Source organism: Nicotiana tabacum, chromosome 7 (genome assembly GCF_000715075.1).
Source record: "Nicotiana tabacum cultivar K326 chromosome 7, ASM71507v2, whole genome shotgun sequence".
NCBI classification, from domain to species: domain Eukaryota; kingdom Viridiplantae; phylum Streptophyta; class Magnoliopsida; order Solanales; family Solanaceae; genus Nicotiana; species Nicotiana tabacum.
Genome location: NC_134086.1, coordinates 53394869 through 53466957, shown reverse-complemented (window position 1 = coordinate 53466957; position 72089 = coordinate 53394869). Strand labels below are relative to the sequence as shown.

At 39.3% G+C, this 72089-nt stretch overlaps 2 protein-coding genes, 1 non-coding gene and 1 pseudogene across 3 annotated transcripts; 2 read left to right on the top strand and 2 right to left on the bottom strand.

Annotated features, from left to right (window-relative positions):
* Positions 1 to 29886: 29886 nt before the first annotated feature.
* Positions 29887 to 36605, top strand: LOC107798391 (uncharacterized protein At5g19025). The gene is made up of 2 exons (XR_012711645.1): positions 29887 to 30604; positions 36332 to 36605. It is a non-coding gene; the product is annotated as an uncharacterized protein At5g19025 (transcript).
* Positions 36606 to 37684: 1079 nt separating this feature from the next.
* Positions 37685 to 40221, top strand: LOC107798390 (pentatricopeptide repeat-containing protein At5g19020, mitochondrial-like). Its single transcript, XM_016621367.2, has one exon. It carries the CDS (start codon positions 37834 to 37836, stop codon positions 39940 to 39942), a length of 2109 nt encoding a protein of 702 aa, XP_016476853.1. The 5' UTR covers positions 37685 to 37833; the 3' UTR covers positions 39943 to 40221.
* Positions 40222 to 40331: 110 nt separating this feature from the next.
* On the bottom strand, positions 40332 to 57203 carry LOC107798182 (mediator of RNA polymerase II transcription subunit 33A-like). The gene is made up of 13 exons (XM_075257232.1): positions 56803 to 57203; positions 55881 to 55991; positions 54969 to 55313; positions 54202 to 54509; positions 54013 to 54104; positions 53057 to 53414; positions 45799 to 46009; positions 45291 to 45405; positions 44926 to 45087; positions 43365 to 44025; positions 42839 to 43045; positions 41290 to 42283; positions 40332 to 40689 (listed from the first exon to the last, which is right to left on the bottom strand). Exons 1-13 carry the CDS (start codon positions 57075 to 57077, stop codon positions 40587 to 40589), a joined length of 3942 nt encoding a protein of 1313 aa, XP_075113333.1. The 5' UTR covers positions 57078 to 57203; the 3' UTR covers positions 40332 to 40586.
* Positions 57204 to 62499: 5296 nt separating this feature from the next.
* LOC107798181 (ribonucleoside-diphosphate reductase small chain A-like) lies at positions 62500 to 65203 on the bottom strand (annotated as a pseudogene).
* Positions 65204 to 72089: the final 6886 nt, after the last annotated feature.

Below are 72089 nucleotides of genomic sequence, written 5' to 3'. Positions count from 1 at the left end.
CCAAAGCATATACACTCGTCACCTTGTATATATGCCACTCCCAAATCATAGATCACATAGCAGATAGACTCGCTTATACCTTATTTCTCTCAAATCAAGGTAAACCAAGACACTTACCTATTTTCGGAACAAGATCAACAACTCAACATGGCTTTCCTTTAAGAACAAGCCTCCAAACCACCTAAATCTAGTCAATTATAGTTCAAACAAGCGAAAATAAGTTTTAGAAACTACCCTTGAATGAAAAAGGTTCAATCTTTATCATAATTGAAAAGGTCAACAAAAAGTCAACTCGAGCATACGTAGTCGAAATCCAAAATTAAGACCAATTCTCGATTAACCATTCACCCCCGAGCCCGGATATGTGATTTGTTTCGAAATTCGACCTCAATTTGAGGTCTAAATCTTAATTATATAAAATCCTAATTTCTACCAAAAACCCCCAATTTCTACTCTAAGAATCTTAGATTTGATAGTGAAATTGATGAAAAAGTAATGGAAAGTGAATGAAAACAAGTTAAAGATACTAACATATGAAATTGGGAAGAAATTGCTCTCCAAAAATTACCTTTATGGAGTCTAGGTTTCGCAAATGGTGTAAAATGAACCAAGTCCAAAAATCCCCATTTTTTATCGCAAATGCGACAGAACCATCACAATGCAAAGAGCACCACCATCGCAAAAGCGAAGCCGTCCCAAACCCTTCTAGTATCCCAAATGCGAGCTTCACATCGCAAATGCGAGGCTCGCATTTGCGAACAGGTCTTGGCAAATGCGAGACCTCTAGTTTAGCAACACCGATTGTTGCTTCAATTGTCCAAAACCATCTACAACGCATCTGAAACTTACCCAAGATCCTCCGGCATCAATTCGATATCCATATAGTGTAATAACATCATACAAACTCGCCTGCAAGCTCAAATCATCAAAATAACATCAAAACTCAAGAATCGGTCATTAAAACTCAAGATTTTTCAAAGTTAAACTCAATTTTTTAACTTTTCACATCACGCGTTGAAATGGCCTTGCATCACCAGTGACCCAATCAAACATGTACAAGTCCAAAACTATCATACGAACCTACCAGAATCACCAAAATACCGATCTGAGGTCGTTTACCAAAAAAGTTGACCGTGGTCAACTCTAGTCATTTTAAAGTTAAAAATTACATTTTTAAAAAAAATTACATATGAAGGAGAGCCTTGGCGTAACTGGTAAAGTTGTTGCCATGTGACAAGGAGGTCACGGGTTCGAGCCGTGGAAATGCCTCTTGCAGAAATGCAAGGTAAGGCTGCGTACAATAGACCTTTGTAGTCCAACCCTTCCCCGGACCCCGCACATAGCGGGATCTTAGTGCACCGGGCTGCCCTTTTTTTTTAAATTTCACATATAAATTTTCGAAAATTGACGCGGATCATGCAAGAAAGTCATAAATTATCAAATTAAGCTATAAAAAGTCTTGTAACACAGAAAAGGGAGTTAGTACTCAAAATGACCTATCGAGTCGTTACATATGTATATACTGCAAATATAAAATCCAAAAACAACTACTACATTTTAGTGTTAAGCAAATTGGAGTTGGTTATATGATTCCTCATTGACCATGACATGTCGTCCGGTGTATATAAACGTCATATGTGCCTAATTATGTATCAACACCTATATGATGTTGGTTTTCTTGTAATATACCATGTGACCGGTATATATATCTTTTATTATGTGGAAATTAATTATTCCTTTAGAGAAGTATTCACTTGTAAATTTCCATTAAAAGAATGCAACAACCCGGTCGGTCATTTTGAGAGTTGTAGCCTCGTTCCCCCATTTACTGCTACTTTTGTACTTTATAGCTATTATTTGACTTATCGGGTCAGTGAGCTCGGGTCCGGAATGATTTCAAAATAGATGGAGACACTTCGTCTCATAATAGAAAGCTTAAGTTAAAATAGTTGACCGGATATTGAATTATGTATAAACAACTTTAGAATGGAATTTTGATGGTTCTATTAGCTCCGTTGGCTGATTCTGGACTTAGGATCCTGTTCGGATCGTGATTTGGAGGTATGTAGTATAATTAGGCTTGAAATGGAAAAATTTAAATTTTTGGGAAGTTTGACTGGGAGTGAACTTTTTAATATAGGGGTCGGATTCCAATTCCGGAAAGTGGAGTAGGTCCGTGGTTTTATTTGTGACTTATGTGCAAAATCTGGGGTCAATCGAACGTGATTTGATAGGTTTCGACATTGGTTGTAGAAATTTAGAAATTCAAAGTTCATTAGGCTTGAATCCATGTGTGATTCGTGTTTTTGTTGTTGTTTGAGGTGATTTGAGCGTTCGACTAAGTTCGTATGATATTTTGGGTCTTGATGGTATGTTTGGTTGAGGTCCCGGGGACTTCGGGTGAGTTTCGGGTGGTTAATGGATCAAGAGTTGAGGTTGGGAGACTGCTGAAGTTGAGTTTTGCTGGTTCTAGTTTCCTCTTATGCGTTTGCGAGAATGGTCTCGCGTTCGCGAACTGTATCTAGAGGTTGAGGAAGATTTGTTCTTTGTGTTCGCAAAGAAGAGGACGCGTTTGCAAAGGTTTGGGCGGAGAGTGCATTGTGAACGCGAGATGGGTGACACGTTCGCGAAGAAGAGAAGAGGCAACTAGGGACCCCATGCAATTTGTCTATGCGTTCGCGTAGGTGAGGTCGCATTCGCGATGAGAGGGGTTAGTGAAGGTTCGCATTCGTGAGTGGTTTAACGCATTAACGTAGAAGAATTTTGGTCAGAAGCATTATTGTGCTTCGCGAACGTGAGGGTATTTCTGCATTCTCGAAAAAGGCGTACATGGACAGAATATAAGTTTCAAAAATGAGGGTTTAGAGTTCATAATACAAAATTGATTTGGGAGCTCAATAGAAGGCGATTATTTGAAGGATTTTCATGTCGGTGTTTGGGGTAAGTGATTCTTATCTAATTTTGGTTAATTTCCATGATTATGCCTTTGATTCTACCATCAAATTTGTGATTTGGGGTGGAAAATTGGGGGAAAATGAAGAAGAGTTCTTAGGCTAGATTTTTGAGGTTTTGAATGGAATTTTGATATCGGATTTGAGTAAATTTAGTATGGTTAGACTCATGATTGAATGGATTTCGGGTTTTGTGACTTTTGTCGGATTTCAAGACGTGGGACCGAGGGTCGGCTTTGAGTCGATTTATTTTTGAGTTATAACTTCGTAATTTCTTGTGGAATTCATTCCTTTAGCCCGTATTGATTGTATTGTACTTCTTGTGGCTAGATTCGGAACATTTGGAGGTCGATTTACGAGGCAAAGGTGTGTTGGAGTAGAATTTTTCTCGGATTGAGTTAAGTAACATTTCTAAACTTGGTTATGATGGTTCGAAACCCCAAATTATGTGTTATGTGATTGGTGTTGAGGTGACAGACATGCCAATTGATGAGCGTGCGGGCGTGCACCATGAGAATTGTGACCTAGTCGATTCCATGGCACTGTATAGTGGTTCTATCTTGTTGATATCTGTATTTTCATCATGTGATAAAGTAATTGAGCTGTCAATAATGCTAGAGATCATGTTTAGGCTATATGCCAATACTGTTGGGACCCATAGTGGTCGTTTCTTACTGTTGACTTACTGATTTCAATGATATTTCATACTCAGTCATATTTATTCATTTCATATCATATCTCAGTCTCTGTTGTTATTTATTGATACATCATATCATCATGTTCAGGCTAGTTTCATGACATTGTGATCCCGTGAGAGAGACTGGAGAGATTGATGACTGAGTGAGGCCGAGGGCCTGATTATGAGTGAAATTTATGGGATCGGACTGCACGCCACAGTAGTTATACTGATTTATAATAGCGCTTGGGCTGAAAGAGCCCTTCCGAAGTCTGCACACGCCCCTAGTGAGCACGGTTGACTATATTGAGGGATGGATCTTCCTTGGACATGGATCTTGTTTGAAGCATTTATATACCTGGAATGGATCTTCCACACGAGCTGGATTGGCCCTACCCAATACTGAGTGACTGATGGTCAGTTGATGTATATATTCCGAGATGGATCTTCCCTAGGCTGTATTGGCCATATATAGTACTGAGTGATTGAGCACTTGAGAGTGTAAGCATATGAGGCTGCCAGCATGGTGCATCACATACATCATGTGTATTGGCGAGTATAAGTAGCGGAGTATATTCTTCATATCATTCAGATTTGATTTATCTTACTATTTTTAGTTTATTTGTTGAACTTGAAAGCATGCCTACGTTTCAGCACTGTTATTTCAATATAGAATTTTAACGGTTGAGTCCATCACTATCACGACCTTAAACCGGACCCGGTCGCAATGGCATCTATAATGAAACAAGGTCAGTCGACACAAACCCCCAAACCAACTAAGCAGTTATAATAATTCATTTTAAGTCATTAATAAGCTCTAAATCCCAATATATAGAGTGGAATAGAATAGTGCAGAAACAAACACAGCCCGACATCGGGGTGTCACCAGTCATGAGCATCTAAAAATCCGTCTAAGAGTATGAAAAGACTACATAGTCTAATACAAAGCTAGTACAAAGGAAAATAAAGATAGGAAGGAGAAGCACTGGGCTGCGAACGCCGAGCAGCAACCTAGTCAACTCCGAACAAGCCTGCTGGAAAGCAAATTAGTACTCGCTAGCGTGACCCAAAACTACTGGATCTGCACATAGGGTGCAGGGAGTAATGTGAGTATGTCAACTCAGTAAGTAATAAAAGTAAAGGCAACTGAGCATAAGAAAACACGTGAAACACAGCATAATGTTACAACAAAACAATATAAAACCAGAACAATGCAGTAAAATAGTAAAAGCTCGTAAAAACACCTTAGTTCAGTAAAAACCTTTTTAAAACAACTTTTAGTAGTTCAAACGAGTAATGAAAACAAAGAGGAAAAAGGATAGAAACATAAATCAGCCCCTTGAGCAAAACATGTACCATAACCGCCCCTTGGGCAAAAATACCAACAGAACCAGACCCTCGGGCTACCACACAATCACTCGTATCAGCCCCTCAGGCAATAACATGGAACAACATCAGCCCCTCGGGCTATATCACATCTCATACTGGGTACCCGCACTCAAGAGGGGTGTATAGACTCTGGAGGGGCTTCTACAGCCCAAGCACTATATCAAGCCATCTCGTGGCATAATCAAACTTGCCCTCGGCCTCATAATAAGCCACCTTGTGGCGTAACAAATCAGGCCCTCGGCCTCATAATCATGAATCAATACAATACTACTGTGGTGCGCAACCCGATCCCATAATATCCTCACAACACAGGCCCTTGGCCTCACTCAGTCAGAAAATCTCTCAAACCACTCGGGCATAGTAAAACATGATACTCAGCCCAAAATAGCATTTAAAATGTCAAAACGGAGTAAATATGGCTGAGTTATGAAAATAGTAGAATACAGCATGACTGAGTACAAATATGAAGTCAAAACGGTGAGGAATAGTAGTAAAAATCCCCTAAGGGTCCAAAACAGTTGGCACGAGGCCCAAATATGGCATTCAGCCCAAAACATGATAATGCTTTCCAAAACACAATGATATCAAACATGTTTGCAATCAGTTACACGACTTAACAGTCATACGGGACAGACTAAGTCACAATCCTCAACAGTGTACGACCTCACGCTCGTCATCTAGCGTGTGTGTCACCTCAAAGTAGCACAACGATGTAAAATTTGGGGTTTCATACCCTCAGGACAGCATTTACAATCATTACTTACCTCTACCCGATCCAAAATCTAGCCCGCGATGCCTTTGTCTCTCGAATCGGCCTCCGGATGCTCTAAATCTATCCAAAAACAAATTTATACCATCAAAATATGCTAAGGGAACAAAGCCCACTCGAAAATAACCAATTTACATCAAAAATCCCGTAATTGGCCAAACCCGACCCCCGGGCCCACGTCTTGGATTCCGAAAAAAATATCAAATCGGAATCCTTACACTCTCACGAGTTCATACATATCAAATACATCAAAATCCGACCACAAATGGCCCCTCAAATCCCTAGAATTAGGTCTCCAATTTCCAAGCCCTAACTTCCAATTTTAGGCTTTAGATTCCACAAATTCCAAGTTTAATTAGGTAGAAATCACATTAGGATCGAGTATTAAGTCCATAAATCTTACTTCTTAGTGTTTTCCCTTGATTCCCTCTTCAATCTCCCTCAAAAAGCTCCAAAATCACTCAACAATGGTGAAACATAGACCCAAAATCGCGAAAATGGTCTTTTAAACATTCTGCCCAGCTATTCACGATCCTTCTTCACGAAGCGGTCAACGCCCGTTCGCGAAGCACAAACTTACGTTGACCACTTTTTCCTTCATCAAGAACGCGACACCATGCATGCGAACGCGAAGAACATTTTGACCTGGACCCAGCTGCTCGCCTTAACTCTACGCGAACGCGGCAAAACCCACGCGAACGCGATGACCACTGACCTCAGCCCTTTGCAAACGCGGGACCACCTTTGCAAACGCGAAGGCCAACTCCACTACCTCACACCCTAACCTTTCATGAACGTGGGACATCCCTCGCGAACGCGAAGGCCAAAAGCCTGCAACACCAACAGCAGTTTTCGACAACTATTTCCAACATGAAATGATCCGTTTAACCACCCGAAACTCACCCGAGGCCCTCAAGACCTCAACCAAACATGCCAACATATCCCATAATCTCATTCAAACTTGTTCCAACCTTCGAAATGCTCAAACAACATCAAAACACCAAATTGACGTCGGATTCAAACCTAAGAATTCCAAAACTTCCAAATTCCGCTTTTGATCAAAAAGTCTATCAAACCTCGTCCGAATGACCGAAAATTTTGCACACACGTCACAAATGACACAAAGGACCTAGTCCAACTTCCAGAATTCCATTTCAACCCCTATATAAAAATCTCACCTATCAATCGGAAAATGCCAAAATTCCATTTTCGCCAATTCAAGCCTAAATCTACTCCGAACCTTCAAAACACATTCCGATCATGCTCCTAAGTCCCAAATCACCTCCTGAAGCTATCCGAACCATCGCAATTAACATCCAAGCCCCTTTTCACATAAGTCAACATCACATTGACTTTTCCAACTTAAGCTTACTCAAAAAAGATTAATTGTCTCAAACCTTACCAAAACCTCTCCGAACCCGAGCCAACCAACCCGATAACACATAATACAGCTGAACAATACAATAAATAGCAGAAATGGGGGAAATGGAGCGGTAACTCATGAAACGACCGGCCGGGTTATTACATCCTCCCCCTCTTAACAAATGTTCGTCCTCGAACGAGTCAAGAAATATACCTAAAGCCTCAAATAGGTAGGGATATCTGCTCTGTATCTCCCTCTTGGTCTCCCAGGTAGCCTACTCCACGGGACGAGCTCTCCATTGCACTTTCACTAAAGCTATATCCTTTGACCTAAACTTTCGAACGTGCCGCTCCAAAATAGCTACTGGCTCCACATCATAAGTCAAATCATCATCTAACTGAACCGTGCTGAAATCCAAAACATGAGATGGATCGCCAATATACTTTCGGAGCATAGAAACATGAAATATCGGATGCACACTCGATAGGCTGGGTGGCAAAGCAAGCTCATAAGCCACCTCCCCAATCCTCCAAAGCAACTCAAAAGGCCCAATGAATCGAGGAATCAATTTCCCCTTCTTCCCAAATCTCATAACACCCTTCATGGGCAAAACCTTCAATAGAACCTTCTCACCAACCATGTAGGACACATCCTGAACCTTCCTGCCAGCATAACTCTTTTGTCTCGACTGCGCTGTACGAAGCCTCTCCTGAATCACCTTCACCTTGTCTAAAGCATCCTGCACCAAGTCTGTACCCAATAGCCTAGCCTCACCCGGGTCAAACCAACCAATCGGAGATCTACACCGCCTCCCATACAAAGCCTCATATGGAGCCATCTGAATACTCGACTGGTTACTGTTGTTATAAGCAAACTCTGCGAGCGGTAGAAACTAATCCCATGACCTTCCAAAATCAATGACACAAGCGGGCAACATGTCCTCCAATATATGAATAGTGCGCTCGGACTACCCATCCGTCTGAGGGTGAAAAGCTATGCTCAACTCAACCTGAGTACCCAACTCTCACTGCATAGACCTCCAAAACTGTGAAGTAAACTGAGTGCCCCTATCTGAAATGATGGAAACTAGGACACCATGAAAACGAACAATCTCCCGGATATAGATCTCTGCCAACCGCTCTAAAGAATAGGTAGTACACATAGGAATGAAGTGCGCGGACTTGGTCAGCCGATCCACAATCACCCAAATAGCATCGAACTTCTTCAAAGTCCATGGAAGACCAACTACAAAGTCCATGATGATCCGCTCCCACTTCCACTCTGGAATATCAATCTACTGAAGCAAGCCACCCGGTCTCTGATGCTCATATTTCACCTACTGACAATTGAGACACCGTGTTACAAATCCCACAATGTCCTTCTCCATTCTCCTCTACCAATAATGTTGTCTCAGATCCTAATACATTTTCGCGGCACCCGGATGAATAGAATACCGCAAGCTATGGGCCTCCTCTAGAATCAACTCCCAAAGTCCATCTACATTGGGCACGCATATCTGGCCCTGCATCATCAATACCACATCATCACCAATGTTCACATCTCTGGCATCGTCGTGTTGAACTCTGTCCTTTAGGACAAGCAAGTGAGGATCATCATACCGGCGCTCTCTAATGCGATCAAATAAGGAAGACCGAGAAATCACACAAGCCAATACCCGACTGGGCTCCGAAATATCCAACATGACAAACCGATTGGCCAAGGCCAGAACATCAACTGCAAGAGGTCTCTCCCCAACTGGAATATACGCCAAACTCCCCATACTTACCGCCTTCCTACTCAAAGCATTGGCCATCACATTGGCCTTCCCCTGATGGTACAACATAGTGATATCATAGTCCTTTAGCAGCTCCAACCATCTCCGCTACCTCAAATTGAGATCCTTCTAGTTGAACAAGTGCTGGAGGCTACGATGATCAGTAAACACCTCATAAGACACTCCATACAAATAATGCCTCCAAATCTTCAACGTGTGAATAATGGCAGCCAACTCCAAATCATGAACATGGTAGTTCTTTTCGTGGGGCTTCAACTGACGAGAAGCATAAGCAATAACTCTACCCTCCTGCATCAACACACACCCAATACCAACTCTCAAAACATCATAATACACGGTATATCAACCTGAAGCTGATGGCAAAACTAACACTGGAGTTGTGGTCAAGGCAGTCTTGAGCTTCTGAAAGCTCTCCTCACACTCATTTAACCACCTGAATGGAGCACCCTTTTGAGTCAACTTGGTCAAGGGTGATGCGATAGATGAAAATCCCTAAACGAACCGGCGGTAATAACCCGCCAAACCATGAAAGCTTCAAATCTCTGTGGCTGAGGATGGTTTGGGCCAACTCTGAACCGCCTCTGTCTTCTTCGGATCAACCTGAATACCCTCGCTGGATACCACGTGCCCCAAGAAGGACACTGAACTAAGCCAAAACTTACACTTGGAGAACTTTGCATAAAGCTTCTCCTCCCTCAATCTCTGCAACACAACTCTCAAATGCTCTGTGTGCTCCTCTTGACTACGCGAGTACACAAGAATATCATCAATAAAAACTATGGCAAATGAGTCGAGATAAGGCTGAAATGCATTGTTCATAAAATGCATGAATACTGTTGGGGCATTGGTCAGCCCAAAAGACATCACTAGGAACTCATAATGACCATATCGGGTCCTGAAAGCTGTCTTAAGAATATCTGAGTCCTTGATCTTCAACTGGTGATAACCTGAACGAAGATCAATCTTGGAGAACACTCTCGCTCCCTGAAGATGGTCAAACAAATCATTGATACGAGGCAAAGGATACTTTTTCTTGATTGTTACTTTGTTCAACTGCCTATAATTAATGCACACCCTCATCGTGCCATCCTTCTTCTTCACAAATAGAATAGGGGCACCCCAAGGCAACACACTAGGTCGAATAAATCCCTTATCAAGGAGTTCCTGAAGCTGCTCCTTTAACTCCGCTGGTGCCATATGATATGGTGGAATAGAAATGGGCTGAGTGTCTGGCACCAGATCAATACCAAAATCAATATCCCTGTCCGGAGGCATGCCCAGTAGGTCTGCAGTAAACACATCGGGAAAATACCTTACTACGGGAACAGAATCAATACTACGAGTCTCTGCACCGACATCCCTCACAAAGGCTAAGTATGAAAGACAACCCTTTCCAACCATCCGTTGGGCCTTCAAGAACGAAATCACCCTACTGGGGACAAAATAAATCGAACCTCGCCACTCAATCTGTGGCACACCCAGCATAGCCAACATCACTGTCTTAGCATGACAGTCCAAAATAGCATGACACAGAGATAGCCAATCCATGCCCAATATCACATCAAATTCTACCAGACAAAGCAATAACAGGTCCACTCGGTTCTCCAGACCCCCAATAGTCACCATACATGATCGGTACACACGGTCCACAACAATAGTATCACCCACTAGAGTAGATACACGAAACGATGAAACAAGAGACTCACGAGGCGTATCCATATAATGAGCAAAATATGATGACACATATGAAAAAGTGGAACCGGGATCAAAAAACACAAAAGCATCTCTATGGCAAACTGAGACAATACCTGTAATCACAACATCTGAAGCAATAGCATCGGGTCTAGCTAGGAGTGCATAGAAACGGGCTTGACCACCACTTGATTGACCTCCCCCTCTAGGGAGACCCCTAGCTGACTGACCTCTACCCCTAGCTGGCTGAGTGGGTGGTGGTGAAGTAACTGGCGTTGAAGCCGATGACTGACTCCTCTATTGAGATGGACCTCCAAGACAATAAGCATACTGCCTCCACATGTGGCCCAACTCTCCACACTCATAGCAACTCCCGGGTGCTAGAGACGGGGACTAAAGGGAATCCCTAGCACCGGAATGACTAGCAGATGCACCTGGCATAGAAAAGCCCTAAACTAATGGAGCACAAGACGAACTCTTGGCTGGAAGGGCATTGAGTGATGAATGGCCCTGATGAGAACTATGAGAACCATGACCCGATGGCGCCCCACGATAACCTGGGCGAGCTGACTGAGCATGCTTGAATGGACATCCTCTGCTGTGCTGAAACTGACCTCTCGAAGGAGCACCGCCATAACTACCAGATCTCGAGGCCTCTTGGCCTCTCTCTCATCTCACTCTTGGCGATGAACTGACTTAATCTCGCGAGTAATGTCAACAACCTCCTCAAAAGTAGCACCAGACACCCTCTCGTTGGTCATGAGAATCTGAAGCTGATATGTGAGGCCATCAACGAACCTCTTGATCCTCTCTCTGTCTATAGGAACCAACCAAATAGCATGACGAGCTAACTCCGAGAACCTCATCGCATACTGCATCACAGTCATATCTCCTTGATGCAACTGATCGAATTGTCTGTGTAGCTCCTCTCTGCAAGACTGTGGCACATACTTCTCCAAAGAGAGAACGGAGAACTGCTGCCAGGTAAGGGGTGTTGCACCAATAGGCCTACGCCTCTCATAAGTAGTAAATGGAACCCCGCTGGTCTCCATATTACCTGCTGTACGAAGAATCCTCTGACACTTGTCCAAGAAACCCTAGGCATCCTTACTCTCTATACCACTGAAAGTCGGAGGCTGAAGTCTACCAAACCTCTCCAATCTGCGTTGCTCATCCTCTGGCATAACAGGAGCTATATAGTCCTGAACAGCTGCAACCGGCTGGACTGGAGGTGCCCCCGGTGTCTGAAGTCCCTACACGACCTGCTCAGGTGTGCGAGCGGCGGGAGTCTGAGTGCCTCCCCCGGCCTGAGAAGTAGCTACGACTGTAGTAACTGAGACCGCCTGAGCTAGGCCAGTGTATACTAATAGAATCTGGGCCAGGGCCTCCTGAAGACTTGGAATCACAATGGGCACAGCTGGTGCCTGAGCTGGTGCTGCTGGAGCCTCCACAACTGGGACCTAATCATGAACTAGGGTGGCTGGTGGATCTACAGGTGCTGCCCTAGCTGCTGTGCTGGCTACAGCCCTACCCCTACCACGGCCTCGACCGTGTCCTCAGCCTCTAGTTTCCCTAGTTGGTGGTACTGGTGGTCGTCCAACCTGACCGGTAGCATGCGTCCTCACCATCTATGAGAGAATAGAATAACAAAAATTTAGTACTTAGATCGACAGATTCGCACGACAAGAATGTCAAGAATATGAAGTTTTCCTAAAGGTTATGTAGCCTCCCAAGGATAAATATAGACATCTCTATACCGATCCGCGAGACTACTAAACCTGCTCATGACTCGTGAGACCCATGTAACCTAGGCTCTGATACTAACTTGTCACGATCCTAAACCGGACCCGATCACGATGGTGCCTATCGTGAAACAAGGCCAACCAACACAAACCCCCAAACTAACTAAGCAATTATAATAATTCATTTTAAGTCATTAATAAGCTATAAATCCCAATATATAGAGCGGAATAGAAGAGTGCGGAAACAAACACAGCCTGATATCGGGGTGTCACCAGTCATGAGCATCTAAAAATCTGTCTAAGAGTAAGAAAAGACTACATAGTCTAATACAAAGGTAGTAAATAGGAAAATAAATATAGGAAGGAGAAGCACTGGGCTATGAACGCCGAGCAGCTACCTAGTCAACTCCGAACAAGCCTACTGGAAAGCAAATCTGCAATCGCTAGCGTGACACGAGACTCTTGTATCTGCACAAAGGGTGCAGGGAGTAATGTGAGTATGCCAACTCAATAAGTAATAAAATTAAAGGTAGTTGAGTGATAAGAAAACACGTAAAACACAACATAATGCTACAACAAAACAGTATTAACCAGAACAATGCAGTAAAACAGTAAAAGCTCGTAAAAACACCTTAGTTCAGTAAAAACCTCTTTAAAACATCTTTTAGTAGTTTAAACGAGTGATGAAAATAGAGAGGAAAAGGGATAGAAACATAAACTCAGCCCCTCGGGCAAAACAAGTACCATAACCGCCCCTCGGGCAAAAATACCAACAAAACCAGCCCATCGGGCTACCTCACAGTCACTCGTATCAGCCCCTCAGGCAATAACATGGAACAACATCAGCCCCTCGGGCTATATCACATCTCACACTGGGTACCCGCGCTTACTAGGGATGTGCATACTCCGGAGGGGCTCCTACAGCCCAAGCGCTATATCAAACCATCTCGTGGCATAATCAAACTTTCTCTCGGCCTCATAATAAGCCAACTCGTGGCATAACAAATCAAGCCCTCGGCCTCATAATCATGAATTAGTACAATACTGTTGTGGTGCACAGCCCGATCCCATAATATCCTCACAACACAGGCCCCCGGCCTCACTCAATCAGAAAATCTCTCAAGCCACTCGAGCATAGTAAAACATGATGCTTAGTCCTAAATATCATTTAAAATGTCAAAATGGAGTAAATATGGCTGAGTTATGAAAACAGTAGAATACAACATGACTGAGCACAAATATGAAGTCAAAACGGTGAGGAATAGTAGTAAAACTCCCTTAAGGGTCCAAGACAGTTGGCACGAGGCCCAAATATGGCATTCAGCCCAAAACATGATAATACTTTCCAAAACACAATGATATCAAACATGTTTGCAATCAATTACGCAACTTAACAGTCATACGGGATGGACTAAATCACAATCCCCAATGGTGCACGACCACATCCTCGTCATCTAGCGTGTGTGTCACCTCAAAGTAGCACAATGATGTGAAATCCGGGGTTTTATACCCTCACGACAACATTTACAATCATTACTTACCTCTATCCAGTCCAAACTCTAGCCCGCGATGTCTTTGCCTCTTGAATCGGTCTCTGGATGCTCCAAATCTATCCAAAAAAAAGATTTATACTATCAAAATATGCTAAGGGAACAAAGCCCACTCGAAATAACCAATTTACATCAAAAACCCTGAAATTGGCAAACCCGACCCCCCGGCCCACATCTTGGATTCCGACAAAAATCACAAGACTGGAATCCTTACACTCTCACGAGTTCATACATATCAAATACATCAAAATCCGACCACAAATGGCCCCTCAAATCCCTAGATTTAGGTCTTCAATTTCCAAGCCCTAACTTCCAATTTTAGGCTTTAGATTCCACAAATTCCAAGTTTAATTAGGTAGAAATCACATTAGGATCGAATATTAAATCCATAAATCTTACCGCCAAGTGTTTCCCCTTGATTCCTTCTTCAATATCCCTCAAAAAGCTCCAAAATTGCTCAACAATGGTGAAACATAGACCCAAAATCGCGGAAATAGTCTTTTAAACATTCTGCCCAGCTATTCACGATCCTTCTTCGCGAACGCGGTCAACGCCTCGCGTTCGCGAAGCATAAACTTACATTGACCACTTTTTCCTTCATCGCAAATGCGACACCATGTACGCGAACGCGAAGCCTTAGCTTCTCAACCTATCGCGAATATGACTACCAGCTCGCGAATGCGAAGAACACTTTGACCTGGACCCAGCTGCTCGCCTTAACTCTACGCGAACGCGGAAAAACCCTTGCGAACATGATGACCACTGACCTCAGTCCTTTGTGAATGTGGGACCACCTTCACGAACACGAAGGCCAACTCCACTACCTCACACCCTAACCCTTCGCGAACGCGAGGGCCAAAAGCCTGTAACACCAACAGCAGTTTTCTACAACTATTTCCAACATGAAATGATCCGTTCAACCACCCGAGGCCTTCGAGACCTCAATCAAACATGCCAACATATCCCATAACCTCATTCAAACTTGTTCCAACCTTCAGAATGCTCAAAACAACATCAAAACACCAAATTGACATCGGATTCAAGCCTAAGAATTCCAAAAACTTCCAAATTTCGCTTTTGATCAAAAAGTCTATCAAACCTCGTCCGAATGACCTAAAATTTTGCACACATGTCACAAATGACACAAAGGACTTACTCCAATTTTCAGAATTCCATTCCGACACCTATATCAAAATCTCACCTATCAACCGGAAAACGTCAAAATTCCATTTTTGCCAATTCAAGCCTAAATCTACTATGAACCTCCAAAACACATTTCGATCACGCTCCTAAGTCCCAAATCACCTCCTGAAGCTATCCAAACCATTGGAATTCACATTTGATACCTTTTTCACATAAGTCTATATCTAGTTGACTTTTCCAACTTAAGCTTACTCAAAAGAAACCAAATGTCTCAAACCTTACCAAAACCTCTCCGAACTCGAGCCAACCAACCCGATAATATATAATACAGCTGAAAAAGACAATAAGAAGCAAAAATGGGAGAAACGAAGTGGTAACTCATGAAATGACCGGCTGGGTCATTATAGTCACTACTTTTAGTCCAAAGGTTAGATTTGTTACTTATTGAGTTGGTTGTACTCATGCTACACCCTGCACCTCGTGTGCAGATCCAAGTGCTTTCGGTCACGGCGGCTGCTGAGTGTGGAGTCATGATCTTGGGAGACTATCGAGGTAGTTGCATGGCTTAAGCAGAACTTGACTCTCATTCATTATCTTTACTTGTATTTCAGTTTTTACTCCTTAGACATTGTATTAAACTATGTTCTATTTTAGATGCTCGTGTACTCAGTGACACCTTGATTTTGGGAGAGATTATATTAGGTTGCATATTTATTTCTGTTTTCAAAAGGTTTTCCTTAAATATTAACTTCTTCCATATTTTTTAAAGTTTTTGGTTATGTTGAAATGGTTGAGCAGTTGGATTGCCTAGTTCCACGATAGGCACCATCACGACGGTTGATTTTGGGTCGTGACAAGTTGGTATCAGATCCTAGGTTACATAGATCTTACGAGTCATGAGTAGGTTTAATAAAGTCTTGAGGGTCGGTACGGAGACGTCTGAGCTTATCTTCGAGAGGTTGTCGAACCCTTAGGAAACTTCACATTTTTGAATTCTTGTCATGCGAATCTGTGGATTTCGATAACTAAACTTCTATTATTTTATTCTCTCACAGATGGTGAGGACACGTAGTATTGGGCAGGATGGACATCCACCAAGCAGCTAGGGCAGCGAGAGGCTGAGGTCGTGGTAGGGGCAGAGGTGCAGCTGTACAATAATTAGGGTAGCACCTGCAGATCCACCTAGATGCCCCAGTTCAGGAGCAGGTTCTAGTCGTGGATGAGCCAGTGGGGCTAGCTCAAGCACCAACTATGTCCATAGTGATTCCAGGCCTTCAGGAGGTCTTAGCTCAAATTCTGACTGTGTACACCAGTCTTGATCAGGCGGTCTCAGTTCCGGCTGCAGCAGCCACTTCACAGGTCAGGGGAGGCACTCAGACCCCTGCCGCCCACACACCAGAGCAAGTGATGAAGGGACTCTAGACACTAGGGGCACTACCAGCCTAGCCAGTTGCAGCTGCTCAAGTCCATGTGGACCTTGTTATGAGTGATGATGAGTAGTGGAGACTAGAGAGGTTTGGGAGGCTCCAGCCTCTATCTTTTACTGGGAGAGTCGGAGGATGCCTAGGGTTTCTTGGACAAGTGTCAGAGGATTCTTTGTACAACAGGTATTCTAGATACCAACAGGGTCACGTTCACTACTTTTCAGTTTTCTAGGGTTGCCTTCAGATGGTGGGAGGCTTATGAGAGGCACAGGCCGGTTGGTGCAGCATCACTTACTTGGAAGGAGTTCTCTGTTATCTTCCTAGAGAAGTTCATGTCACAACCTCGCAGAGAAGAGCTACGCAGACAGTTTGAGCAGTTACATCAAATGACATGTCTGTGATGTAGTACGAGATAAGGTTTTCTGAGTTGGCCTATCATGCAGTTTGGATGGTTCCCACTGATAGGGAGAGGAAAAGGAGTTTCATTGATGGCCTCACATATCAGCTGTGGTTGCTTATGACTAGGGATAAGGTATCTGGTGCTACTTTCAATGAGGTTGTCGATATTCCTCGGCAGATAGAGATGGTCTGCAGCCAGGAGCGGGGTGAGAGGGAGGCCAAGAGGCCTTATGGAACAAGAGTTTTTAGTGGTGTTCCTTCTGGAGGTCAGTTCTACCACAGCAGGGGTCGTCCTTAAAGGCATGCTCAGACAGCTCGTCCAGTTCACCGTGGTGCATCATCTGGCCAGGGTTCATACAGTACACAATAGGGTCACTCATCTCTCAATGCCCTTCCAACTTAGAGTTTATCTCATGCACCATCGGGTTAGGGTTCATCTATGTCGGGTCCTCCTAGCAGTTATCCCGGTGGTCGGGGCTCCCTTCAGTCCCCACCGCCATTCACAGGGAGAGGTTGTTTTAAGTGTGGAGATTTGGGTTATATCAAGAGGCATTGTCCCCGCCTTTTGGGAGGTCCAGCTTAGTAAAGGAGTCAGCCTATGACTTTAGCACCCATTACTTTACCACTCGCCCAGCCAGCTCGGGGTAGAGCTTAGTTAGCTAGGGGTCGCCCTAGAGGAGAAGACCGATCAGGTGGCAGTCAAGCCCGATTCTATGCTCTTCCAGCCAAACCAGATGATATTGCTTCAGACACAGTGATCACATGTATTGTCTCAGTATGCCACAGGGATGCCTTTATATTATTTGACCCTGGTTCCACCTATTCATATGTATCATCGTACTTTTCTTAATATCTTGATATGCCTTGTGAGTCCTTAGTTTCATCTATTCATGTATTTACGCTGGTGGATGATACTATTGTTGTGGATCGTATGTACCGGTCGTATTTAGTGACTATTGGGGGATTAGAGACTAGAGTTTATCTCTTGCTACTTAGTATGGTCGATTTTGACGTGATCTTGGGTATGGATTGGTTGTCTCTACGTCATGCTATTTTGGATTATCACGCTAAGACTGTGACGCTGGCGATGTCGGTATTGACAAGAATTGAGTGGAAAGGTTCTCTAGACTATGTTCCCAGCAGGGTGATTTCGTATTAGAAGGCCTAGCGGATGGTTGGGAAGGGTTGTTTATCTTACTTGGCCTTTGTTAGGGATGTTGGTGCTGATACCCTTACTATTGATTCTGTTTCGGTGGTGTAAGATTCTCCGGATGTGTTTCCTGCAGATCTGTTGGGCATGCTACCAAATAGGAAAATTGATATTGGTATTGACTTGTTGCCGGGCACTCAACCCATTTCTATTCCTCCATACCGTACGATGCCGACTGAGTTAAAGGAGTTAAAAGAGTATATTCAAGAACTTCTTGATAAGGAGTGTGTCGCCTTGGGGTGCAGCAATTCTGTTTGTGAAGAAGAAGGATGGTACTATGAGGATGTACATTGATTATAGGCAATTGAACAAAGTCACAATCAAGAACAAGTATCCTTTTCTGCGTATTGATGATCTATTTGACTAGCTTTAGGGAGCGAGGGTGTTCTCCAAGATTGATTTGAGGTCTGGGTGTCACCAGTTGAAGATTCGGGACTCAAATATTCTAAAGACAACTTTCAGGAACCATTATGGTCATTATGAGTTCCTTGTGATGTCTTTTGGGCTGACCAATGCCCCAGCAGCTTTCAGGCATCTGATGAATAGTGTGTTTCAGCCTTATCTCGATTCGTTTGTTATAGTGTTCATTGATGATATCCTCGTGTACTCTCGTAGCTAGGAGGAGCATTGTCAGCATTTGAGGATTATGTTACAGCTGTTGAGGGATGAGAAGTTTTATGCCAAGTTCCCCAAGTGTGAGTTTTGGCTTAGTTCAGTGACGTTCTTGGGGAACGTGATATCCAGTGAGGGTATTCAGGTGGATCCGAAGAAGATTGAGGCAGTTCAGAGTTGGCCCAGACCATCCTCGGCTATGGAGATTCGGAGCTTTCTAGGTTTGGCCGATTATTATTGTCGCTTCATGTAGGGTTCCTCGTCTATTGCATTGCCCTTGACCAAATTGACCCAAAATGGTGCTCCTTTCACGTGGTCAGATGAGTGTGAGAAGTGCTTTCAGAAGCTTAAGACTACATTTACCATAACTCTAGTTAAAGTTCTACCTTCAGCTTATGGTTCTTATACAGTATATTATAACGCTTCTCGGATTGGTATCGGGTGTGTTTTGATGCAGGAGGGGAGAGTGATTGCTTATGCTTCGCGCCAGTTAAAGCCTCATGAAAAGAACTATCCTGTTCATAATTTGGAGTTAGCTACCATTATTCATGCATTGAGGATTTGGAGGCACTATCTCTACAGTGTGTCTTGTAAGGTGTTTACGGATCATCGGAGCTTAGAGCACTTGTTCAAATAGAAGGATCTGAATTTGAGGAAGCGGAGATGGTTGGAGCTACTGAAGGACTATGGTATTACTATTCTGTATCAACCGGGGAAGGCCAATGTGGTAGCTGATGCCTTGAGTAGAAAGGCACTAAGTATGGGTAGCCTCGCATTCATTCCTGTTGGCTAGAGACCTATTGTAGTTGATGTTCAAGCCCTGGCCAACCAGTTCGTGAGATTAGATGTTTCGGAGCCCAGTCGGGTTCTAGTCTGTGTGGTTTCTTGGTCTTCCTTATTTGATCGCATCAGAGAGCGCCAGTATGATGATCCTCATTTGATTGTCCTCAAGGACAGGGTTTAGCACGGTGATGCCACATATGTTACTATTGGAGATGATGGGGTGTTGAGGATGTCGGGCCGGATATGTGTGCCCATTGTAGATGGGTTACGTGAGTTGATTCTTAAGGAGGCCCGCATCTCATGTTATTCCATTCATCCGGGTGCCGCAAAAATATACCAAGACTTGAGGCAGCACTATTTGTGGATAAGAATGAAGAAGGATATAGTGGGGTTTGTAGCTTGGTGTCTTAACTCTCAGCAGGTAAAGTATGAGCATCAGATATCGGGTGGATTGCTTCAGAAGATAGAGATTCCAGAGTGGAAATGGGAGCGGATCACCATAGATTTCATAGTTAGGCTCTCGCGAACTTCGAGGAAGTTCGATGTTATTTGGGTGATTGTGGATTGGTTGACCAAGTCTGTGTACTTCATTCCAGTTGTACTACTTATTCTTTAGAGAGGTTGGCTAAGATTCACATCTGAGATATTGTTTACCTTCATGGTGTGCCATTGTCCATCATTTCAGATCGAGGCACGCAATGTACATTACAGTTTTGGAGAGCTGTGCCGCGAGAGTTGGGCACCCAGATTGAGTTGAGTACAGAATTTCACCTTCAGATGGATGGACAGTTCGAGCACACTATTCAGATATTAGAGGATATGCTACACACTTGTGTCATTGATTTCGGGGGTTCATGGGATCAGTTTTTGCCGCTCGCGGAGTTTTCCTACAACAATAGTTACTAGTCGAGCATTCAGATGGCTCCGTATGAGGCTTTGTAAAGGAGGCAGTGTAGATCTCCGGTGGGTTGGTTCGAGCTGGGTGAGGCTAGGCTATTGGGTATTGACTTGGTTCAGGATGCTTTGGACAAGGTTAAATTGATTCAGGATAGGCTTCGCACGATGCAGTCTAAACAGAAGAGTTATACCAACAGGAAGGTCTGTGATGTTGCTTATATGGTTGGAGAGAAGGTTCTGCTGAAGGTTTCACCCATGAAGGGTGTTATAAGGTTCGTGAAGAAGGGCAAGTTGAGCTTTTGGTTTATTGGGTTGCTTGAGGTACTTTAGAGGATTGGGGAGGTGGCTTACAAGCTTGCCTTTCCACCTAGCTTATCGAGTGTGCATCCAGTATTTCATTTTCTATGCTCTGAAAGCATGTCGCCGATCCATCTCATGTTTTGGATTTCAACACGGTTCAGTTAGATGGTGATATGACTTGTGATGTGGAGTCGGTGGCCATTTTGGATCGGCGGGTTCGAAAGTTAAAGTCAAAGGATATAGCTTCTGTGAAGGTGCAACGAAGAGGATAGCTAGTTGAGGAGGCTACTTGAGAGACCGAGCAGGAGATACAGAGCAGATATCCACACCTATTTGAGACTCCAGCTTAAAGTTCGTCTCATGCACCATCGGCTCAAGGTTCATCTATGGCGGGTCCTTCTAGCAGTTATCTCAGTGGTCGGGGCTCCCTTCAATCCCCACCGCCATTCAAGGGAGACGTTGTTTTGAGTGTAGAGATTTGGTCACATCAAGAGGCATTGTCCCCGCTTTTTGGGAGGTCCAGCTCAGTAGAGGAGTCAGCCTATGACATCAGCACCCATTACTTCACCACCCGCCCAGCCAGCTCGGGGTGAAGCTCAGTTAGCTATGGGGTTTCCCTAGAGGGGGAGACTGATCCGGTGGCAGTCAGGCCCAATTCTATGCTCTTCCTGCCAAACCAGATGGTATTGCTTCAGACACAGTGATCACATGTATTGTCTCAACATGCCACAGGGATGCCTCTGTGTTATTTGACACTAGTTCCACCTATTCGTATGTATCATCGTACTTTGCTCATTATCTTGATATGACTTGTGAGTCCTTAGTTTCATATGTTCATGTATATACGCTGGTGGGTGATACTATTATTGCGGATCGTGTGTATCAATCGTGTGTAGTGACTATTGGGAGATTAGAGACTAGAGTTGATCTCTTGCTGCTTAGTATGGTCAATTTTGATGTGATCTTGGGTACAAATTAGTTGTCTCTATGTCATGCTATTTTGGATTGCCACGCTAAGACTGTGATGCTGGCGATGCCGGTGTTGACAAGGATTGAGTGTAAAGGTTCTCTAAACTATGTTCCCAGCAGGGTGATTTCGTATTTGAAGGCCTAGTGGATAGTTGGGAAGGGTTTTTTTATCTCACTTGTCCTTTGTTAGGGATTTTGGTGTTGATACCCCTACCATTGATTCTGTTTCGATAGTGTGAGATTTTCCGGATGTGTTTCTTGCAGACTTGCCGGGCATGCCGCCCATTAGGAAAATTGATTTTGGTATTGACTTGTTGTCGGGCACTCAGCCCATTTCTATCCTCTGTACCATATGGCACTGACTGAGTTGAAGAAGTTGAAGGAGCAGGTGCAATAACTTCTTGATAAGGAGTGTGTCGCCTTGGGGTGCACCGATTCTATTTGTGAAGAAGAAGGATGGTACTATGAGGATGTGCATTGATTATAGGTAGTTAAACAAAGTCACAATCAAGAACAAGTATCCTTTGTCGCATATTGATGATCTGTTTGACCAGCTTTAGGGAGCGAGGGTGTTCTCCAAGGCTGATTTGAGGTCTGGGTTTCACCAGTTAAAGATTCGGGACTCGAATATTCTAAAGACAGCTTTCAGGACCCGTTATGGTCATTATGAGTTCCTTGTGATGTCTGTTGGGCTGACCAATGCCCCAGTAGCGTTCATGCATCTGATGAATAGTGTGTTTCAGCCTTATCTCGATTCGTTTGTTATAGTTTTCATTCATGATATCCTCGTGTACTCTCGTAGCCAGGAGGAGCATGCCCAGAATTTGAGGATTGTGTTACAGCGGTTGAGGGAGGAGAAGCTTTATGCCAAGTTCCCCAAGTGTGAGTTTTGGCTTAGTTCAGTGGCATTTTTGGGGCACGTGGTGTTCAGTGAGGGTATTCAGGTGGATCCAAAGAAGATTGAGGCGGTTTAGAGTTGGCCCAGACCGTCCTCAACTACGGAGATGCAGAGCTTTTTAGGTTTGGTCAGTTATTATTGTCGCTTCATGCAGGGTTTCTTGTCTATTACATCGCCCTTGATCAAATTGACCCAAAAGGGTGCTCTTTTCAGGTGGTCGGATGAGTGTAAGGAGAGCTTTCATAAGCTTAAGACTGTCTTGACCACAACTTTAGTTCTAGTTCTACCTTCAGCCTATGGTTCTTATACAGTGTATTGTGACGCTTCTCGAATCGGTATCGGGTGTGTTTTGATGCTGGAAGGGAGAGTGATTGCTTATGCTTCGCGCCAGTTGAAGCCTCATGAGAAGAACTACCATGTTCATAATTTGGAGTTGACTACCAATGTTCATGCATTGAAGATTTGGAGGCACTATCTCTACGGTGTGTCTTGTGAGGTGTTTACGGATCATCGGAGCTTCTAGCACTTGTTCAAATAGAAGGATCTGAATATGTGGCAGCAGAGATGGTTGGAGCTGCTGAAGGACTATGATATTACTATTTTATATCACCTGGGGAAGGCCAATGTGGTGGTCGATGCCTTGAGTAGAAAAACAGTGAGTATGGGTAGCCTCGCATTCATTCCTGTTGGTGAGAAACCTCTTCCAATTGATTTTTAGGCCCTGGCCAACCAGTTCGTGAGATTAGATGTTTCAAAGCCCAGTCGGGTTCTAGCTTGTGTGGTTTCTCGATCTTCCTTATTTGATCGCATTAGAGAGCACCAGTATGATGATCCTCATTTGTTTGTCCTCAAGGAAAGGGTTCAACATGATGATGCCACAGATGTTACTATTAGAGTTGATGGGGTGTTAAGGATGCAGGGCCGGATATATGTACCCACTGTAGATGGGTTACGTGATTTGATTCTTGAGGAGGCCCACAACTAGTGCTATTCCATTCATCTGGGTGCCTCAAAGATGTACCAGGACTTGAGGTAGCACTATTGGTGGAGGAGAATGAAGAAGGATATAGTGGGGTTTGTAGCTTAGTGTCTTAACTCTCAACAGGTAAAGTATGAGCATCAGAGACTGGGTGGATTGCTTTAGAGGATAGAGTTTCCAGAGTAGAAATGGGAGCGGATCACCATGGATCGGGTGACCAAGTCTGCGCACTTCATTCCAGTTGTACTACTTATTCTTTAGAGCGGTTGGCTGAGATTTACATCTGAGATATTATTTGCCTTCATGGTGTGCCAGTGTCCGTCATTTCAAATTGAGGCACGTAGTTTATATTGTAGTTTTGGAGAGCCGTGTAGCAAGAGTTAGGCACCCAGGTTGAGTTGAGTATAGCATTTCACCCTCAGACGGATAGTTCGAGCGCACTATTCAGATATTGGAGGACATGCTATGTGCTTATGTCATTGATTTTGGGGGTTCATGGGATCAGTTTTTGCCGCTCACGGAGTTTGCCTATAACAATAGTTACTAGTAAAGCATTCAGATGGCTCCGTATGAGGCTTTATAAAGGAGGCGGTGTAGATCTCCGGTGGGTTGGTTTGAGCCGAGTGAGGCTAGGCTATTGGGTACTGACTTGGTTCAGGATGATTTGGACAAGGTTAAATTGATTCAGGATCGGCTTCGCATGATGCAGTCTAGACAGAAGAGTCACGCCGATCGGAAGGTTTGTGATGTTGCTTACATGGTTGGGGAGAAGGTTGTGCTGAAGGTTTTACCCATGAAGGGTGTTATAAGGTTCGTGAAGAAGGGCAAGTTGAGCTTTCGGTTTATTGGGCTGTTTGAGGTACTTCAGAGGATTGGGGGTGGCTTACAAGTTTGCCTTGCCACCTAGCTTGTTGGGTGTGCATCCAGTATTTCATGTTTCTATGCTCCGGAAGCATGTCGGCGATCCGTCTCATGTTTTGGATTTTAGCACGGTTCAGTTAGATGGCGATATGACTTATGATGTGGAGCCGGTGGCCATTTTGGATCGGCGGGTTCGAAAGTTAAAGTCAAAGTATATAGCTTCACTGAAGGTATAGTGGAGAGGTCAGCCAGTTGAAGAGGCTACTTAGGAGACCAAGCAGGAGATGCGGAGCAGATATCCTCGCCTATTTGAGACTCCAGCTCAGAGTTTATCTCATGCAACATCGGCTTAAGGTTCATCTATGTCGGGTCCTTCCAGAAGTTATCCCGGTGGTCGGGGCTCCCTTCAGTCCCTACCGCTAGTCACATGGAGAGGTTGTTTTGAGTGTGGAGATTTGGGTCACATCAAGAGGCATTGTCCCCGTCTTTCGAGAGGTCCAGCTCAGTAGAGGAGTCAGCCTATGACTTCAGCACCCATTACTTCACCACCCTCCCAGCCAGCTCGGGGTGAAGCTCAATTAGCTAGGGGTCGCCCTAGAGGGAGAGACTGATTAGGTGGCGGTCAGGTACGATTTTATGCTCTTCCTGCCAGACCAGATGATATTGCTTCAGACACAGTGATCACATGTATTGTCTCAGTATGCCACAGGGATGCCTTTGTATTATTTGACCCTAGTTCCACCTATTGATATGTATTATCGTACTTTGCTCATTATATTGATGCCCTGTGAGTCCTTAGTTTCATATGTTCATGTATCTACGCTGGTGGGTGATACTATTGTTGTGGATCGTGTGTACCGATCGTGTGTAGTGACTATTGGTGGATTAGAGACTAGAGTTGATCTCTTGCTGCTTAGTGTGGTCGATTTTGACGTGATCTTGGGTATGGATTGGTTGTCTCGATGTCATGATATTTTGAATTATCACGCTAAGACTGTGACACTGGTGATGCCGGTGTTGACAAGGATTGAGTGGGGAGGTTCTCTAGACTATGTTCCTAGTAGGGTGATTTCATATTTGAAGGCCCAGCGGATGGTTGGGAAGGGTTGTTTATCTTACTTGGCCTTTGTTAGGGATGTTAGTGCTGATACCCCTACTATTGATTTTGTTTCGGTGGTGCAGGATTTTCCGGATATGTTTCCTGCAGACCTGCCGGGCATGCCGCCCAACAGGAAAATTGATTTTGGTATTGACTTGTCGCTGGGCACTCAACCCATTTCTATTCCTCTATACCGTATGGCACCGATTGAGTTGAAGGAGTTGAAGGAGCAGCTTCAAGAACTTCTTGATAAGGGGTTTATTAGGCCTTTTTTGGAGAGATTTTTACGTGGGTGTTTGGGATAAGTGATTCCTATCTAGTTTTGGTTAATTTCCATGATTATGCCTTTAATTCTGCCATTAAATTTGTGATTTGGGGTGGAAAACTGGAGGAAAATGAAGAAGAGTTCTTAGGCTAGATTTTTGAGGTTTGATTGGAATTTTGATATCGGATTTGAGTAAATTTGGTATGCTTAGACCCATGGTTGAATGGGCTTTCAGGTTTTGTGACTTTTGTCAGATTTCAAGACGTGGGCCCGAGGGCCGGCTTTGAACCGATTTTGGATTTTTGAGTTATAACTTCGTAATTTCTTGTGGAATTCATTCTGTTAGCCCATATTGATTATATTATACTGTTTGTGGCTAGATTCGGGACATTTGGAAGCCGATTTGCGAGGCAAAGGTGTGTTGGAGTAGAGTTTCGCTCGGATTGAGGTAAGTAACACTTCTAAACTTGGTTCTGAGGGTTGAAATCCCAAATTATGTGTTATGTGATTGGTGTTGAGGTGATGCACATGCCAAGTGACGGGCGTACAGGCGTGCACCGTGAGAATTGTGACCTGGTCGATTCCATGGCACTGTATAGCGATCTATCTTATTGATATCTGTGTTTTCATCATGTGATAAAGCAATTGAGCTGTCAATCATGCTAGAGATCATGTTTAAGCTATATGTTGGTACTGTTAGGACCCATAGTGGTCGTTTCTTGTTGTTGACTTATTGATTTCATGAATATTTCGTATTCAGTCACATTCATGCATTTCACATCATATCTCAGTCTCTGTTGTTATTTATTGATACATCATATCATCATGTTCGGGCTAGTTTCATGACATTGTGAGCCCGTGAGAGAGACTGGAGAGACTGATGACTGAGTGAGGCCGAGGGCCTTATTATGAGTGACATTTATGGGATCCGACTGCACATCACAGCGGTTATACTGATTTATGATAGCGGTTGGGCTGAAGGAGCCCCTCCGGAGTCTGCAGACACTCCCACTAAGCATGGTTGATTATATTGATGGAGGGATCTTCTTTGGACATGGATCTTGTCCGAAGCATGTATATACCTGGGATGGATCTTCCCCACGGTCTGGATTAGCCCTACCTCAGTACTGAGTGACTGATGGTCTGTTGATGTATATATTCCGGGATGGATCTTCTCTGGGCCGGATTAGCCATATACAGTACTGGGTGATTGAGCACTTGAGAGTGTGAGCACATGAAGCTGTCAGCATGGTGCATCACATACAACATGTGCATTGGCACATAGAAGTAGAGGAATATATTCTTCATATCATTCAGATTTGATTTATCTTACTGTTTTGAGTTTATCTGTTGAACTTGAAAGCATGCCTATATATCTGCACTGTTATTTCAATATAGAAATGTACCGGTTGAGTTGTCACTACTTTTAGTCCAAAGGTTGGATTTGTTACTTATTGAGTTGGCTGTACTCACGATACACCCTGCACCTCGTGTGCAGATCCAGGTGCTTCTAGTCATGGCGGCTGCTGAATGTGGAGTCAGGATCTTGGAAGACTATCGAGGTAGCTGCATGGCGTTTGCAGACCTTGACGTTCCTTCATTATCTTTACTTGTTTTTCAATTTTTATTCTTTAGACATTGTATTAGAGTATCTTCCATTGTAGATGCTCGTGCAATCGGTGACACCCCGGTTTTGGGAAAGATTGTATTGGGTTGCGTATTTATTTCTGTTTTCAAAAGTTTTTCCTTAAATATTAATTGTTTCCGTATTTTTCAAAGCTTTTGGTTATGTTGAAATGGTTGAGTAGTTGACTTGCCTAGTTCCACGATAGGCGCCATCACGATAGTTTGTTTTGGATCGTGACAAAAAAAGCACATTGTACCTCCAGACGAAGGCTCCAAACTAGACCAAAATATGATCCAAATGAAAACATGAATTTTTCTTTTTCTTTTTTTGTATTGCCGAATATGTTATGCAATAATTGTTCTTTGTTTGAGTCTGAAACACAAATAAGCCATCTTTTTAGGAAGAACGATAAGAAAGTATGTCATGTGTAATTTGAATATACTTTTTCGGTTTAAGCTATACACACTAATAATGTAAAAAATAATTAATATTATTAGGGATCATTTAGTTGGTGATATAAGGGATTAAAATTTTAGAATAAATTATGCTATTATTTTATCTCATATTTTGTCATTTTTTATTCGTGGATTAGTAATTTTGGAACTGTTTTACCGCAATTGCAATATTATTTTTAATTTAATGTATCTACCAATGAAAGTATATGCACTAAATAATTGTGTTATTAATCTCCGCATTATAATCTCAAAATATTTTGTTCTAAACCAAACGACCTCAGAGTTTAATTTAATATGTTATAAAAAATTACTTATCATTTATTGTAGGCAGCTAGAGTAAGTATTTTTATTAGGGGTATGTGAGTTCCAATTTAACCAATAGACCGAAATAAAAAAAATTATTATTAGTTTATTGGTATGAGGTTATCGATTTAACGGTTAGTAAAGGATTTTGTATAATTTATCCTTTTTTGAACGTTGTTTTTTCATTTTTACTAAAATAAATAAATGTATAAAACATAAAGAACTTGATCCTTATCTCAACACTCCCCCCCCCCCCTAAACCAAAAAGAAAAAGAATATATAGAGCGTGAATATAGGTAGCTGTGTGAAAGCAGTAAATGCTAAAGTCAATGGAGGAAGTGAATCTACATGAGGTCCATAAATTCGGTCCTTTACCCAAATTACACCTCCCATAATATGGAATCTAACTAAAGTCTATTTCTCGTACAATTTAATTCGTTATTCTAATAAAATCTTGATTTCCAGGACCAACAACAATAACAACACAGTATAATCCCACTTAGTGAGGTCTGGGGAGGGTAGTGTGTACGCAGACCTTACCCCTACCCTGAGGTAGAGAGACTGTTTCCAAATAGACCCCCGTCATTCTTCCCTCCTCCAAGAACTTATCACCTTGCTCTTGGGGAGACTCGAACTCACAACCTCTTGGTTGGAAGTGGAGGTTGATTTCGAGGACCAAACTTATTAATTATTCCCTTAATCCACCCTTCCAAGTGGCCCAACGTATTCCTTACTTGTGACTTGCGAGTGAACTTTAGAATCTTGCAATTCCTCTTTTTACCAACTTCTTTTCCTATTGGCCAAATGTACAAGGAATTCGGCAAAGCAATATTATGGAAAGAGAAAGGCGCTTAATGATTAGGGTTGGAAAATTAATTTTCTTTTATCTTATAATAACAATAATAATAATAAAAAGTAATGATTTGGGGTTCATGTCTCCAACTTTAAATGCCGGAAGGAATGGACTCAAATCCATCAATAATAATAACATCAAACGATAGCAATGGAAAAGACAATTCGATCTGATATAATTAATTACATTTAACATATAAATCTTATTTAAATGACACATGTGATTTACTTAATACTTTGTTTCTTATACATTTTAATGAAAATAAATAAACAAATTAACTTATTCAATTCCAGTTCAAAAGATTTAGTTGAAAGGTGAATGTTATTTATTCATTTCAATGAACATAGATTAAAAAAAATTAGCGTAATTGTTTTTTGTAGAAAAGAATAACATCTTTCTCATCAGACTGTTTTAGATTATATGAATATTATTTTAATTTTAAGAAATGAAAGCTTTACTTATTAAAAAAAGTGGATCTCAATATATTACGTATTTAAACACCAAGCACATTCATGAATTCTTTTATTACATAGATTGGAATTTTAAGCCATAAATTCCGAGAATCCTTTTTACAAGAATTAAGGAGTACATGGAGAGGATTATAAATGTTACGTATATTTTAGAGTTGCAAATAAAAACTCCTTGAAAATAAAGGCATAACTCTTATATGGAAAAGTAATCACGCTTAATTATTGGACAATTATATTTCCTTTTTGTAATTATTGAACAATTATTAAAGTGGCAAAATTTTGTAATTGATCGAATGATAACATAGGCCACTAACGTGTACCGCAATATTATCATACGCACTTTCCTCTTCCTCTTTTCCACCTGAAAAACAAAACCCCTCCCCCTAATCACCACCCCACCCCCTACTCTCCCCCACCCCACCACCCACCCTTTTTCTCTAACATGCACCATCACCTCCTCTCTTCCTCCATTACCATGGCCCCCCCTTCTTCTTCTTCTTCCCTCTCCAAACCCCCAAAGAAACCCTCAAATCCAAATTTCCCAAATTGCTCCTCCTCCTCCCTCTGTAATCACTCCCCTTCCGCTACCCTTGATCTTCTCATCTTCGTTCTTGTTCTCTTCTCTGGCACTTTCCTCATAATCTCCTACTTCTCTTACATCTTCAATTCCCTTTCCCTTCTTTTCCCCTACCCACTTACCCTAAACGTCGACGTTTTAACAACCCAGTACATCTTTTACGCGTTCTTCTTCGTTGTTTTCTTCGTGATGGTGATTTCATTCGAGATCTGTTGTGGGTTTTTCGGGTTTTTTAGATCGAGGAAATGTGGGAAACCTGGGTGTAAAGGGTTGAGAAGGGCTATGGAATTTGACTTGCAATTGCAGGGTGAAGAGTGTTTTTTAAGATCTGCCGTAGTAGTAGTAGTAGTAGTAGTAAAGCTGTGAGAGAGATTAACGAGTTGCCTTGGAAAGGTGGGAGTGAGAATAACCCGGATTATGAGTGTTTAAGGGCGGAGTTAAGGAAAATGGCACCCCCCAATGGACGTGCAGTGTTGTTGTTTAGGTCTAAATGTGGGTGTCCTGTTGCTAAACTTGAAGGTTGGGGTGCTAAACGAGGGCGTCGCCATAAGAAGTAAGTAGCTTCTGTTTTGCTTTAAGCATTTACTTTTTGTTGATTGTGTTTTGGTTTCAGTTTCACTACTCATTGTATAGATGATTGTACTTTCAAGAACTGGTTCATTCTAACTGATTGGACAATGAAATCTGTAAAGGTCACTTAATCAATTATAGATTAAAAGGTGCTGAGCTGGTTTATTTCGATTGTGACTGATGGTGCTGAGACTTGTATATGAAAGTTAGAAAAGAAGAAAGAAAAGTGATAGCGATGATGAGTAGAGTTTTATGAGAGATTTATAAAACGGGGTAATGCGGCTTGTATTTTGTTGGGCTTTTTTGCTTCTGGCAGGCAGTTAAGATGTTAGACATCTAAGTGTAGTGAGATAATGTGGCTTGTATACCTGAATTCGTTGCTGATTGATTATGTCCATTAACAAAATGATTAAGTTCGGCGAGCTTGCGCATAACTCGATTAATATACCGGGTAGTTGCTACCTCTCACCATTATATCCATCAAAGCATATATAGATGAGAAGAAATACATTAGCTAGTGATTGTAAGGCTTACTAGTTGACTCAATGGCAACGACTTGTCAAAGAGATCATTCGATCAACTACTTCATAATTGTCTTAATAGCTTCATAGGTGGAACTGGCTTATGAATCCTTTGAATCCATTCTGCTTTATTCAGGTCCATTTCATTCAGATACTAATGATTTGTCTTTTAAGGCAAACGAGGGATTCACTAAAATTAGAAGCTCTCTCAATCTTTTTTTTTTTTTTTGATGAAGTGAGATGTTTCATTGAATGCATCAAGAAGATGCCAGAAAAATACAAAGTGTGAGTCCTTGGCTAACTCTATAAAGACAAAAAAACCTATAAGACCTGAGTTAGCCAAGACCAGAAGCAAAAAGAGGCATTATGCCATGCTAAGGGAGCTAATAAAATCTAAAAGGGAAATGACATCATTTACAGGGGAAAGGTAGCTCCAACTAAACAAATTCATTAGACATTTAGACTTCAAACGGCTGGTGGAAGTTGAGATGCCTTCAAAACATCTGGAATTCCTTTCTGTCCATATACTCCAGCAGATACAAACTGGGATCATTTGCCAGATTTTTTTGTTGGATTTCTCAACTTTCCAGGAGCACCAGCCTTCAAATGCATCTCTAATGTCCATAGGTATTGCCCAACTGAGTCCAAAAACTGCTAAGAACATGTTCTAGATGTCAGATGCCACTGGACAGTGCAAAAAAAGGTGATTTACTGATTCAGTATTGCTGCAGCACATGTAACATCTGTTGACCAGTTGGATTCTCCTTCTGCATAGATTGTCCTGTGTCAGTGTAGCATTCCTGAGGGCAATCCAGGAGAAACAAATAACTTTAGTGGGTAGCTTTGATCTCCAAATGTGTTTCCATGGCCAATTGTCAATCATTCCATTACGTGCACACAGTTTGTTGTACCCTGCCTTCACTGTGTATATACCCTTGCTGGAGTTGCCCCATCTTAGCCTGTCTGTAGTTTGAAGGTCTATGGAAGAACCTTCAATGATTCTGAAGAGATCAAAGAGTTCCTCTAGTTCCCAGTCCTGTAGGTTCCTTCTGAAGAGTGGTTCCCATAAGTTCCCTGCTCTATTCTGTGCAATTGTTGAGTCTGGATCCAAGGCTATCTGGAAAATGCCTGAGTGTGTGTCTTTTAAAGGTTGGGGCAGGATCCACCTATCCTTCCAGAATTTAACAAATCTGCCATCCCCTACTTTGAAGGATACCTCTTGAAAGAATTCCTGTTTTAAGTTGTTGATATACTTCCAGGGCCCAACTCCATGTGGAGCTCTACTTTGTTTGGTGCTCCAGTTGTCCAACTTCCCATACTTAGCATTTCACCAGGCCGTAGCGTTGGCAGGGATGTAGTCCTCCACCACCACTTCAATAAAAGGCTCCTATTGTGCTTTTGTAGATCCCTAACTCCTAGACCACCTTAGTGCTTAGGCATGACTTTGGACCACTTGACTAAATGAAACTTGTGATCTTCACTATTGCCCTCCCATAGGAATGATCTTCTGGCTTTGTCTAGCTGCTTTTTGACTCTGCTTGGCATAGGGAAGAGGGACATAATATAAGTAGGAATGTTGTCCATGACACTTTTAATCAGCATTAATCTGCCCCCAATTGATAAATGCTGCATTTTCCAAGAAGCCAGTCTTTTTCTACCTTTTCAATGACTCCATTCCAGACTTCAATTGTTTTATGCTTTGCTCCTAAGGGGAGCCCTAGGTATGATGTTGGGAAAGACCCAATGCCACAGCCCATAATCCCAGCCAGTTCCTCTAAATTAGTCACCTCATTCACTGAGTAGAAGCTCTCTCAATCTTAACATATCCGTACTTTTCTTTAATTTTCTTTTGACAAATTAGGCACGTCCCCACATTGAGTCCTGTCAAACACCAATCTAATATACATGTAACAATAATAACAGAGCTTTAATCCCAGCTAATTGGCAGAACAAATATGGATCCTTTGATTCCATAAGTTTCTGTGCTTAATTAAGTCTTGTAGTGAATCCGAGATAGTACTTATTTTGAGACAATGTCCCTTTAATGTGATTTTAGATCTACCCTTCCCCTTTTAGTACCTTTAATCATCATTGTGTCGAATCTATGGGGAGTGCATATGAAGGTCTACATACGTAGGATATGGCTAAACCATCCAAACTACCTTCTCCTTACATATTATCTATATAATTTGTCTTGTTTTTGCTCAACCTTAAGCCCTTACTGTTTAGAATGCTCCCTCATAGTTTCAGCTTTCATTGACATCTTCGTTAGTTTCGCTAGTTAACTAATACCATTTGCAAATAACATACAGCATGAAGATCATCTTGTATGCTATTAGTTAATTCTTCCATAAATAGGGTAAACGAGTGTTGGCTCAAGGTAGCCCTCGGGGCTTTGTTCAACGGTACATGTATTATAAAGCGAGGTGTGGTAGGCACTCGTTATGCGTTTGAATTTTGGCTGGTGACCTGAGTCTATTATTTAATTGGAGAGCTTCGAAACAAAAAAAAAAAAAAAAACTCTCGATCATAAAAAGGTAAGTATCGCCTCAAGGAAAGTTCCTAATGTCAACCCACGTATGTGGGAACTTTGTTGGATTTCTTCCCGCTCTTCTTACCCTTGAGACCGCTCTTTTTTTTTTACTTATCAAAATAAAAATATTCTTTCTTGTGAAGGAATAGTACAACAACAACAACATACCCAGTAAAATCTCACTAGTGGGGTCTTGGAGAGTAGAGCGTAGGCAGACCTTATCCCTACCCCGAAAGGGTAGAGAGGCTGTTTCCGGGAGACTCTCGGCTCTTGTGAAGGAATAGTATCTTGTTCAAACTAAAAAGGAAGTATTGGGAACCAACAGGTGCTATGGTTCATTTTGCTCCCATCTTATGACCTTTTAAACATCTTTTTATTTTATTGACTTTCTTAAAGTCTGGGGTTGACATTTTAGGAATAGCAAGTAAAATGTTCTGTGTGCAAATCTATTGTCCAAATTTATGAGAAGTGAATGTAAAGTTTGTTGCAACTACAATTATTAACTTGTAAGATATTGCCTTTCTGTATATATAACCCTAAGTGGAATGCATGTCTGATGCAGCAGCAAAATGGCTTATAGATCTGCTAATTCATGAGAGAAGGTTAAACTTTAAGGGCTTCAAAGATTGTGTGTTTTCCAATGGTGATGTTAGTACATGGGAGAGTTATAGTGATGTAGACAAGATTGCAGAAGTTCTAAGGGATACTTTGCAGTCTTCAGGCTGAACGTGGATTGGTATCGGGAGTGGACTTCCACGAGTATTACATTCTTTTGTTTCTTAGTTCTCAGTTAATTGGGAATTCTAGTGTATGCTTAACGTGTTTGTTATAGTCCTTGATGATTTTGTTTTTCTTTTTTCTTTCTTTTTTTCAATGGAATTGCATTTCAATAATGAAGCTTTCTACAAATATAATGCCACTAAAGCCAGATTTGTAGGATCTCTAAAATATATCTGGCATTATCTTTTCTTAACCTATTAGGCTATGATTGCATTATTTAAAGGTCACAATCCAAGATTCCTAGGAGTACATTCCTTTGTACAAGTAGTAAGTCATTTTCACCAATCAGTAGGCAATTCATACTATCTCAACATTCCCATAGCCTTTATGGTGTGTGATCGAATGCCATGGATGAATAATATCTGATTCATTGTTCTATCGGTGCTTGTGAGCATCATGATGTAAGATAAAGCAGATCACTGCTGGTGCTCTTCATTTATGCTTATCTAATTCATAGATGACTCCATTTCTGCTCTAATAACGTTGGTTATCAGATGTGAACTTCATCAATTTAAGACTAACTGAACCAGTTGAGGATTTGGCAGTAGGCTGCTCTGTCAGTTTAAGATTTCTGTCTTTGAGGTAGTGATGGATTTTTTTGAACTTTATGTGAATATGGAAACTGAGCTCCTGGATTTTGCCACCAAACACTTGGTGATGGCCCACATTCTTCCTTTCAGTTGATGGTATCATGATATCGCTGTATAACAGTGCACCTGTATTTTTAGAAATTTAATATGCTAAGTTCTTCGCTGAAGATCCGAGGTCGAGGTACGTGATTAGACGAAGTTGATAATGAATCTTTAGTATAGTGCAGGTAGAACATCCTTTAATATTATCATCAGGTGATCTGATGCTTTAGGTATATATTTTAGCTATGTTGGTTTTTACATAGCAATGTCATATTTTATCAAGTCATGGGTTACACGGTGCGTTATAGTGGGATCGAATATCAAGAGGCAGTTGGAAGGATTAGTCCATGCAACACATCTGATGAGAAATAATAGAGAGACGGAAAGTCTTACAAAGTTTTTGACTATGGCCATCTAACTAGTCGTTCTTTTTGAAGTTGTTTGTTGGACTCAGTATAAATGTGCTAACTAGTAACTACCATTCTGATAAGTAATATGTCTGAGTGCTTTGATAAGTCGATTAATTCGTTTTAACTGTTTGTTTTAGCAGATAACTTGATATACATTAGTCGCTTAGTTCCTTGGAAATTTAATGCATTTGGCTTTTGCTCGATTGTTTTCTGTTGCGATTGATCTGTCCTTTGTCCCAGAAAAGCTCTAAATAGATTCAGAAGACCTGTAAGAGTTAATTTGGTCTGGATCTGAAATTTGAAGACCGTATTTGATGGAATTATATTGAAAATGATGATGATTGACTGATTGGAATTTTTATTTTTTTAAAAAAATTGATCATACTGTCAAATACTCCGCTCGTTACTTTAAAAGAGCAATTAAACTTGTATTTAATTATTGGTAAAATACATACATTGCATGCTATTTGGAACTCGGGAGCAAGTTGTATTATTTGGCTGTTTAGTAGCAACAATCTGTCAATTTAATCCTCCTAATATATAGGTTAAATTCGATCATACTTCGACCAAAGGTATGCCTAGCTAGTTTCTTGTTTAGAATCCTGATGCTGAACTGTTTTCTTCTGAATTCACATCCTTGCATGGTTTCTACATTCTCAATCTATTAGAAATTTTTACCTACTTGGTCCATCAAGTACAACAACAATAAGTGGGGACTGGGACTTGGTCCATCAAGTGTTGTAACGTATTTTCTTTTGGTCACCTTCCAGATTTTCATTACTGTTTATGCCCTTTCCACTATGACTGACCGATAAATTTGTTGATCTACTGCAGGACTCTGGCACTTAATGGTAAAGCAGATAATCGCTGAATGTTGATCATCGCACATCGGGATCTAATTCGTTGCCTTCTGAATTTGAGAAGCATGGGAGATTGATATTGTTGTTCAGAGCCATTTTGGAAAAAATCCCATTGATACTTACTTTAGAACAATGCTCAATGTGTACAAACTATAGCCAGAACTTTTTCTTTCCTCAAGAAGCGTATACCATAGAACATGAATATTAGATTATCAAATAAGGGATAACATATCTTTCCTCCCTCATTACCTGCCAGGTTTCTGAAGGTGTTGGAACGGTGTTTTCTCTCTAATATTTTTCCTCTCACAACGTTCTATAGTATTATCTTTCAGTCAGCTAAGAGATTGAACTGTTTAAACAAGTTTTCCACTTGAATAAAGCCGGTTCTATGAACAAACGCTATATATAAGCTTGTCTTGAGGATCCAACTTAGAGCTGCTGCTACTCTTAAGTCTAAACTATCGTGTGCCTATTAGGCATGAGCGGATGTAGTTATGGACTTGTGGGTTCATCCGAACCTAGTTTAAAAATTTACTCCAACTAAATAAGTACAAATAGTACCTAGTCAAATGGGTTTGTGCTAGAATTCGGGATTCGACCTCCGCCTATGCTATTTGGAACTTTTCACAATCAATATCAAAGGTTAGTTCATGACAATATTGGCACGGCTTATATAAGAATTTCACTATACCCATAGTCATCTATGTACAGGAGTTGTAAGGGCAGAAAATTGTAAAGATGAAATATAAGAGCAAATTTTGAAATCTAATGTGTGTTGCAGGCAATGGCTCAAGTAGGATGAAAGGAAAAAAAATATTGAATGAAAATTAAATTCTTACACCTACAAATTGTAAAATGAAGTGCGAATTTTTGTTAAGTTCAATCTATTGATGATTCAACTATACAAGTTAATTTTCTTGAATTTCCTATATATATGGATGAACTCCACTAGTTGACTCTGTTTTGCAATTTGCACAAACAAAATGGATCCTTTGAGCATCTAAATTTTTTGATAGAACAAATAATTCTCCAAAGTTATGTTGTTTGTGATTACGTGAATAAGGTCAAAGGTGTTGAATGACTTGTTTGGTTTTCTATAGTTAACCTGACAAAATGTCAATTCTTTATCTGCTTAAAGGTTGTAAACAATTGTTTGTTGCTTAATAACCAAAATATATAGTATTAAGTGTGGATTGAGGGTACGTCACGACGTTATTAATATTTGAGTTTCAAGTTCAAAGTCTCTCACTAATTTAAGCTTAATATTTTTCTTACAAGTTCAAACTCTTGTCACTAATCTGAGCTTAATATATAAGTGGAAGCAAGGTAAGGACAAACTATATTCTCTCAAATTACCTAGCTTATCTAACTTGAAATGGAGTATTTAATTCTTCAAATGATCCACGAGACCTTCCTTCCTTAAGGCACCAAATTTTGTTTGAGTGGAACCAAGAAAGTATTCCATGGTATCATGTGATGATCATTGGATTCAGACACAAGCCATCCTTTCACCTTCTCGTTCCAATATTTTCACTCTCCTTTCCCTCTCCAAAATGGGTCTCTTCGTCAGCTCAAAAAACACCATCTTCACAAACCCCATTGAATCACCAACCCCACCTCCAAATCACCAAGAAACAAAAACCTAATTACGAATTCTCACTTGTTTCAGCCTTCAAGTCTTGTTCAACTGATTCATGTATCACACAAGGCCAACAACTTCATTCCCTTGTCTTAAAATCTGGCCTTGAATCCAACATTTACATCCTAAATAGCTTAATCACTTTTTATGTAAAATGCGGATTAGTAGCTGATGCTAAGACAATCTTTGACACTTGTACTAGGTTAGATGTAGTGTCTTGTAACATAATGTTGTGTGGGTATGTGAAATTTGGGCTTTTGGTCGAAGCTCGTGTGGTGTTTGATAAAATGCCCGAGAGAAATTGTGTGTCTTATACGACTATGATAATGGGTTTGGTACAGAAGGGGTATTGGAGTGAGGCTATTTGGGGTTTTCGGGATATGAGGTACTTTGGTGTTGGTCCAAATGAGGTGACTATGGTGAATGTCATCTCAGCTTATTTGCATTATGGAGGGGTTGAGGCGGGTAAGATGCTTCATGGGTTGGTGTTGAAAGTTGGGGTTATGGATTTCGTTCACGTATCCACCAATTTGCTTCATTTGTATTGTCTTAGTGGGTGTTTAAAGGATGCTAGTATGTTGTTTAATGAGATGCCTCAAAAAAATGTGGTTTCCTGGAATGTGATGCTGAATGGGTATACTAAGGCTGGGTTAGTTGATTTAAGTAGAGAGGTTTTTGAACAGATTGCTGATAAAGATGTGGTTTCCTGGGGTACAATCATTGATGGTTATTTGCAAGTGGGGAGGTTGAGTGAGGCTGTAAGAATGTATTCTGAAATGCTATATACTGGGCTGCGTCCTAATGATGTTATGATTGTAGACTTTCTGTCAACATGTGGACAAGTGATGTCTATTTATGAGGGTAGGCAGTTTCATGGTGTAGCAGTGAAGAAGGGTTTTGATATCTTGGACTTTATACAGGCAACAATAGTTCACTTTTATGCAGCTTGCGGGGAAGTTGATCTTGCTCGTTTGCAGTTTGAAGTAGGAAACAAGAACCATGTTGCATGTTGGAATGCCCTAATTGCAGGACTTATTAGAAATAGAAAAATTGATGAGGCGAGACATTTATTCGATCAAATGCCTGCAAGAGATGTTTTCTCGTGGAGCTCCATGATTTCTGGTTATTCACAAAGTGAGCAACCTGATTTGGCTCTTGAGCTTTTTCATGAGATGTTAGCTAATGGCGTAAAACCAAATGAAATAACTATGGTCAGTGTCCTCTCTTCTATTGCTACTTTGGGATCATTTAAAGAAGGTAGATGGGCTCATGATTATATTTGCAAAAACTCCATCCCTTTGAATGACAACTTGAGTGCAGCACTGATTGACATGTATGCCAAATGTGCTAATGTCAATGATGCCTTGGCGGTATTCAATCAAGTTCGAGAGAAAGCAGTTGATGTCTCACCATGGAATGCCATTATTTGTGGCCTGGCAATGCACGGGCACGTGCATTTATCTCTTGATATTTTCTCAGATTTGCGGAGGCGAACCATTAAACCCAATTCAATCACCTTCATTGGAGTCTTAAGTGCATGTTGCCACGCCGGATTGGTGGAGGCCGGTGAACAGCATTTCCAGAGCATGACTAAGTTGTATAATGTAAAACCAAATGTTAAGCACTATGGTTGTATGGTGGATCTTTTTGGCAGAGCAGGAAGGTTGAAAGAAGCTGAAGAGCTAATAAGGAGCATGCCTATGGAGGCAGATACCATCATATGGGGCACATTGTTGGCGGCTTGTAGAACTCATGGTAACACAGAAATAGGAGAAAGGGCTGCAGAGAACCTTGCAAGAGTGGAGCCATCTCATGGTCCTAGTAGGGTCCTTCTGTCTAACATTTATGCAGATGCCGGCAAATGGGATGATGCATTTCTAGTAAGGCAAGCTATGCGAAGTCGAGGATTGACAAGGTCAACTGCATATAGTGGCGTTGTACGATAAATCAATTTTGTTAGCTGTTGCTGCAGCAAAAACTCTTTTTGGCACTGGTCTGCCAAGAGAAGAGTTCACCTATTTTTTTGAGTATCCGAATACAGAGTTAATATCAGCATCTAGTCTATCTTGGCCAATGTCATCCCTAACTGATTGATTGAGGCATAGTTTCCTTATCAAAGAAAAAGAGAGAGGAATAATTGATTGATTAGTTGGTTGATATCTTGACCAATACATTGTACATTGCAGTTGCCAAGAAAATATTTAAATCAAACTGCTGTGTTTTCTTCAGTTTCTTTTATAATGTCCAGCTACCTTGTGTTACTAAACGTAAAAGGTTTGGAAACCATAGGCATAACCTGCAACTAAAGAGTAGCAGTGTAATAGAGGATCCTGTGCCTTCAATATCACCTCAAAAGACAAAAGTTGGTTCAATCTTGTTTATCACATAGAGATAATCTTTAGTAATTCGAACCTAAAAGATATATTTTCGCACCAAATGTACATGATTTCCCTCCCATCAACAAACAGCCTAAAAAGCACATAAAGTAGGGTTACACCTTTAAACTGTACACAAGGTTCCTTGGTTGAACACTAAGTTTAAACTACCAATAACAATCTACCTACAAAATTTCTTATGGTAAGAAGAAATACTATGATGAAACCTCCATGATCAATTCTGCAGCTGATCCCATTGTACCAACACCACCAATGCTAAGCAAAGCAAGAGCAAGGTCCTCCTCATGCCATAGTTTCCTTATCAAAGAAAAAGAGAGAGGAATAATTGATTGATTAGTTGGTTGATATCTTGACCAATACATTGTACATTGCAGTTGCCAAGAAAATATTTAAATCAAACTGCTGTGTTTTCTTCAGTTTCTTTTATAATGTCCAGCTACCTTGTGTTACTAAACGTAAAAGGTTTGGAAACCATAGGCATAACCTGCAACTAAAGAGTAGCAGTGTAATAGAGGATCCTGTGCCTTCAATATCACCTCAAAAGACAAAAGTTGGTTCAATCTTGTTTATCACATAGAGATAATCTTTAGTAATTCGAACCTAAAAGATATATTTTCACACCAAATGTACATGATTTCCCTCCCATCAACAAACAGCCTAAAAAGCACATAAAGTAGGGTTACACCTTTAAACTGTACACAAGGTTCCTTGGTTGAACACTAAGTTTAAACTACCAATAACAATCTACCTACAAAATTTCTTATGGTAAGAAGAAATACTATGATGAAACCTCCATGATCAATTCTGCAGCTGATCCCATTGTACCAACACCACCAATGCTAAGCAAAGCAAGAGCAAGGTCCTCCTCATGCCATAGTTTCCTTATCAAAGAAAAACTTTAACAACTCAGCATCTACTTCAAACACCCAAGTTGGTGTACAACCAACCATCAGGCTCACAAATCCCGACACGTAGGCATGCCAAGTAGCTGGATCACAACCAAGTGATATTTTGCCATCCAAGACACTGGCTATGAATTCCACGTGACGCCCAATGATTTTTGGACGTCGCTTTGATGCCATGGATAACGAGTCGACGCCACTCGCGAAAGCTCCACAGAGTACTGCAAAGTATGCCAGTGCATACCCCTTGAGCATCGGAACTAGACCACCCTCACCTCCTTGATTGGAGCTGTGAACAGACAAGAACCAAGAGGGAAGAGTCTCTTTTATTAATGACTGCACCAGCCCTGAGCCACCAGATAACCATAATAAAGAAGCCCCAAGCAAGGCAGCTAATTTCACCCTTGTCATTGTTTTAGCAAGTGAAACATTTCCAAATTTCTTTCCATTTTTGGATTTCTTCAGTTTGCCCAACCTTTGTCTTGGAAGCTCACTGTGTGCTATATCACTTATAGATTGTATCAGAAGAGAAACAATCTCTTCTCTCAAGAACATGATGTCTCTGATGGATCTGTAAACTCGTAGATACAGAATACCTGGGGCAACCGGAGAAATACCACCATAGAAATGTGATCCAAATCCGTGTCCAAGAAGTGCACCAATACCACCATTGCTTGATATGGAGGAAGAGTTCAAACCAAGGGTGGTCATGAAGCAACTTTTGAGAAGCTGAATGACTGCATGGTTGTTGTTGAGAAAGACAGTTCGAGATGCAGAAAACACAAGGAAGTCACTCCACCGTTTTGCCTTCTGGGTCCACAAAGAAGCCACAATTGGCATGCATGGCCAAGGGCAGCCAGCTGCAAGTGACTCCAGAGCGGGGCCTGCCAGATTGAGAAAACGCTGGGACGCTTTATCGAGTTTATACGTTATAGTAAGGCTGACAAATGCAGCCAATGGAAGTGGAAGGATTGCCGGCGAGCTGCCGCCTGGGGAAGAAAAAAATTGGAATCAATGATCAAGTACAAAAAGTTGAAGAAAAGATTCTCATCATGCCTAGAAACCACAGATGATTTCAGTTCTTACACAATCAAATATAAATAACCATAGGTTTCCCAAGAAGGAAATGACACATAAAGGTCTGTTATTTTAAAAATGTTTTTCATGAATCTTTTGCCGCTCTTATTTTAGATACTCCCTTACTTCCAAAAAGAATGTCAGCATTTGGAGTGCTAGGGGATTTTCAGCGCAAATTCAGACATCGATGTCTTAATCTTTTTGAAATAACATATACATATTAAAAACTATTTAACTAGAAATAACATTTTTTTATAGTTACAACAACTATAAAAAGGTTAGAAAAATTGAAGAAAAAGAAAATAGTACGACTTCCCAAAATAGTAATTGTGTCATTCGTCTTGGAATGGAGGAAGCTAGCTTCAGACTCAAGTCTACATGTGGTTCAGAAGAAGTGAAGCAACATATGTGGCTTGACACAATATAGATAATGACATTCTTAATCACTCTCAGTAATGGGGAAAAACCTGCAGCAAGGCTTGGGACATCTACACCAGTGGCTGCTAGAATTTTCTTGATCTGTTCCTCAACATTGGAGAGATTAGCAGCAGGACTTGGCCAATCAGTGCCATTCATAAAAACTGGTTTCCAAACACCACGAGTGACCTCAGCTGAGAAGTAGCTTACAATGGTTGCTAGCGATGCAGGAAGAAAATCAGCCAAATCTTTAAGTCCTGAAATTGAGAAATGGAACTATTTGATAACATAGAACCATAATTTTAAACCCTCGATGAGAACTAAAGGCATTGTCAAAGTGCTTGAAATTCCTAAACCTCCTCCCCCTTAAAATTATGCTTTAACACATCAAAGATATACTTATTTATAAGGAAGCAACTAAAATCAAATTCCAAAGAATGTATGCTGCAACCTGCAAAGTGCGAACTAGTTTTAATTGCTAATTAGTTTACTCAGAGATTTGCAAGTGGATGATCTTGAAGTTGTGGATACTTAGGTTGAAAGGAAAAGAGTCATTTGTCACATTCATTGACAAACCTGTGCACAGTTCTCGGGGAGAAAGTCTTCCATGAGCACATGCTGTGAGAGCAGCATCAACCACGAAAGGAACGGCTTCGAGGATGTCCCAAGCAGGTAACTTAGGCCTTGGAGAAGTATCCTCACTTCCAGTTCCAGAAGAACTGCTACTTCCAGATGTTATGGAGATCAAACTCTGACTTCCCCCGTTAATCTTTTTGAACATCATATTGAGTAAAAGATCAACAGTTTGACAGACAAGAGTCCCATTTACAAGACCCGACAAAGTTGAAGCTATACATGCCAAATGTTGCCTATACCAAACTCTCAATTTTGGAAATGAGTCCACAAATATAGGATTAGGAGAAGATGAACTTGCAACAGCTGCAAGCCTCCTTCTATTTGGATCCTTTAGCATGTCTCCGGAAGACACAAGATGGGAATTCCTCATTAGTAGGAGGTATTCAGGAGTTAGTTGGCATCCCACAGGGGGCACATCTCCGACTCTATATTCAATAGGTGGATGGTTGAACCTCCATAACTTTAGTAGTAGAGCAAAGGCATTTGAGAACACAGCATGCACTGAGATGTCCTCTCCTGTTGTCAGCGTCCATGAGATATTAGGAGCACATGAACCAAATACCTCACAAATTGTCATTAATGAAGCAGCAAGTTGCGGGACCTGCAAAAATAGAAATCAGTACCTTGAAGTTTATGTAAGCATGCAGAACTCTGAAATTATTCATGCCTCACTCTCTCATTTAAGTAAAAATGTAGAGAAAATGAGTTCTCCCATCTGACCGGGAGGTATTTAAGGGCATCTTAAACGTTTTAAGGATAGAGTAGGATGCTGCTACAACTCTTACTTTCCACAGTTACCTGAATACAACTTGACTGTCAAAAGAAAAATTGAATAAATCTTTAAGTTCTTTCATGTCTTTGTTAAGTAAGATTCAGATTTGGTTATTCGTTTTTTGGCTTCAAGAATCTGTTGAGAAGAGAAAGCTAAAATGTTCTCTTCTGAAAACTTTTATGTTTTCCACTTCCTCCTCGTTAAATTTTTCTCAAAGTTAGCAAATTTTAACAGCATTTAGCGGAACCTAATGGAAGTGTCATGCTTATTATGTTTCAAGTTTCAAAACGAACATAGTCACGGGTGTAGTCCACAAGTTTTAAGGCCTCTTATACATGTCATACTGTACAATGTCAGCATGATACTCAATCTTATCTTGGATAAGAAAGGAAAAAGTAACCAATCAAGCAAGTGATCTATCATGGAGAAAAAACTCAACTTCTACACACAACGAGCTGAGACTATGGACTTTGTTTCCCAGCTGAAAATAATAAAGTTCAAAAAAGGCGCCCACAACTGAGACGCAGGCCCTTTGTTTAAGATAACTTAGTTCTTTTGCATCTCTAGCAGCCCTTAAATGAATAATAAATTCTAAACAATAAGTTAGGTCTGGATATTAGTAGAACCAATAAATTCCTTAGTAGTGTAACCAACATGCAAGGACCATCAACACATAGAAACTGTATTTTCATCTTATATAAGAAAAAATATGAAGCTTAACAAATATACCATGCCGTGAAGGGAGAAAATCTGAACACAGTCCACTGGTGCTATTCCAACGAGTAAGACATTTAACGTTGGGGCATAGCCTATCAAATGGCTATCTTTACCAGAGTAGTCAGTAGGAACTGGAGGAGACAATAACCTGGTTATGAAATTAACAGTATGTTCCTGCATGATCGTAACCAAAAGGAAGGATCACATTATCTGTCTGCATGAATGATTTAATAATACTTAATGGGTAACAGGACCATAATGTGATCACTTAGGCTTGACACATGAACCATTTGGCACATGCATCCACAACATAAACTAAAAATTTTCTTTCTCTTATAGAGCTACAGATGTGCTGAAATAAATTATTTTCTTGTTACCTGGATATTCCAACCATGAATTAGTGAGGCTCCACAAAGAATGGTGGCAGCAGCTATCTTCTCATCGTCTGCTCCTTTGACCGCCATCTCGAAAATCTTCTCCATCTCTGCTAAACTTCCATTAAATCCACGAGCTTAAATTAAGTTGCTTTACTCTTGGCTAAATCAATAAAAAAGAGCATCTGATATACCTGGCTTCAGGAAAGAAAAAAAGCAACTGAAGACCAGGCTACAATCAAGGAAAACTACAAATTATGACAACTATCTGTCATTCTCAACTTAGGAGTCATTTGCCTAGGATAAGAGGACAACTATAGATAACTCTACCATCGTCCGTTTCCATAATATGCACAGCCAATTGTTGCTTCAGTATTGCAAGCTTCAATTGTTACACAGATTCGACACTCAGATTAGTTACAGCATGAACTTGGTTTTTCCTTAATTAATCATTGAACTTTAAACATTTTTAGGTAACTAAAGTATCAACGTAAAGCTAACCTAGGCATACCTTGAAGCAGGAGCAGAAACCAAAGCATTAATCATTGCTTGAGTCAATGGGGCTCCCTTCATAAATGATGACCAACCAGGCACTTGAGTTGGCATACTGTGCGGTAACTGGTTCATGCGTCCATTCACGTAGCCGGGCCAGAAATAAGCAGAAGTGTCCAGCAGATTTCTGGCAATGCATGCCTCAACTATCAAATGATACAGGTTACCAGCTGCAAGAGCAAAGTTCATACGTTGTTCAGAAAGCAATAGCATAATAAAAATAAAAAACAAAATCTGCAAGAAATGTTGGACCACCATAATGTCCATTTCACTGGTGTCATTTTCTCATATGCGTGAGTTCTAGCCACATACAATAATAACATCTTCTAATATATAACCACATTACAATGAAGCTTACAAGAAAGTGAGCATTGTTAGGCATCTTGTCAGGAATGGAAACAAGATCAGATGGTAAATTTTTCAGCAAATTGATCTATTAAATAAGGTTTAAACAATCACCAAAAAAATGTTTAAAATGCTTATTCTTGTACATTTAACAGACTTTCTCTTGGATAAACAGCATTGAAAAGTGTAAATCTTCTACCAAACCATCAATAACTTTCACAACATCAGTAGAAAATGAGTGTACATTTATAGGCACATGATAACAGGCACAACCGGTGGTACAAAATAGGTATCAAAAAGCAAATCTGCCTTAATTTGTGCCTACTTGTAAAGCATACTCATATAGGCCACATGTCAAGGATACTTAGACTCTGATCATCATAAATCTACCACCAATTCTTGGTCACAGATATACATACACAAACAATATATATTTTATATTTTCATATACATGCCATATATTTGCAACAACATTTGTTCTGTATAATGATGCATAGCATAATCTATGTTCTTGCCAAATATTTAACATTCCTCTTGCTTCTAGACTACTCGTATATATTCCTTCCTGATGTTTTTTTTTGAATTGGTAACTATTGTATATATAATAAAAATCAGTACATAGGTTGCACTGAAAACCAAATTTACATAGAGAGAATTTATAGATATTCTAATTTGAGACCTAGCAGGATCCTAGTATGTCTATGATTGTCAATGTATCTTCTGTGTACATCTGTTTGCACCAAAAACAAAATAGAAGAATACAATTGAGTTTGATCTTCTGCAGTGAATTGCTTCTGTCTTCAAAACATCTAGTATTCCTTTCCCTCCAGACTGTCCACCAAATACATGCCGGAACAGTCCTCCATCTATCTCTGCTCGTTGCTTCAGCTCCAGCTTCCTCCCAGCTATAAATGACATCTTTAATCCTGTATGGCATTGACCAAGAAATACCCCTAAGACTAATAAAGATTTTCCATAGTTGGTCTGTAATCTTGCAGTGTAGAAACAAATGGTTGACAGTTTCTGCATTTTCCCCACACAGAAAACATCTTGAACACAGAGAAATTCCCCTTTTTATGAGATTATCCTGGGTTAAAACCGCCTCCTTTGCTAGTAGCCAAGTGAAGCAGGCTACCTTGTATGGAATCTTTGTTTTCCATATATGTTTCCAAGGCCATGTGTCTACCTGTTGATTATCATGATTCAAAATCTTATATGCATCCTTCACACGGTAAATCCCTTTGTTGTGCCTCTTCCACCATATTGAATCCAAACCTTCCTGTAGTCCTGTGAATGCTTCCAGCTCTTTGTAGAGATCAGTTAATCTTGTTATCTCCCAGTCATTCAGCTGTCTTCTTAGAGCTATTTCCCATCCTTGACAACTCCTCATATCAGCGACTGTCTTATGCTGGTTTTGTGCTAAACCGAACATATCTGGGTATCTTTCCTTTAAGCTTCCCATTCCTAGCCAGTTATCATTCCAAAAAGATGTGTTCCTTCCGTTGTTCACTCTTATAGAGGAGTGATTCTTCATTATTGGCCAAAGTTCTCTGATGGATTTCCACACACTTACTCCATATGATGTACTGACTTTTTTTGACACCCAGTTGTTTTCTTCACCATACTTTGCTTTGATCACTTTGGCCCATAAAGATTGGGGTTCTTTAGAGTACTTCCATAACCATTTAATTCTAAGAGCCTTGCTTTGGTTCTTCAAATTCCTTATCCCTAATCCACCTTGTTTTTTATCCATTGTTAGTGTCTTCCACTTGACTAAATGGAAGACCTTTTTCTCCTTATTGCCTTGCCAGAGGAATGTTCTTCGGAGTTTGTCCAATCTCTGTAAAATGGCTGCTGGAATTGGGAACAAAGACATCATGTAAGTAGGTAGAGAGTCTAATACTGAGTTGATTAGAACTAGCCTACCCCCCAATGATAGGTACTGCGATTTCCATCTTGACAACTTCCTCTCACACTTTTCTATGACTGAATTCCAGATTTCTTTTGATTTGGATCTTGCACCAAGAGGCATCCCAAGGTAAACAGTTGGTAGGGACCCAACTTCTCCTCCCAATATCTGAGTCAGTTGCCCCATGTTATTAACTTCATTAATGGGAAAAATATTGCTCTTTCTCCAGTTAATGTGTAAACCTGATACTCCTTCAAATAAAACCAAAATGATCCTTAAGAATCTAAGTTGGTCTTTTCCAGCATCACAGAAGACTAGAGTATCATCAGCATATTGGAGATGTGTGATCTCTAGATTATTAGCCCCACTCCTATTTACCTCAAAGCCTTTAACCCATCCACTGACTTTAGCCGTTTTGATCATGTTGTTCAATCCTTCCATGGCTATGATGAATAGAAATGGAGATAAAGGATCACCTTGTCTGAGACCTCTGTGTGAGTGAAAATAACCTTTAGGACTTCCATTTATAAGAATGGAGAATTTCTCAGTAGATATGCAAAATTTCATCCATCTAATCCATTTTTGCCCAAAACCCATTTGTTCTAACATTCTTAGTAGGAATCTCCAGTCACATGATCATAGGCCTTCTCGATATCCAATTTGCATAAGATTCCAGGTTCTTTCTTTTTTATTCTTGAATCCACAGCTTCATTGGCAATCATGACTGCATCAATTATTTGTCTTCCTTTGATGAACGCCATTTGTTGAGCATCAACAAGTTTCCCAACCACCCTCTTAAGTCTTTCAGTTAAGACTTTTGAGAGCAGTTTGTAGAAGCTCCCTATCAGACTGATCGGTCTGAAATCTCTCAATTCTTTCGCACCTGTCTTCTTTGGAATCAATGCTATATATGTTGCATTGAAGCTTTTCTCGAACATCTCCTGTGAATGGAAGCTGTTAAAAGCCGCCATGATATCTTCCTTCAAAATGTCCCAACACTTTCTGAAAAAACTCATTGTGTATCCATCTGGACCTGGAGCCTTGTCACTTGCACACATCTTCAAACTGCTCAGCACTTCTTGTTCCTCAAAGTTACTCTGTAAAGACTCCCTTTCCGATTCAGAAATGCTTGGACTATTTTCGAAATTGACTGTTGGTCTCCACTGTTCAGGTTCTGTGTATAGCTCCTTGTAGAAATCAATAATCTCGTTCTCTATTCTTTCTGGATCCTCAATTACTTCATGTCGAATCATTATTTGGTCAATGTTGTTGTTTCTCTTGCGTGCATTTGCAGTCCGATGGAAAAATTTTGTATTCCTATCCCCTTCTTTGAGCCACAAAGCTCTTGATTTTTGTCTCCATGCAAATTCTTCATTCTTGAGTTGCACCTCAATCTCCATTAGAGTGGCTGCTTTCCTGACTGATTCCTCCTCTGTCAACGCTCTTAGTTGTTGCGTTGTCTCAAAATCTGCTAGTTGACTTAGCAATTTTGATTTCTGCAGTCCCAAATTGCCTTCGTAACTTCTGCTCCAACCTTTTAGCTTGCCCTTGAGAGCTTTTAACTTGCAAGCTAAAATGTAATCAGGTTTTCCTGAGAATTCAAAAGATCCCCACCACTCTCTAATTCTGTCCTCAAAACCTTCCACATTCAGCCACCAATTTTCAAACTTAAAGTATGATTTAGCTTGTTCCCACGCACCGCAGTCTAGAGCCACAGGTGAATGGTCCGAAATCAGCCTTTGTTGGATAGTTTGCTTGATGTTTCTGAACCTTACATCCCATTCTTCTGAAATGAGAAATCTATCAATTCTTGAAGCCGCTGTATGATTGTCCCCTTTGAACCAAGTATAGTTTCCTCCTTCAAGTCGAAGATCTATCAGCTCCATATCTTCTATAAAATCCGAAAACTCCACCATCGCTCTGGACCTCCTTGAGCATTCCCGTTTTTCAGAAGGGTACCTTGTAACGTTAAAATCGCCACAAACCGCCCAAGGACCTTCCATCAATCCCCTCACTGCACCAATTTCATTCCATACTTTTTTCCTTTCTATTCTACAATTTGGAGCATACACTCCTGTTATGTGACATTGAAAATTCTGTAGAAGAGCGTCAAACTTGCACGTCAAAGTGTATGCACCAGTCTGTAACACCTCCCCTTTCCATACTCTGCAATCCCATAACATCAAAATCCCCCCTCTCGTGCCGCTAGCTTCTAAACTTGCATACCTAACCCATCTACCACCCCATATTTGCCTGACTATTTCCTCGATATCCCCCTCGACTTTTGTTTCTTGCATGCAAATAATGTCTGCCCTCCAATTCTGCACTTGACTTTTTATTATCTCCCTTTTCTTCTTATCATTTAGACCCCTTACATTCCAGGAAATTACTTTGATCCTCATATAGAAATAATTGATAGATCTCTTCCCCTACTCCTTTTCCCGTCACTCTTGAATTTGACATCGAAAGAAGTCAAACCTTTTAATTCCAGTGATCCTTTGAATCTTTGTTTCTTCACCTCCAACTCTGTCTCCACCCTTCTAACCTGTCTGCAGCTGTCAATTTGCATTAACAATTCCAGTGCTTCTTCTTCATGTCCTTGGAAATCTACTCCAAACATTTTCCCCAATTTGATCATATTTTGATGGACCCATATTGTTGCATCCATGTCTTTATCCAATAATGGATTGTGTTGCTGAACTGCTAAAGGATTCACCTCCTCAATTTCCCACTCTTGAATAGGGCTAAATTGCTTTAGATGTTCCAAAGTACTTCCCACGTGATCATTCCCCATCTTTGAGTTTATGCTTTGTTCCCCTTCCTTCTGTTCCAATCTTGCTAAATCTACTCCACCTTCTGGCTGACTGCAACTGGTAATTGTTTCCTTTTGCATACTTTCACGATTCACATTAAAGGTTTGATCCCCTGGAGGTGACTCTTTTGCCCCCGATTGAGAATGGCCTCCCATTTCCTCGATATAAGGCTTCAGCCCAGTATCATCAGAGATCTCACACGAGAGGTCATTAAAAATGACTTGTGCAGCCATATCGGGGCCATAGGATCTCAGCTTGACTTTTGACACTTTACTGCTTTGATTCATCGAAGTTGAACCTTGTGTAAATTGTCCACTTGCTTTTCCTTTACCAGTGTTTAGCTCATACCGTGTGTTTCTTTCAACCCAGATTGGGATGAAGAATTTGGTACCATCTTTTTCAATCCCCACCTCATTGGGAGTCTTTCTGCCATCACCAACAATTTTGATTCTCGCCCACTTAAGATGGTTTTTGAGATCAGTTTCTTCTTCTGTAGCTAACCAACCCCCACAGAGATCTCCTATTTCTTTGAAGATCTTTTGTGACCATAGATGTAAAGGAATCCCCATGGCTCTAATCCAGCATGTTTCCTCAATTTGTGAGTTTGGAATGCAACCAGCTGTATGATTCCACCAATCCAGATGAAGCTTGTATTTTTTCCATCTCCATTCTCCTTGCACAATCTGCTCTGCCATGAATCTGTTTGGAAACTCAAAAAGAAACATGTTTCCTGTCATTTCATATATGTTTACTCCGGATGCTTTGTTCCATGAAGCACTAGCCCATCGCCTTATATCTGCTAAAGTGGGTCTCTCATTGATTTCTTTCCCTAAAGACCCGATAATGCATCTTTTTAGTAGGCATGTGTCCTCTCCTCCAGTAGGTTCCAAAACAGTGATATCGCCATTGTTCGTGCTGACCCTTGCCTCTCGAAGAGTATTGGATTGCCATTTACTCTCCTTAACTGCTTGGGCATAAGAGAAATTTTCCACAGTATTTCTGGGTGGTACTATGGGATTCAACTTGGTGGATATGAATCTCTCTATCTTAGCTGCTATGTCTTTCCAGCCAGAATTCAAAGTTAACTCTGGGATTATAATCACTGACCTCCCTTCTCTCTTCAGTGACAGAATACTCATATATCTTCCATGTGCGTTAAATTTCCTAGTACAGAAATGTTCTGTCATTTGCTCCTTGTACTTCCATCTCATCACTCGATTGTTTTGATCAGTCGACGCTTCTTTAAGTGCAAAGCATATCCATTCCATTGCCTTACTACCCATGGATGATCTTCTCATCATGTTGCGGCTTCTCTCCACCCATTCAAACCAAGTATCTTTGTTGGAGTTCCATCTGGTGATGTCAAAAGATTTGAATCCTGCGTTGAAGTATATCCTGTTGTCTCCCATATTGTACTAAACAGCTGCTCAGGTTATGGAATTTTAGGGGTTGTTTGGACGTTATCACCGTGAGCTATAGAGCTTGAAAAAAAAGGACAGAAAAACCAGAATTCTGGACAGAGAGAGATTCCCCGCCACCGGAAAAACTAAAAGTTGTCGAAATTCAGAAAAAGTTGTATGGGTGTGCTCGGAATTTCCCAACGATCATGCTGTCCAAAACAAAAATTTTGAAAAGTGGCCGGGATTGAGCTCACGCGCCGGCGCGTGGCGTTTGGCTCGCCGGAAAGTGCCGCGCGTGGCGGCGCGTGAGAGGCTGTTTGTCGGAACTGTTTTCAGAGGGTTGGTCGGAATTGAGTGAGCATGCTCATGGTGTTTATGGATCCTCAAGATTCCTTGTTCTCAGGCTCCTCGGGGAGTGTGCCTGAGAGCTCAAGAAAATAGAGAGAGAAAATCAGTAAGTAGATTTAAAATTATCAGCGTATATATGCAATTACTTTGAGTTATACCTATATCTCAAAGCTTATTTTTCCTCACACTATTGACATATACTGTTCACTAGAGCCTAAAACCCGCATAGAATTTAGAAAAACCAAAGTATTTCCCAAGCCTATAGTTAGAAACCCAGTGAACCCGTCGATTCCACCTCTCTTAGTCTCTGTTAGAGTTAACAGCAGTAAAACAAAGGGTTTAACACTGGTGGTTTCATAAACCTTCAAGTTCTGTTTGGTTATGTAAAAAGAGAGTACTTACAACAGTTGATTGGCAAATCCTTCATGTTGATGCACTCAAAGTATGAACTGTTGCTATTGATGCCTGATCTAAACATCATTGCTTTAGCAGCAGCCTGGTTGGCTGCAGTAGTGATTGCCTGAGGCGGCGTTAGCAGACTTTGATAATCGCCCAGACTCTGTAAACAAGAGACTATATCCCTACGACGTGTGCCTGCAACCTGATTTTTCATGTGCCTGTCTATGCTGGATTCAATTTCATCACATGCTTCACTTTCCTCTTCCTCAATAAGATCGGCAACGACAAGTGTTATGATAGAGAACAACATGCACAAGCGAGTATCCAGGCGAGGCATAGGGCCCTCAATTGGATCCCTCTCCTAAGACAATTGAAAACAAGATTTGTCAAAATACAAATAAAAAGATTTAGCACTACTAATGAAATAAACCGTATCATCTTAATATCTTGGTCAACTTTTGAATGAAAAGAATTGTGTGCTCATGGATGTAGCATCATATTTCCCTCACCTCAGACTTGCATACTGCATCTGTTTAAGCAACACTTGACTTATCCAAAAAAAACCAATAATGATAATAATAAAACTGTTAAGGTAACACTTGAAAACATATTCTTTTGTTCTGGGGAAATTCAGAACTGAGAGAAAATGAAAAAGATATATCTTATGTCCTAAGACAAGCTTTGGTAATCAAGTGCCTAAATTAATTTCTACAACTCTCTTGTCTTTCTCTACCAAATAGCTTTATTAAGCTATGTTGCAGCTCCATCATACAAACTTAAATATTATCCTTCCAAGATAAAGATGAAAATATTATGCATTTATCACACGAATCATACAAGACAAATATAAGGGCACTAATGCACTACTTTGAAGCCCATTAACTTAAGGTTTGGAAATTAAGTTGGAGAAGGTAAACATGAGTACATTAAGCACAAAGTAATCAAAAGATTTTTCTAACCCTTTGAACAAGTCGTAGAGCTGCCATCCAAAGTCCTAAAAATGTCTCATGCCAAGTTGTAGCATTGATTGCTTGTAGGGACTTGACTAAGTCTGCAGAAGTAAAGCACCTGATTCTATTAGCCACATCAAATAATTATTACAGTTTTCTTTATTGACACAGAAAATGTGACAGAAAAAGTAATCGCACCAGTAATAATTTCAATAGCGCTTGTAGCATTAACTTGTGAACCATCCATTGCATCTTCCAGGAAGAGATCTAGAGGAAGCCAAAGGGAAGAACGGCTACTCCCAAAACAAAGACCAGCACAAGTAGCTAGAGATCGTAAAGTGCTTCTGACATAACGTTCTTGTAAGGAATTTGTTTTGATTAAATTGTGAGCATCTGATGCCAGCTGAAGAAGTGCCTCGGGTGATATAACGCTTGAACTTTGCAATGCTGATGAATTTCCAGCTAGTAGTTGTATACGCTGAACAAAAGCTCCCCAATGTATGGGCCTGACAGGTTTTGGTACAATATTAATTGGATATTTCCAATGAGAGTAAAATTTCAGAAAGTGTGTGTGTGTGTGTGTATATATATATATATATATATATATATATATATATATATATATATATATATATATATATATATATATATATATATATATATATATATATATATAAAGTATCAAAATGAAGCTCGAGTAGTCAAGGTACATATGATGTGAAACTATCATTAAGGAGACACAAAGGTTAAACATGTGGCAGTTACATTAAGGTACTATTGATTTCATTATTTTCAATGTAAGTGCATCTAAAACTACGTGAGATAATGTTAAATCACAAAGCTTGTAACTTGACATGCAAAGCTAAAAGTAAACCGTTAGTCTTTTCAGCATAGACAAACATCAAAAAACACTTGAAACAATGCATAGAGTTTGGAAAGAGATTGTGAAGGGAAAAAGTTCTCACATGTTTTGGCAAGCCAAGTAAAGAATCCTGGCAGTTACTTTATTTTGTAGAAATTGTGCTATCAACTCAATAGCCAGAAGAGTATTTAAATTCTTCAACCGTTCTTTGTGTTCATTTCTCTCCATATCAGTAATGCAGCCATCTATCTCCATATCTTCAGGCTTAGTTGGCCATCTAGATTTCTTTTCTGGAGTAAGTTGGAGCAACCCTTCATCGTCCAATGATGCATCGAGTAATTGCCAAACAATTGAAAAGATAATCTCAACAACAAGAACACCAGGCTCATCAGCGTGCATGCCAAAAATCTCAGTCAAATAGAGGACGCTATTCAAGAAACTCACAATCCTGCATATAGAACATTAATTTGCCCAAAAAGATACGAGCCAGGTCAACATAATGGATAGATTGTGGAATGCATGCATTACCTAGGATGGAACTAATGGCGGGAGAAGATAATACGAAAGGGTTCTACGAGAAAAGTCAAGTTCAGAGTCACCACAAACCTAAACACTTGACACACCCAAGATTCAATATTCGCCGATATACATACCATCTAAATGTGAAATGTAAGCAAATACAGTTTGGTTAATCTACAATTTTAAAAACCAACGATCATTCTTTCCTCTACTCTTGAAATATCCTTAATCTCTACAATAAAAATTGTCTAGCTTTAATGATATATATGAGAAGTATTTCATACATCATCTGTCATGCCTTAAACTAAGTAACTTGTCTAGTATTTCCCCTTAAGTAAACATTGCTTCTTTAGCTTAGCAAGCCAAAAACTCCCAAAGTAGTGGGTGCAATATGGAGCACAGGAGCCCTCGGTTTCTGGGAGATACTCATACTAAAGAAGAATGTGACAGAAAGATCCATTAACAGATGAAAAGTACAAAGGGAAATTCCACTCACTTCTTATAGCTTTGCATGTTTACATGGATTTTAAGAGTAAAAATATGTCTTCTGAGGAGTTCCATGTAGAGCCTAAATGCAGCCGGCCTCGAGCGCCGATTTTGGATTACCCTGTAAAAATTAAGTGAAGGTAAAAATAAAGCTACTCACACATAAAAACAAAAACAGAAAACAATAAACAGGATTATGATGAAGATACTACGAAAAGTGGGTTGACAAGTATTCCACAATGCCAGCAAAACATCAAAAGAACACATAAAGGGCCAGAATTTGTTTCTAAGTTACATGTAAAGACAATACAAAAAGATGAAAGATTAAAACAAGAAAGTTGGAACCTAAGCACCTGCACAAGTAAAAGAAAATTATTGCACAATGTCCATTAAAATCTGCATAAGTATTCGTTCCAGCTCATGTGACTCAGAGCAGAAAGGTGGTTTGCAAGGTTGCACATAGTTATTGTTAATGCACCTCGGAAAAGCCTACCACGGCTTCTCAAGGGATATACCACGAACTTTCAGATTATTTTTCTCTGGACAATAAAGAGAGTCATAAAGATCCAATCTTTCAAAGAACAAGATACAACACACAGCACACTGAGAACACACACACACACACTTTTGATCTCATATGCACATTTGTTGCAACAATACATTCTTCAACAAAACAACCCAAGTAAAATAAAGATTCAATCTTTCAAAGAACAAACGCAAGTAAGACATAAATGCAGTATGAAGAACAAGACACAGCACACTAAGACACACACACGCACACTCTTTTGAACTCATATTCACATTTGTTACAACAATACATTCTTCAACAAAATAACCCAAGGTAAAGATTCAATCTTTCAAAGAACAAGGACAAGTAAGATAAAAATGCATAACAAATTGGAAACCAGAAAAACAGAAAAACAAATAAATACCTGCTGGAAAGAAGAGGGAAAACAATGATGGGAGACACAATCTTGAGGACCAAGGCCTTCTCCAAAAATTTCCACACTATAGGCAAATTGTTTTCCCAACAAATGTGAGATACCAAGAAATTGGCTAATTCAAGAGAAGGCAAAGATACCCCTGCTGAACTCAGACATGAAGAAACTTGTATTGCCCAAACCAATGGATCACCACCCTTTTCTTGGGATACCTTAGTTAGCTCCAAAACACTGTCCCAAAGGCTGCAATCCATAGATACTTCCATTTACATTACTCTGTCATCACTCTTTGTTCAACAGAAGAAAAGGGTTGAAGGTTAATGGAGTTTTGTTCAGATTTTGAGTTTTGACTTTTGATACACTCCTCCTTGGAAGGCAGGCTTTTTGGCATGGCAATAGGTAGAGTCGGGGGTGCACTTAATTTTAATTTTTTTTTTTTTTTTGCGGGGGCTTATTTTTTGTTATTAGACAAGTGGAGTTAAAATGATGTTAATTTTTAGTTGTTCACTTTTAATTTGTACTTACTTTAAAATATATATATATATATATATATATATATATATATATATATTATCATGTGACCCATAATAATGATAACATTTTCAAAAGTAAAATAATTTAGGAAATGAGTAGTTAATGGAAAGAGTAAAATAAAAAATATTGTCAGTTTCTTTTGATTTTGTATAGTAGATAAGTAAAAGTAAAAATATATTTTAAGTATAGCGGACAAGTAAAAGTGAACGGAAAGGGTACTATTTAACTAAAGATCAAATATCATGGTAGAATGAATAGGATTTCACCGTTTTTAATTAAAAGTTTCGGAGTTCAAATCTCAAGAATAAGTGAATATCAAACATTAAATTAGAAAAAAAAATATAATTAGTGAGATGTGGTTGGTTAGAAATGTGAAGGTCAAACTCAATGAAGTTGATCTAAGAAAGTTGCTAAATGGGAGTCAGGGCATGACTCATGAGTGCTGTTAGAATATTAGTTCAACCTCCTTTTTTTTGTTATTGGTTTAAGCAAATAATAATTGATGTGAGGAGGTGAAAGTGCTATTATGTCCTCTTATTTTATTTTTTGAAGTCTTTTATAAAAAAGTGCATAAATTCATATATTGGGCATTATCAATCTTATCTCAATGTCTATTTCAATGTACATAATAGGATCTAGATTAAGAGGAGACATATTCAACTTTAACAAGATCAAGATTTGTATGATAGTAATAGATTAAAATTGTTTTATATTTTTTACTAGGGGTAGGAAATTGGAATTACAAAATATTTATACGGGATACAGTCAAATCTTTCTGTAACAGCTTCGTTTGTTTTGGATATTTTTGGTTGTTATAGCAAAGTGTTGTATTATTAGAGAACATATATTATAACATAACATGAAAATCGTTTCGAAAAAGCTTGGCTTTTATAATAAAGTGCTGTTATACATGGATTTTGTTATAGAGAAGTCTAACTGTACTAGGTTTGAAGTCCTTTTCACAATGTTTTCTTTGGTTAAAATGAAACATCAGTCAATTGACATAATAAAAAAAAAAGACATAATAGTTGAGAAAGATGTTCTTATGGTTGCATGTTTTAAGAAGAGAACCATGCAATTATTATTTTTTAAATACTATCCAATGCAAAATTTATATCTCTAATGACAAAAAGGGCCATTTTGAGATTTAGTGTTTAATAAACAGTATAATGAAGTTGGAGACATTTCATTTACTAATAGATACATTAGCTCAAGGTCCACCTATGCATTACACTTAAATCATTTATTAATTTGGATGTTAGATACATCTCTGATTCTTCTTATTGAGTTTAAGAGTGTTTATTTCTCAATGGATCTAAATGTAATCTCCCTCCAACTATATCCCTTGAGAGAGTAGTTGATTAAATTATAACCAGAGAAGATTAGTTTGTCTGGATAAAGTTAAGTGAAGTCAATTTAAAGATTTATTACTAGTAGTTAGTTAACTGCTCAATCTTAAAACATATAGTCATAAGTCAATTTTAGTACAAATAGAAGAACCCCAATACGAGGTATTATTGTAACATTTTTGAAAAGGGATGCTTCATATTAGGGAAATTAGGCTAATTTTTTTAAGTTATAGGGAGTTTTAAACAAAAAGCCTATTAAAATAAAGTTTATTTTATATACACCATCGGTAAATTCTCAATAAAAAATGTGACATTAAGAGAGTGCAAGAAACATTTTAAGTTAGTTCTTTTTTTTTTTTTTGAAATTTGATTTATGAGAAATTAAGAAGAAAAGTGAAAGAGCAAGAATGGGAAATAGTCAGAGATGTGAGCGCTATGTAGTGCACCAAATCCTATGGCCCACTCACATAGATCTAACAGAAGATTAGGATTTATCATATAAGTAGGAACAGTGTTGAATTTTAAATGGGATAACTATTATTTAAATCATAATGACAACCAATATAATGACATGTTGACTAACTCTAATATTTTTAGTGCAAATGACAAAGAGTTGTTACGCGTAAAAATAATCACCTGCAGAAATATAAAAGAAAGTATATAGTCATTGTTGTAATTCCACCTATTACAAAAGTTAAATAGGTCGAGTTGCCCTTTTTAACTTTAGTATCCCATAACCAATGCATCAACTATAATTACACTTAGTTTCTCACCAACTCTACTCTCCCTTTCATTTGTTCCTTTTTCTTTTCATTTTTATATTTTGGGATATAGAGTAAAACTTCGTAGTGGTTTGGGGTAGGTAGAGAAGATGACATGCTGATGTCCCTATCAAAGTTGGCCTGCTGGTGATGTTGCTTTAGGTATGAAAAGCCAACTTCCCATGCCCACTTTTTTTTTTTTTCCTGCAAATCATAAGGGTAAGTATGTACATGTTGCCTTTAGGGCCGAGATAGTAGTCTAAATGTTCGACACAATGCAGTAGCTTTTGCTCAAATAGTATATTTGTGTTTAGAAATTTATAAAATATGTACATATATTAAATTCAAAATCCAATTATTAATACTTAAAATCATCGTTCTAAAATTCATAACCCATATAATTAAAATTTTTGCTCCACCTTTGATTGCCTTATCCTTGTGCTCTATGGCATGATCATGATATCTTGGTAGGTAGTCCACTACTGCTACTTGGCCTCCAAAACTCATGTGATTCAAAGAATGGGTCCATAATTATCCTTATTTTAGAACATATTTGCCAACTTCCAAAGTTTCCTTTTTTACTCCATTTCACTTTTCAAGAATAATTTTTTTTTTATAAAAAAAATGCTGTTCTTGGCAGTTTCTTGTTTTAGTGTTTTTCTCCAGACCAGAAACTATGTTTGGCTTCTAACTTGGATTTAAGAAAAGGTTAAAGAAAAAAGACAATCAATTATGCAGCTAGAGACTTTGTTTAGAAGTCATTATAGTTTGCACATGCTAGGGTAATAATTACCATAATATAGGAAATGTTAATTACTTTTATATCCAAAGTGAATTAAGTTGACATTGTTTGTTCTCATCCACAAGATAACTCTATAATAACTGCCTCAAGAGAGGTTGAACTTCTCATGTGTTGTTAGAAGTTTTGTGGGTTTGTTGGTAATTAATTAAATTTGCTAGATGTTGATTGAGTTAATTTAATGTTTATGAGTCTGAAGAGAGAAATTTTAAATAGTTTCTTAATAGAGTTGTTTAGGACAACAACTGGATATGTCTGGAAGATGGTGCTATCTCACCATAAAATAAAGATGAAAAGGTAAGTAAACAATAATCTGTTATGCTGTCTTTGTCTAGACCTTAGAGAGATTAGGAATTCATTCAACAAATAGAAGGACAAAAGAAAATTTGATGTCTTAATCTTTATATCTGTACTTTACTGCATATTGTCTGGTGGTTAATCAATACCAGAAAAATAAGGTGTAGCTTCAAAGTTGAAACACTCCATGTGGGACCCTCTCTTGATCCCATACCCCTTTTTATCCTTCTACCAAAATTCTCATCTTTGGTCACATTATCCTATTATATTTTTTATTTAATTTATATATACCGACAGTGTAAATAATTTTTTATGTCTTCATTGCATTTTAATATGTAGATTGTCATCTGATCTTATTTTTCAGGTTAATGGTTCTAGTTTGAACAATTATATATAATTGTTATTTAAGCTACTTAAAGATTCTTTTATATTGTCTGTGTATAAAAATTATACTCTATTTTTTTGGAAGGGAGTAGTGGGTGGGAGGGATGATTCTTGCATTATCTCAAACCACCAACTCCTTTTTATTTTCTTTTTCTCTTAGCACCATGTGGAGTGTGCACATTTGATGATTCAGAAAGACAGCAAATGGGGTGAAGCATGGAACAATTTTCCTCCCTTCTTAATATTTAAATTCTTAATATTAGGATGGATGAGCAAATGTAATGGCAAAATTTGTGGATATAAGAAATTACAAGAGCTCCACCAAAATGGCCTTTTTGATGGGATGTGGCAACCAAGTCTCTTTCCATTTCTGCTAGTGCTTCAAGATTTTGGCTAGTGTCTAATAACTTGTTTGGCCAAGCTTATTTTTGGTCAAAAGCTTTTTTTTTTTTTTGTCAAAAGCGCTTTTGGCCAAAAATTGAGGTGTTTGGTCAAGCTTCTGGAAGGAAAAAATGCTTTTGAGGAGAAGCAGAAGCAATTTTGGAGAAGCAGAAAAAAGTAGCTTCTCTCCAAAAACACTTTTTTGAGAAACACTTTTGAGAAAAATACACTTAGAAGCAGTTTTTTAAAGCTTGGCCAAACACTAATTGCTGCTCAGAAGTGTTTTTCAAACTAATTAGTCAAACACAAACTGCTTCTCCCCAAAAGTACTTTTGAGAAAAACACTTTTGAAAAAAGCACTTCTCAAAATAAACTGATTTCTACAGCTTGGCCAAACGGGTTATCTCATAGTTACAAAGGATATCGATTTCTGATAATCACTTTGCCCGATCCAATGGAACCCTCAGAGTTCATCCGACTCAAAGAAAAAAGAGAACAAGATGTGGGCGGGTTTGGTTGGGTGGGTGGGGGGGACTTGCCTTCTCGTTCCCTTTTACCTATGTCATGACGCTCATGGGCGCTTATCTCTAATTGGATTTACTTATCTTTCTTCTTCAAAAAAATGTACACACAACTAATAGCACCAAGTAAAATGTTGGTTGATTCATTTACTATACTAGCTAAGTTACAACCCCCCCCTCCCCCCTCCCCACAACATACAACAACAACAATAACAACCCAGTGGAATCCCACAAGTGGGGGTTGGGGAGGGTAATGTGTGCGCAAACCTTACCCCTACCTTGGAGAGGTAGAGAGGCTGTTTCCGAAAGACCCTCGGCTCTAGAGGAAGAATAGGAACAAGTAAATAACAACAACAAGGCCAGAAAAATGGTACCTTCAATATATAAACCGGGGGAAAAAAACAAATGGAAGAAAGCAATAGCACGAAGCAGTAACACGACAGAGTACTAGAAAAACGAAGCGAAAGACCGTACTAAAAAAACAACCCTAATAGTACACAGTATAATCACACTAAGGCTATAAATAATGATATAACAAAGTTTCATGCAGCAGAAATCTAATATCCTCCTCTGGTCCATATCTTGTCTGAAGAATATTTATGATGAAATAGATAAAAAGCAACAAGTAAAAGTGGGCATGAAGTGGAAACCAAATGATGATTAAGCCAATCCACCTAAGAAGATGAATTCAAGAACCAATTTTCACTATCTTTGCCCTTACTAGTCAACAAATGGTTGGCCAAAGAGTTTCACATAGTCTCCAAAGTCCAACCAACAATCATAACTACCAAAATTATCATGTTTGACAAATACACTTACTTTTTCTTCACATAAGGCAATCAAATGCCCTTCTAAAAAGGTATTTACTATAAAGGATATGATCTTTAATGAATGGTACTACAAAAAGATGACATCTTTCAGCATCAAGGTGATGCTAGAGGAAGTAAAGCCTCTTACTGAGGAGACAAAAAGGGAAAAGGAAAAAGCTCTAGGTCCTCAGCTAGTTTGAACTCAAAATTCTTGCCATTGTCTTGCAAGCTTGACATCACAAAAGCCTTCTGATAGTCACCTACTCCTCTCAAAGAAGTTGGCTTTGTCCCTGCACAGTCGAAGACTGAATTAGAAACTATAAACATGATCAAATTAAATCATAAAGGAAAATTTTACTATCCCGTAGGGTCCAGAAAAGAAGGTGGAATCCAAATAATCATATGAGGTTAAACATCAATTAACTTAATCACTTCGCGGATCCTATCTATGCTTTCCCAGCCACTACTTGTATGTTATCCTTCTAAAGAAAATGCAGAATTGCTACAAAACAGAGTCAGAACCAACTTTGTATGCATTGATACTTACTGAAGTGAAATAAATTCCATCCAATCAAAGGGGTTCTCAACATTATACTTCTTGTCGTACCCTAATGTAACCTGAAAATACGATTAACGAACTTGTTAGTTCAAGGAGAGTGATAAATTACATCCACTCTCAAGCAAAAAGCGCAAAGTAGTGACTTGGTATCAGGAGACGATAACAAATTTTATGTACTGACTCATTAGTTCTGCATTCATGCCAATCAATGCACACGGAAGGGCATCACAGACGAATTCAGTCTCAATTTCAACAGCTTCATGCACAATCTGATGAACTTTTTGCCTAGTCAATTGCTTTCTCAGAAAACTGCACAACAGAAATTAGTTAAACTACATCAAGTTATGTTCATCAAGCCATTTCTTCCCACTATTACTGAGAAGAAAGAAAGCAAAGAGAAAAAAAGAGAAAGAAGGCAAATTTGAAGGTTACTTGAAAGTTGAAACAATTACCTATAAAGAAGGCAAGCAAAGTCAGAGTGGAGACCCTCATCCCTTGAAATGAGCTCATTTGAAAAAGTCAATCCCGGCATCAAACCACTCTTTTTCAACCAAAAAATGGCACAAAAGCTGCAAACAAAATGAGTTACAGCGAGTAATATTAACCTTCAATACTACTAGTAAGGAGCAAATCTAATCATTCTAACTGGAATCATTTAGACCAAATAATGAATTAGCAGCATACCTTCCCGAAAAGAAAATTCCTTCCACACAGGCAATGGCTACAAGCCTCTCAGCAAATGAGCTGGAACTGCATGAAGAATGAAAAAGAGGTAACCAAAGGATGCAGTCAGTAAGTCAATTTTGGCCAGCACCATCAATTCTAGATATATAAAGATTGAAAAAACATATAGCGTATTCATTTTTGTATCAACATAACTTCAGAAACTAAAAAGCGAAATAATATAGATTTATCAAACAAGCTCCAGGAGAAAGAAGTAGGAAAAAAATAAAGAAGCAAATACGCCATTGAAGCAGTAAAAAGTCGTCAATTCATGCAAGTAATGCGAGTGAAAGATAAAGATCGGTTACGAAAGAATGAGCAACAATGGTACTTATCCAAGTAGTTTTTTCCCTGATACGGTACAGTGTCCGGAATAGTTAACCAGAACTAATTGTTTCTCATATTGCTTACATATATTAAGGGTCTTAAATATATACATTAAGAGCAGCAAGTTTAAAACAATGTATAAGAAAGATGAACTGTTACCTCTGTATCAAATTCAAGGCCCACTTGGCCTTCCGTGAGACGCAAGGAATGCTTTCAATTGCATTAAAAAGCTTATTTTTCTGCCTTGAGTCCTTGATACAAGTCTCCAGAAGCAAGCTGTACATCTCTATAAGCAGAGAAGCTCCAATCAGACATCTAAAGAGTACATAGTACAAACCCCTTACTTCTCTAAAAGAATAACAAGCAAAAGAGAAAAAACATGTTGACTGCACACAAACAGTTAGAAAGCTCTACCGGAGTGAATACTTTCCATTGTAATTTGAAAACCATAAAATGCGTGTGCCTGCGGAAAGAAGAATGATGTTGTCTGTAAAATCAGAGTTATTTTATAATAACCATATTGGCTAAACACCTAAAATATTGCTCCCTACCCTCCAAAAGTTCTTATTGTCAGATGATTAGCCATTTGAAAAACATGCTGCCAAAATGAGAATGTTTCTTACAAGTTCATTGGCAGAAGAGAGGTTAAGTATTGGAAAAAATGCATCAACAGCTGATTGAGTATTAAAACCATTCACACATTATTGGCAAGTTCCCCGCTTAGCCAGTGAAATGCAGCGATTAAGGGACAAGAAAAATATGCAAATTAATCTAGATACTCCCCTTTCCAGTAATGCCTAGTTGTCAGGTTTAATGAATGTGATATCCCCTCCAATATATTTAGGCACTGATGATAATTTTTTAGTATGGTGCTCCAACTATCCGTTTCTTTTTAGTTATTTAGAAGCAGATGTGTTAGCAATGAGAAATCTACCAAAAACAGCTTCCAGAAGTGTTATTCCAACAATATTACATAAGACAACTACTCCCTCTGTGTTTCAGTTCATGTGACCCTATTTCCTTTCTAATATGTTCCAAAAAGAATGAACCCTTTCAAAATTTCGAAATAATTGAACTTAAACTTCTTTGCCCTTCACTAGTGTCGGCGGAAGGGTGAGGCAGTCAAAGCAATGACTTTAGGCCCCTAAAGTTTTGAAGGCCCCATTTTTCACAAGTAGTAATAGTTTTATAAGTTACCACTATTTTTATAAAAAAAAAAAATCTGAATAACTTAAAGTAAAACGTATAATTTATAATAAAAAAGAAAGTAAAAAGAAAACTTATTGTTATTAAAGTTAACCATTAAGATTTGAATAATTCGAAACATGTGAAAATATTTTTGATTTTCTGTTTTGTGAGAAAAACTTTGAGATCACCAAAAGATAAGAATCTAAAAAATGCCTCAATCTCGATAAAAACATAATAGTCACTCTGATATTGATAGTTTAAACTTAATTTTCAATTATAAGTGTTAAAGAAAATATTACAAGTAGAAGACAGTACTCTAATCAATATACTCGATCAGAAAACAAGACCTGATTTTTTTCTCAAACACCTATATTACTCGTAGAATAATAATCCTATAACAGTTATATCTGCGGAAAAAAGTTTTTCTAAATTAAAATTGATAAAATTTACCCAAGATTAACGTCTTAGTAGAGATTAAAAGGATTAGTGATATGATCAGTTGAAAAGAACTAATAGAATAAGTTACTAATAAAATTATCAGTAACTTCACATTTTAAGAAGTTAGGAAAATAGACTTCAAATAAAAATATAAAGAAAATATTTTAGTAAAAATAAATAAATAAATAAATAAAGCCTCTCATCAAGATTTGGCTTTAGGCCACCAACAATGTTGAGCTGCCCCTGTCCTTCACGACAAGATTTCATCGCCGCACATATGTTATGGCATGTTTAAGACCACAAGTTTCAAAAGTTTTCATTTCTTTCTTAAACTTCCTGACCAGTCAACATGAAACGGATGGGTTGGGAACTGATTCAATTACTCTTTTAAGTTTATTGGCTGGATGAAGTTATTTACTGTGAGTTGAATAAATCTTTTACTAGAGTTGACAGAGTCTTTAGGTCAGTTGCTATTTTTTCTAATTTGGTTGCTGTTTTTATGGTCATTTCCTAGATTTTAGTCAAGTGGGTGTTATGGATAGATATTATCTTTACGAGCTTGTAATCCTATAAAAGGCACACCACTTTCAGTTAATAAAAAAAACCCTTCTACAGAATATCTCTTTTAGCTTCTCTGCATCTGCTTTAAGTTTTCTAGTTAAAGACAATCTCTTTTTCTACATTGTGCTATCAAAGCCTGCGTTCGGTCTTCGACTGGGCGATAGAGGGATAAGGAGAGAAACACGTGAGGGAGTGAAATACGAGAAAAACAAAAAGGTATGGCAGCAAATGCTATTTCCTCTTCTTCACAACCACTCATACCCGTCTTCAATGGCGAGAAGTATGAGTTTTGGAGTATCAAAATGAAGACCTTGTTTAAGTCTCAAGAGTTGTGGGACTTAGTTGAAGATGGGTTCGTTGATGTGGACGAGCCGGATGCAGAGGATGAGAGGATATTAAAAGAAGTCAGAAAGAAGGATGCCAAAGCTTTGTTCTTTATTCAGCAAGCTGTTCGTGAGACGATTTTCTCAAGAATTGCAGCAACAACAACCTCAAAAGAGGCGTGGCTGATCTTGAAAAAGGAGTTTCAAGGTTCTTCAAAGGTAATTACTGTAAAACTACAATCTCTTCGCCGCGATTTTGAAACATTGTTCATGGAAAATAATGAATCTGTGCAAGATTTTTTATCTAGAGTTACTGGGATTGTAAGTCAAATAAAATCATATGGTGAAGAGGTAAGTGATGAAACTGTAGTAGCAAAAGTTTTAAGAAGTTTACCTCCAAAGTTTGATCATGTGGTTGCAGCTATTGAGGAAACAAAAGACTTATCTATGTTTTCGTTTGATGAACTAATGGGCTCTTTGCAATCTCACGAGTCACGAATCAACAAGTCGATTGAGAAGAATGAAGAACAAGCTTTTCAAGTTAAGGAAGAGTCTCCAATTCAGAATGAGAAGTCGCTAAAGCAAAGAACACAAGGACGTGGTGGGAGAGGTGCTTTTAGAGGAAGAGGACGTGGTAGAGGCAGAGGCCAATTTGGACGTGGTAGAAATGGAGTGCAATGTTACAACTGCCACAAGTTTGGTCACATAGAAGCTAACTGCTGGTACAAAAACAATCAAGCTAGTTATGCAGAGAAAGAACAAGAAGAAAGCATGCTTTTTATGGCTCGCTCTACTATCATGGATCATAAGATTGGTGTTTGGTTTGTTGATAGTGGCTACTCCCATCACATGTCTGGAGAAAGGTCAGCATTCAGAGAGTTAGATGAGACAAAAATGAGGCGAATTTGGCTTGGAGATAACAAGGAAATACATGTTGAAGGTGAAGGTACTGTGGCTGTCCAAACGAGTCAAGCTAAAGTAAAACTTATTCAAAATGTTCTCTTTGCTCCTGGTTTGGCTCATAACTTGCTAAGTATTGGGCAATTATTGAATAGTGAATTCTCTGTCTTGTTTGATGATGGATTATGTGTTATTAAAAATAAAAAGACGGGTCAAATTTTAGCAAGTATTCATATGACAGAAAACAAAATGTTTCCTCTTGAAATTTCAAAATTAGAACAAGCATTGGTTGTTAGTGAAAGAAATCTTGAAGAATCTAAGTTGTGACATTTACGTTATGGACACTTGAATATGAATGGATTGATGTTGTTGAGTCAACATAAGATGGTTCATGGTTTGCCAAACATAAAATCTGTTGAAAATGTGTGTGAAGGTTGTATATATGGCAAGCAACATAGAAAATCCTTCCCTGTAGGAAAATCTTGGAGAGCTACTAGTTGCCTTGAAATTATTCATGCAGATCTGTGTGGCCCTATGAATACGCAATCGCTTGCTGATTCTCGATATTTTCTACTATTCACAGATGATTATAGTCTTATGAGTTGGGTATATTTTTTGAAGTTCAAATCAGAAACTTTTGCAAACTTCAAAAAATTCAAGGCATTGGTTGAGAACCAAATTGGTACTAAACTAAGGTTCTTCGTACAGACAGAGGAGGTGAGTTTGTATCTCAAGAGTTTAAGTTCTTTTGTGAAGATAATGGCATTCACAGGGAATTGACTGCACCTTACACTCCGGAGCAAAATGGAATTGCTGAGCGAAAGAATCGAACCGTAGTGGAGATGGCCAGAAGCATGCTGAAGAGCAAAAATCTTCCGAATCAGTTTTGGGCTGAGGCAATTCATACTGCAGTTTATTTGCTCAATATATCTCCTACAAGAGCAGTCATAGGTCAAACACCAGTTGAAGCTTGGAAAGGTAGAAAGCCGTGGGTAAGTCATTTGAGAATTTTTGGTTGTATTGCATATGCTTTAATAAATTCTCAACAACATCAAAAGCTTGATGGAAAATCTGAAAAGTGCATCTTTATTGGATATTGCTCTGAATCCAAAGCTTTTCGACTATATAACCCCACAAATGGCAAAGTGATTATCAGGAGAGATGTGGTATTTGATGAAAACTCATGTTGGAAACGGGAAAGCAGCAGTAAAAGTTCACAAGCTGTAATGGAAGATGAAGTTTTTCCTAGTGAAGGAGAAAGTGAGCTTTTTGTTAATACACCAAGCCACTCTTCAGAAAGCTCCAGTAACATCAGTCCAGTTCAACATTGATGGTGCCCGACTCAGAAGATTCTGATGAGACTCCTCCACAGAAGACTAGATTTCTTGTAGATATTTATGAAACATGTACTTTTTGCTTTATTTGGTGCAGATCCAGCTAGCTTTGAAGAAGCTTCAACAAAAAAGGAATGGAGGTGTGCAATGGAAGAAGAGCTTATGGCAATAACGAAAAATGGAACATGGGAATTGGTGGATCTTCCGGACGGCAAAAATGTTATAGGATTAAAATGGGTGTTCAAGACAAAATACCATGTTGATGGGAGTGTGCAGAAACGTAAAGCCAGACTGGTAGCAAAAGGATATACGCAGCAACAAGGAATTGACTTTGACGAAACTTTCTCTCCAGTTGCTCGTTTTGAAATAGTAAGAATCCTTTTAGCATTGGTTGTACAGTTAAAATGGAAAGTTTATCAGTTTGATGTTAAATCTGCGTCCCTTAACGGCGACTTGAAAGATGAAGTCTATGTAGCCCAACCAGATGGCTATGTAGAGAAAGGAAAGAAAAACAAAGTGTACAAGCTGAAGAAAGCACTTTATGGGCTTAAACAAGCTCCGCGGGGCATGGTACAGCAAAATCGACTCCTATTTTAGAGAAAATGGATTTGAAAGAAGTAAGAATGAACCAACTTTATATGTGAAGAAGTATGAAAAAAATGATCTTTTGTTGGTATGTTTGTATGTTGATGATATGATATATATGGGCTCAACGTACTCTGTTATACGTAATTTCAAATCTTCCATGATGAATAAGTTTGAAATGACAGATTTGGGATTGTTGCACTATTTTCTTGGACTTGAAGTAAAGCAAGGAGAAGATGGAGTTTTCAGTTCACAAAGGAAGTATGCCATTGATTTGCTCAAAAGATTCAATATGCTTAATTGCAAAACAGTGCCAACTCCTATGAATGTAAATGAGAAGCTGCAACTTGAAGATGGTACTGAAAAAGTTGATGGAGGCTATTTTAGAAGCTTAGTTGGAAGCCTGATTTATTTGACTCACTCCCGTCCTGATATATCATTCTCTGTTGGAGTTATTTCGAGGTTTATGCATAAACCTTCAAAGCATCATCTTGGAGCAGCTAAAAGAATCTTGCGCTATGTTGCTGGAACTATGGATTTTGGATTATGGTACTCTCGATGTTCTAGTTTTAATTTGTATGGCTTTTCGGATAGTGACTGGGCAGGATCTTTGGATGATAGGAAAAGAGTCTCTGGGAATTTTTTCACTTTTGGTTATGTAGCTATTACTTGGAGCTCAAAGAAACAAGCAGTAGCGTCGTTGTCATCTTCAGAGGCAGAATATGTTGCAGCAACGTCATCAGCATGTCAAGCATTATGGCTAAGGAAGATACTTGCAGATCTTTACCAAAAGCAAAAGGAAGCAACAAAAATCTTTTGTGACAATTTATCAGCAATTGCAATGACCAAAAATCCTATATTTCATGGAAGGTCGAAGCACATAGACATTCGACATCATTTCATTCGTGAACTAGTTGCAAAGGGGCTGATTGAGTTGAAGCACTGCAGCACTGAAGAGCAAGCAGCAGACATTCTTACTAAAGCACTTCCTCCGGCAAAACACAATTACTTTATGTTATGCCTTGGTGTATGTGATTTTGAATCAAGGGGGAGTGTTGGGACCGATTCAATTACTCTTTTAAGTTTATTGGCTGGATGAAGTTATTTACTGTGAGTTGAATAAGTCTTTTACTAGAGTTGACAGAGTCTTTAGGTCAGTTACTATTTTTTCTAATTTGGTTGCTGTTTTTCTGGTCATTTCCTAGATTTTAGTCAAGTGGGTGTTATGGATAGATATTATCTATTCTGGCCAGGGCCTTAGTGGGCCTAACGGGCCGGGCTTCGTGGTCCCGGGCTTCGTGGGCCTGGGCTCTGGCGGTCCCGGGCCTGGCGGTCCCGGTCTTCGTGGGCTCAATGGGTGGAACCGGCCCGTGACGGGCCTAAGCCCACATGGTCCTGTGCTTAACAGGCCGGGCTCGTGGGCTTCGCGGGCCTAGCGGGGTTTTTTTTTTTTTTTTTTAAGGCAATTTCTTGTAGTATCATGGCTATATTAAAAATTCACTATGTAGTATATATGTAGATCTAATTATTAAAGTGCTTGACGAAAAAGAAAATAACAAAACAATAGTAAAACACTAAATTGTCATGCATAATATATTGTCTTGTAGTCTATATATTGTATCTTATGTATATATATTCTCTTATATATTTTCTTGTAGTATATATATTGTATCTTATGTATATATATTCGCATAATATATTTTCTTGTAGTATATATATTGTATCTTATGTATATATATTCGCATAATATATTTTCTTGTAGTATATATATTGTATCTTATGTATATATATTCGCATAATATATTGTCTTGTAGTATATATATTGTATCTTATGTATATATATTCGCATAATATATTGTCTTGTAGTATATATATTGTATCTTATGTATATATATTCTCTTATATATTTTCTTGTAGTATATATATTGTATCTTATGTATATATATTCGCATAATATATTTTCTTGTAGTATATATATTGTATCTTATGTATATATATTCGCATAATATATTGTCTTGTAGTATATATATTGTATCTTATGTATATATATTCGCATAATATATTGTCTTGTAGTATATATATTGTATCTTATGTATATATATTCTCTTATATATTTTCTTGTAGTATATATATTGTATCTTATGTATATATTGTAGCTTATAAATAATTCTAAGCATAGACAAAGAAATATTGCGAAAAGATATTCATGGGTAGAAGCAATAAATTTTATTACCAAAAATGGCATATCTTTCTTAGTCATCCTTCCCCCAATGGAATGAGCACAACAAGGTACTATTAGTGTATGTATTATCTCTAACAAATCTCATAAATCCTTCAAGGTTCGGAGGAGGTTGCGTTGGTGGTGGTGGAAAAGAAGCTTGTTCATCACCACTTCCGGGCGACGCCGAATCCTCCGCAAGTTCCGCTATCATTTCTTCATAAGCTTCATCTATCGCCGGTTGTGCTTCTGCAATTCCAAAGTTTCTTCTTTCCAAGCGGATCCAA

Excerpts from the sequence above, each read along its gene's own strand:
- LOC107798390 (XM_016621367.2), top strand. The coding sequence starts at position 37,834 with ATGATCATTGGATTCAGACACAAGCCATCCTTTCACCTTCTCGTTCCA.
- LOC107798182 (XM_075257232.1), bottom strand. The coding sequence starts at position 57,077 with ATGGAAGTATCTATGGATTGCAGCCTTTGGGACAGTGTTTTGGAGCTA. Across the intron at positions 45,088-45,290 it reads TTCATGGTTGGAATATCCAG|GAACATACTGTTAATTTCAT; the intron begins GTAACAAGAAAA and ends ACGATCATGCAG. Across the intron at positions 42,284-42,838 it reads TGTCCCAAGCCTTGCTGCAG|GCGGCAGCTCGCCGGCAATC; the intron begins GTTTTTCCCCAT and ends TTTCTTCCCCAG.